At 47.6% G+C, this 72,089-nt stretch overlaps 1 protein-coding gene across 1 annotated transcript; it reads right to left on the bottom strand.

Moving 5' to 3' along the window:
• Window positions 1-15,120: 15,120 nt before the first annotated feature.
• LOC141271480 (protein spire homolog 1-like) lies at window positions 15,121-47,433 on the bottom strand. The gene is made up of 16 exons (XM_073681546.1): window positions 47,208-47,433; window positions 44,902-44,933; window positions 44,609-44,791; window positions 44,239-44,364; window positions 44,074-44,139; window positions 28,288-28,452; window positions 23,233-23,310; window positions 23,024-23,150; window positions 21,090-21,094; window positions 20,204-20,285; window positions 19,616-19,755; window positions 19,104-19,226; window positions 18,948-19,015; window positions 18,049-18,076; window positions 16,508-16,650; window positions 15,121-15,310 (listed from the first exon to the last, which is right to left on the bottom strand). Exons 1-16 carry the CDS (start codon window positions 47,431-47,433, stop codon window positions 15,121-15,123), a joined length of 1,782 nt encoding a protein of 593 aa, XP_073537647.1.
• Window positions 47,434-72,089: the final 24,656 nt, after the last annotated feature.

The raw sequence follows: 72,089 nt of genomic DNA, 5'->3' as shown, positions 1-72,089 counted from the left end.
ATAGGGGTGGGTTTCTGGGCATAGGTAGGAGCCCATTGGTTGCAAGTCACCTGGGCTCATACACAGAGAGGGAGGTATATAAGGTGGGCACCATCTTAGGACAGTGTTCAGTCCGGTTCAGTTCAGAGAGGAGGATAAGAAGAGAGGAGCTCAGCCAGAGAGGGCTGACAGGGAGCTGTGGCTCAGTCTGGGCCCAGCTCCAGAGACAGGCCTGGAGTGGAGGCCTGAGACAGCAGAAAGAGAAAGGAGAAGAAACAGGAAGGAAAGTGAGAAAGGAACTGAAACGGAGGAGAAAGGAGGCAAGGAACACAGAGAAAGGCCCAGAGACACGAAGGCAGAAGGAACCCCATATGCCCAGAGGAGATACTGGGTGAAGGGTTGGCAGAGCAGGGTACCGGAACCCGAATTGGTGGAGGCGACTAATCCTCAGCCAAAACCGGAGGTCGTGACCACATCTTGGTGCGGCCCCTCACTACATCCACCAGAAAGGCATACCGCATAGGGTCAGGGAGACCGGAGAAAGGTTTCACCAACAGAAGGCCCGAGGAAGCTGGACAAAGGTGGGTCACTGGTGGGGACGGCCAGTAGAAAGGAAGAGAGGGGAGCTTTCAGCCACACTCTGGAATTGCTTGGGAGTTGACCGAGTCCCTCACCTGGTGGACGCAGCACGGCTCGGGCGGTCACTGCTGGCCGAAGTGACCGGAGCAACAACTGTGAGTAAAGCTTTGGAAACTGCACCACACGTCTCTGTGATTCCTTGCCGCTCCAGCACCACTAGCACTGGGACCCTCACACCATCACTACCACCATCATCCACATTAGCTGCCCTGAGGCAATACTTCTCCCGTGGGGAGTCATCCCATACTCAGCTGCGCAAACAACATCAGCCTCAGCGGTCTGCAGCGCAGCGGCGGTCCCCACTGACCGCAATCCACGGGTGGCGTAGTCGGACACTTATTACCATACAAATAGACTGCCACTGGTTTGACCACCCTGGGCACGGACCGGGTCACCGCCACGGAGAACTACAACCCCCAGCGATCCGGCTCCGGGTATTCCCCCTGCACAGCAGCAGCAGCACAGGCCCAGGGGGCGCGTCAATAGGGACATCGCCGCGCAGGAGGAGCTAAATCAAGAGTCAGTGTTCGGCCATAGTGAACAATCCACAGACGATTCATTGAGTGAATCCATTCCTTTGCACACTTCGGAGGATGAGGGTAAGCGATGGCACAATTGAACAGTGTCGGCAACCTGACTAACAAACATGGCTGCCACAGAAGCAGCACCCAGATATTTTACAATACTCAATCACATCCAGGTAGTTATTGTTAATGGCTGTCCCAAAACTTGTTCACAGACCCCATTCTTGGGACAGTGAAGCTTTAGAATATATCCCTCTCATGGTGCCCAGTCCACACAATAGTGCAAGAGGCTTGATAATGTCCATAGAATATTGCCTGCCTTGATAGGGCCCAAGTTATACCAACCACAATAGTGCCTATACATGTATGTATTAATATAATTAGTATTCACATACCGCCTTATGTTTTACATATTAGTATCAGCCATATTAACGACCATATACTGTAGTATAAGCCATATAAAATGTTCATGTAAAAGGTGGCCATAAACATTAGATGAATGACCGCTGAACATACAGATTATGGCAGGACAAGCACACCATCTAACGTGTGCCGAGGCTTGGTTTTTAAAAGTAATCTGTCACCAAGATCAATATTCCCCAGATTGCATATATAGGTATGTGTAACGGGTCTGGGAGGCGGAACCTCTGAGCTACTATACAAGGGGGCGGTCCTTGTAAGGGAGCGGGTGGCGACCCGGGTAGACGGGCAGGCAGTCACAGCAGGTGACCGGGACAGTCTCTGAATGAACGGACAGGAGGTCACGGCAAGTGACCGGGGCAGTCTCTGGATGAACGGGCAGGAGGTCACGGCAAGTGACTAGGGCAGTCTCTGGATGAACGGGCAGGAGGTCACGGCAAGTGACCGGGGCAGTCTCTGGATGAACGGGCAGGAGGTCACGGCAAGTGACCGGGGCAGTCTCTGGATGAACGGGCAGGAGGTCACGGCAAGTGACCAGGGCAGTCTCTGGATGAACGGGCAGGAGGTCACGGCAAGTGACCGGGGCAGTCTCTGGGTAAAGGATTGGTACGACCTGTGGCGGCAGATGATAGACGTGAGCTCCCAGGTGAGCAGGCGAGAGTCTCTGGATAAACGGGTGGTCACAGCATGTGACGGCGGAGCCTCCAGGAAGACCAACAGACAGGCAGCAGATGAGCGCTCCCAGGTGAGCGGGCAAGCTGGTCCTTAGACAGACTGACAGGAGTTGGAAGGCAGACCGTCGGACCTCAGGCAAGCAGGCAGGTAGAAGATGTGCGCTCCCAGGTGAGCGGGCAAGCTGGTCCTTAGACAGACTGACAGGAGTTGGAAGGCAGACCGTCGGACCTCAGGCTAGCAGGCAGGTAGCAGGATATCAGGCAGGAATTAGACAGCAGACTGGCAGGAATCTGGCAGGTATCTGGCAGGTAACTGGCAACGGGACCTGAGGGCTGAAGCAGAGTAGTGAACAGTGCTACAACATTGCTCGGGCACCTCCATTTTGGAGGAGGTGCCTTTTATATGGGAGGTCCTCCGGCAATTGGCCGGGGACTACTTAGGACGGCGCGCGCGGTCCGTTTAAGAGAGGGGGAGCGCGCGCGCGCGTGCCCTAAGCACACTGCCGGGGAAGGAGCGCGTGCCGGAAGCAGCGGGGAGAGAAGCGCTGGAGGATGCCGCGCCAGGAGCGGGGAGGTGAGAGGGACGGCGTCTCTGCCTAGAACGGGGCAGAGACGCCGATGCTACAGTACCCCCCCCTTTAGGCCCCCTCTTTTTTTTGGCCAGAAAGAAATTTCTCAAGTAGAAGCGGGGCGTTGATGTTCTCCCTGGGTTCCCAAGTTCTCTCCTCAGGACCAAACCCCTTCCAATCTACCAGAAAAAAGGTTTTTCCTCTTACCCTCCTGGAGGCCAGAATACTCTCTACCTCAAAGATGTCATCAGCGGAAACCGGAGCAGGAGGGGCACCTGGATTTTTGGAAAAAAAGTTAAAGACAACGGGTTTGAGGAGGGATACGTGGAAGGAGTTGGGGATCCGTAGGGTGGCCGGGAGTTTTAATTTGTAGGCCACAGGGTTAATTTGCCTGAGGACTTCGAAGGGGCCGATGAATCGAGGACCCAACTTGTAGGAGGGTACTTTGAGCCGCACATGTTTGGATGAGAGCCAAACCTTGTCTCCCGGATGGAATTGGGGCGGATCCAGACGTCTCTTCTCAGCATATCTCTTCATCCGCTCAGAGGAGAGAAGAAGAGCGGACCTGGTGCTCTCCCAAACAGTAGAAAATTCGCTGACAAGAGACTCCGCAGCAGGGTTGTCCACAGAAACGGAGACAGGAAGTGGAATCCGGGGATGTTGGCCACCGACTATAAAGAACGGGGATTTGGAAGAGGACTCGCTCTCATGGTTGTTATAAGAGAACTCGGCCCATGGTAGGAGATCCACCCAGTCCGAGTGGTGAGCATCAACGAAGTGCCGGAGGTAGCTGGTCAAGATCTGATTGATCAGCTCCACTTGACCATTGGACTGAGGGTGGTAAGCGGAGGAGAAATCCAGAGTAATGTCCAGCAGCTTACATGTGGCTCTCCAGAAGCGAGAGGTGAACTGAACCCCACGATCCGACACGATGTGGAGGGGCAGACCATGGAGACGGAAGATGTGGCGGATAAAGTCTTTAGCTAGCTCGGGTGCAGACGGAAGACCAGGCAGGGGAATGAAGTGGGCCATCTTAGAAAAGCGGTCAGCGACAACCCAAATGACAGTACAACCGGCAGAAACTGGAAGGTCGGTGATAAAGTCCATAGCGATGTGTTGCCAAGGAGCAGCAGGTACGGGAAGGGGCAGGAGATGGCCGGCAGGTAGATGTCGGGAAACTTTGTTACGGGCACAGGATGAACAGGCCGCGACGAAGTCTACCATGTCCTTACGCAGGGTAGGCCACCAGTAATGCCGGGTAATAAGTTGGAAGGTCTTCTTTTGGCCAGCATGGCCAGCTAGTTTAGAAGAATGTCCCCAACGAAGAACCCTCTCCCGATCTGGCACAGCTACGAACGTCTTACCGGGTGGAAGGCGAGTCAGATCCAAGGGGGCCACATTCATCACCTTGGAGGAGTCGATGATGTGCGTAGGTTCCTCCTCTTGATCAGAGGACAGGAAGGACCGGGACAAGGCATCAGCTTTGACGTTCTTGTCCGCCGGACGGAAATGAAGGATGAAGTCGAAGCGGGCAAAAAACAACGACCACCGGGCCTGGCGAGGATTGAGTCTCTGGGCATTTTGGAGATATGCCAGGTTTTTGTGATCCGTGTAGATAATTACCGGGTAGAGAGCCCCTTCAAGCAGATAGCGCCACTCTCCCAGTGCCAATTTGATGGCTAGCAATTCACGGTCTCCTATGGAGTAGTTGCGCTCCGACGAGGAGAAGATTTTGGAGAAGAAGCCGCACGTTACCATTCTCCCGGTAGAAGACTTCTGGGTGAGCACCGCTCCGGCTCCGGAGGAGGAGGCATCAACCTCCAGGTAGAATTGTTTATTACAGTCCGGACGGTGCAGGACGGGAGCAGAGGCGAAGGCTTTCTTTAGGGAAAGGAAGGCCTCCTCGGCTTCAGGCGACCATGTCCTGGGGTTAGCCCCCTTACGGGTAAGTGCAGATATGGGAGCAGTCCGAGACGAGAAGTGTGGGATGAAAAGACGATAGTAATTAGCGAAGCCCAGGAATTGCTGTATCGCTTTCAAACCTTCAGGACGAGGCCATTTTAGAACGGAAGAGAGCTTCTCGGGATCCATTTGCAGACCTGTTTGGGAGATGACATAGCCCAAGAACGGAAGGGAGGTCTGATCGAAGAGGCACTTCTCGTATTTGGCATAAAGGTGGTTCTGCCGAAGCCTAAGCAGGACCTGACGAACATCCCTCCGGTGTGTGGGGAGATCCGGAGAGAAGACCAAGATATCGTCCAGGTATACCACTACGCAGGAGTACAGGAGGTCACGGAAGATGTCGTTGACTAGTTCCTGAAAGACCGCGGGAGCATTACAGAGACCGAAGGGCATCACAAGGTACTCGTAGTGACCGTCCCGGGTATTGAATGCCGTCTTCCACTCGTCTCCTTGACGGATACGGACCAGATTATACGCTCCTCGTAGATCCAGCTTGGAGAAGATCCTGGCGCCCTTGAGACGGTCAAACAATTCGGAGATGAGTGGCAGGGGATATTTGTTTTTTACCGTGATGAGATTGAGTCCTCTGTAGTCAATACAGGGACGTAGCGAGCCGTCTTTCTTTTTGACAAAGAAGAATCCGGCTCCAGCCGGGGAGGTAGATTTTCGGATAAATCCCCTAGCCAGATTCTCTTCAATGTACTCAGACATGGCTCGGGTCTCGGCTGCAGACAACGGGTAGATACGCCCACGGGGAGGAGTGGTGCCAGGTACCAGGTCGATCGGGCAATCGTATGGCCTATGGGGTGGCAACGTCTCAGCTTCCTTCTTACCGAAGACGTCCGCATAGGGCCAGTAGGGAGCCGGGAGACCAGGTAAGTTAGCTGGAGTAGGCTGAGGGCGAAGTGGACGGACCGGGACCAGGCAGGTCCTATGGCAGTCAGGACCCCAGCGGAGTACTTCACCGGACCGCCAGTTCAATACGGGTTCATGTGTCTGGAGCCAAGGTAGACCTAGCAACAGGGAGTGAGAAAGTCCGGACAGCACATGGAATGAGATCTCCTCAGAGTGCAGCATTCCCACCTGCAGGGTTATGGGTTCAGTGACGAGCAGGATGGTCTCCGAGAGAAGTCTTCCATCCACGGAGGCGACTGACAATGGTTCAGCCAGGGACTTGGTGGGAATATGGTATCTCTCTACCAGAGACTGGGAGATGAGGTTTCCAGCAGCTCCAGAATCCAGATGGGTGAGTTCAAAGAGACGGTTCTCTCCCCAAGCAATAGAGACCGGTAAGGTCAGAGACGGAGAGGGCTTACTTTTGTCTAAGACGACCTCTCCGAGTGGTCCTAGACACTGGCGTTTCCCGGCTTTTCCGGGCAGGAACGGTTGAAGTGCTTCATACTGCCACAATAGAAACAGCTTCCCTCGGCTCGGCGAGATTCTTGGCGGGAACCGACCATCTTGGTCTGGTCGACTTGCATAGGCTCAGGAGAGTGTACCTGAGGAGAGACGGAGGGAGTGACGGGTTTCTGAAAAGTAGGAGCTAGACGTGGAAACCTCCTCTCACGGGTGACCTCTTTGGCACGCTCCTGGAACCGCAGGTCAATCCGGGTGGCAAGAGTTATTAGGTCATCGAGAGTGGTAGGAATGTCCCGACCGGCAAGTTCATCTTTAATACGGCCGGACAGACCCTCCCAGAAGACGGAAACCAGAGCGTCATTATCCCAGGCCAGCTCCGAGGCAAGGGTACGGAACCGTATGGCATATTGGCCCACGGTGAGACTTCCCTGACGGAGGCGTAGCAGAGATGATGCGGATGAGGTCTTCCGTCCGGGTTCGTCGAAGACTTTCCGGAAAGCCGTGAGAAAGGCAGGCAAGTCGGACACCAGGGGGTCTCCTCTCTCCCATAGAGGATTTAGCCAGGCCAGGGCCTCCCCGGTGAGATGGGACATGATGAAGGCAATTTTGGCCCGGTCGGAGTTAAACTGGTGAGACAGGAGTTCAAAGTGCAGGGTGCACTGATTTATGAAGCCCTGAGCCTGGGCGGAGTCGCCTCCGAAACGAGGAGGTGCAGAAAGCCGGGGTCCGGGGTAGGATACCATGTTATTAGTGAGCAGTGGAGCTGCCGGATTGCGAGTCATGGCACTGGCGGTGGTTGCAGGCAGAGCAGTCAGAGTGTCCAGGCGAGAATTGACATTCCGCAGGTGACCCAGGATGGACTCCTGTTGGGACCTCTGACGGGACAGTTCATGACACAGGTCCGAGAGCGAGGGAGCTTGGGTGCCACCGGGTTCCATGGCCCGAGCAAACTGTAACGGGTCTGGGAGGCGGAACCTCTGAGCTACTATACAAGGGGGCGGTCCTTGTAAGGGAGCGGGTGGCGACCCGGGTAGACGGGCAGGCAGTCACAGCAGGTGACCGGGACAGTCTCTGAATGAACGGACAGGAGGTCACGGCAAGTGACCGGGGCAGTCTCTGGATGAACGGGCAGGAGGTCACGGCAAGTGACCAGGGCAGTCTCTGGATGAACGGGCAGGAGGTCACGGCAAGTGACCGGGGCAGTCTCTGGGTAAAGGATTGGTACGACCTGTGGCGGCAGATGATAGACGTGAGCTCCCAGGTGAGCAGGCGAGAGTCTCTGGATAAACGGGTGGTCACAGCATGTGACGGCGGAGCCTCCAGGAAGACCAAAAGACAGGTAGCAGATGAGCGCTCCCAGGTGAGCGGGCAGGAGTCTCTGGACAGGCGGGTGGTCACAGCACGTGACGGCAGAGCCTCCTGGTAGGCTAGCAGACGGGCAGCAGATGAGCGCTCCCAGGTGAGCGGGCAAGCTGGTCCTTAGACAGACTGACAGGAGTTGGAAGGCAGACCGTCGGACCTCAGGCAAGCAGGCAGGTAGAAGATGTGCGCTCCCAGGTGAGCGGGCAAGCTGGTCCTTAGACAGACTGACAGGAGTTGGAAGGCAGACCGTCGGACCTCAGGCTAGCAGGCAGGTAGCAGGATATCAGGCAGGAATTAGACAGCAGACTGGCAGGAATCTGGCAGGTATCTGGCAGGTAACTGGCAACGGGACCTGAGGGCTGAAGCAGAGTAGTGAACAGTGCTACAACATTGCTCGGGCACCTCCATTTTGGAGGAGGTGCCTTTTATATGGGAGGTCCTCCGGCAATTGGCCGGGGACTCCTTAGGACGGCGCGCGCGGTCCCTTTAAGAGAGGGGGAGCGCGCGCGCACGCGCCCTAAGCACACTGCCGGGGAAGGAGCGCGTGCCGGAAGCAGCGGGGAGAGAAGCGCTGGAGGACGCCGCGCCAGGAGCGGGGAGGTGAGAGGGACGGCGTCTCTGCCTAGAACGGGGCAGAGACGCCGATGCTACAGTATGCAGATCTTTGAAAGCTAAATCTATTGACACCTTTACATGGTCTATCGATTGCTGCATTCACAATAAATCAAAGGTTTAATTTATATGCAAAATGAGATTTTAAGTGATCTGTGGATTTTCCCACCTAGCTCCAGCCTCTTTAGCTTGATCAACAGCTTACTGGCTGCATGACAACAGGCAGGGAAGTCAGCTATCAAGCCAAAGAGACTGGTGCAGAGTAGGGAAACAAGCTTGGGAGGTAGAGACTCAGCAAAGTGCTTTGCCACACACAAAGCACTTAACTCCTCATTTGCATATGAATTAAAATGCTGATTTGTTGGCAATAAAAAATATAAAGGGGCAATCGATTTGGCTTCCAAAAATATGCTTGCAATATATACTGTTTAAGGGAAGGAAAGGGTGTGCGTGGGCAGGTGGGTCAGCACAGAATAACTGTTCAAACTAAGTGCTGCCATTCGATGCATCTTGGCAGGGCCAATCATTTAAATACACCTTCGCACCTGCTTTTTTTTCCCTCGGTCTCCATACCCCTCTTATTTGATTGATGGCTCTGGCTTCATAGAGCCAGAGAAATGCACAGAGAGATTGAAAACAAGAAGGTTAGGAGGTGTATATAAATGATTGGCTCCACCATGAATCACTGTGGGCCTGTACTTGGTTTTAACAGTCATTGTGCTTGCAGAGTCCCTTTAACTAGATCTTATGTTCTATACAATAGTATCAGCCATGATAGTGTCTAAGTAATAGCTTCACCTTATCTTAGATAATATCAAACCTATTGGTGTCCATATAACAATACCTGCCAGATATTTCTCTAAATTAGGCCAGTTTCACACATCCGCAAATCACAGTCAGGTATATGCACACGATCAGTGTTCGCTGCGGATTGGACGCAGCGCTAGTGCGCTGCATGCAATCCACAGCGGCCAGATGTTACAGCATAGTGGAAGGGATTTATACAAATCCCATGTCCACTATGGGTCGGCGGCACACCCGCGGAAACAGACATGCGGCGCGTCTTTCCAGACCGCAGTGTAACATACCTGGCGGCGTCCTTGCATAGTGGTCCATCTCCCACTGTGCAAGAGCGCGCACTTGATTTCCAGTCCAGACTATCACTTTGGCTTCCTTCCATATGGTCTGGTCTGCTCTGCTCTGTCTGCTTACGGCGACGCCCGCTGAACTTCCTGTTTCTTATAACTACTGCAGACACTCCCCTGATGCGTCCTCAGCCTATTGCTGTCTGTCACCTGGTATTTAACCCAGCTCCTCCCTGGAATCCTTGCCTGAGCATCTTGTACTGTCAGTTGGCTTCTAGTCACTGATGTGCCAGGTCCTGTCTATGTTTCCTGCCTTGCGGTATCAGTTCCCATGTCTGAACTGAGTCCTGTCTGTGTTCTCTAGCCAGCTGCCTTTCCTGGAGGCTGTATTTCCAGGCCCGTGTGAACACGCTCTTTGCCTGTTCCTTCTGCCCTCTAGGGGCCGTATACCTAGATCTGTTGTCTGTGTCTTTTCCCAGTGTCTGTTCCTACCCTAGCCATCTTCCAGCCTGTTTCCCGTTTCTCTCTACGCCCATATCTTCCCTTTTTCTGCAGAGTCTGAACTCGTATCTAACTCCTGCTCGCTGTCACTGTACTTCCGTTTGTGAGTTTGTGGTCCACTCGCTACTTCACCCCAAGTACCCTGTGGGTATCTGGTTCTGCCTTTCCCTTCCTGTCTGCTCCTTGTGAACAGAGCCCTGTCCCCTCTTCCCTGCCTTGCTCGCCACTCCGGCGGTTTCTGCCTGCTCTGCCTTGTTCAGTGCTCCGGCGGTTCTCGTCTGCCCTGACCCTTTGCTCGCTGCTCCGGCAGTCTCGCTCTGCCCTGACCCTTTGCTCGCTGCTCCGGCAGTCTCGCTCTGCCCTGACCATTTGCTCGCTGCTCCGGCAGTCTCGCTCTGCCCTGACCCTTTGCTCGCTGCTCCGGCAGTCTCGCTCTGCTCTGACCCTTTTCTCACTGCTCCGGCAGTCTCGCTCTGCTCTGACCCTTTGCTCGCTGCTCCGGCAGTCTCGCTCTGCTCTGACCCTTTGCTCGCTGCTCCGGCAGTCTCGCTCTGCTCTGACCCTTTGCTCGCTGCTCCGGCAGTCTCGCTCTGCTCTGACCCTTTGCTCGCTGCTCCGGCAGTCTCGCTCTGCTCTGACCCTTTGCTCGCTGCTCCGGCAGTCTCGCTCTGCTCTGACCCTTTGCTCGCTGCTCCGGCAGTCTCGCTCTGCTCTGACCCTTTGCTCGCTGCTCCGGCAGTCTCGCTCTGCTCTGACCCTTTGCTCGCTGCTCCAGGCGGCCTCGTCCTGCTCTACTCTCGCTCACCGCTCCAGGCGGTCTCGTCTTGCTCTGCTCTTGCTCGCCGCTTCACTCTGCTGTGTTTGTCCACCGCATCTGCGGTTCTGTTCCCGAGTCCCAGTCTGTACTGGGTCCTATCCACTCTGTGCTCCAACCTGTCGTACCTGCCAGTACCTCACTGCCTGCATACCAGTCGTGCTTACCAACATCCACCTGCCTGCATACTGGCCGTACCTGCCAGTACCTCCCTGTTTGCATACCAGTCGTGCTTGCCAGCATCCACCCGTCTGCATACCTGCCGTGTCTGCCTGTACCCACCAGTCTGTGTACCAGCCTAACCTGCCTGTTCCTGTATTCCCCGGTGTGGGTCAACAGCCGTGTCCGGGGTCTGACCTGGAGTAGCACCTGGTCCCTCTGCTCGGTCCCTCCTTGGTGCACTGGCGTCGTATGCCGTCGTGCGACCTTGGTCGGATCGGGTGGATACTTAGTTACTCCCCTCCAGGCATTCACTCTCCGGTACGGTCCAGTGGAATCACTACATATACACGCACACGCCAGTCAGTCCGGGCGCGTGCGTTACACGCAGTATGTCTATTTCCTACTGCGGGTCCACATGCGGGCTTTCCGCATAGACCTAATCTCTATGGGGAAAGCCTGCCTGTGAGGAAAAAAAAAAAAGGCCACTGCTCATTTGCATAATGAGCGGAAGCCACAATCGGCTCCAGATCATTTGCACATACCCTCAGAGTATAGATTGATGTATGGTCTGACTGCAGAGCTCAACCCAAACTCAGCCTCTTATGACCACGGGGATATCGAGTTCAGGTTATCAGATCCTTGGGGTTTCCATACTCAGACCAGCTTCACATATCTGAAAGTCATGGTCTCACAATGTGCAGTGCAGCTCCATTATCAAAGCACCAGCTACAGATCTACTTTGTTCTCTTTGATCGCCGTTAGTCTTGTATTGGCCTTCCGATTAATAAAGTACATTAGAGGTATTGTGATGCATCCTGTTTGGTAGTTGTTCCTGCCCCAATATTAAAATAGACTTCTTTTTCAGGACCCTTCACAGCACCTTTTACCTCATCCCCTGGACCCTCCAGTTACCATGAACAAACCTTAGAGATGTCAGGGATTTGTGATGGACTTGGAAATGTGACCCTAGATGACCAGGACAACAATGGAGACCTGAACCAACTGGCCTAGCCTGTAGAAAAAGCTACATTTTTATAGGACTTAAATCATTGAAGCTGCATTAAAGGACTAAGTCACCCTATAGACAAACGCACTGCTGGCAGTCAGTGCCTGCTGATCAGGCACCTCAATTCTTCCTATAGGTGATTGCTTATCATTTTAATAAAAATGTGCAAATAACAGCTTTACAACGATTGATATATCCAAAGGCGGTGAAGTTAGAGATATACGTCCGCGTCTCTGAAAAATCCTCAAGTCAGGAACATATAAAATCCTTGTTTATTGGTAATTGCCTACGCATTTCTGGGTGTTCCACACCCCTTCATCAGGGCACCAACAGATATATCAGATATATCTGTTGGTGCCCTGATGAAGGGGTGTGGAACACCCAGAAACGCATAGGCATTTACCAATAAACAAGGATTTTATTACATGCTCCTGACTTGAGGATTTTTCAGCGACGCGGACGTATCTCTCTACCTTCACCGCCTTTGGATTTATTCTGGTCCTGTGGGACACCTATTGGAGATCCGCTGCAGCTGCCTTTTATACGTTATGGTAGCTGTGTCCTCACACAACCAAACCAGGTGAGAACCACCTTTTTACTATTATTCCCTATGCCTACAGGTGTAACCCTATTGGGCTTTGCGCTCTCTCTCTCTTTGTATTTTAACGATTGATATAGGAATAGGACAAGGAAGTTGCATGGAACCCACCATCTACCTCATTGAAGCGGCTGACGTTCCCCATGTGTTCCATGTCAGATTCTCCTCCTTCCTTTGTTGTAGCCAATGACCTCTGCTCTCCTCCCACTCCCCCCCCCCCTTTATAAGCTCTAACCCCTTACTCTTCCAGTCTCTCCTCACTTCCTGGGACCCAGAGGCTTTTGTCCCACCCTCACTCGGTCATCTGTTATACCCTTGTTCATGTTGGTTGTCTGTATTAAGTCACAGCAGCGGTCAATTTGCACAACATTGATTGTTTTGTACGAAGGCCGACTTGTACTGGAAATCCGGCTGTTGCATAACGCGATATAGATATATCTACAGTTCAAACAAAGATATAAAATTCTAATTTTTTGGGGAAGAATCAACAAGTACGACACAATCGTGAAGTAGAACAAAATTTATGGGATATTTTAAACTTTAAAAAATTCAAAATTGAAAAGTGGGGCGTGCAATATTATTCAGGCTCCTTGAGTTAATACTTTGTAGCGCCACCTTTTGCTGTGATTACAGCTGCAAGTCGCTTGGGGTATGTCTATCAGTTTTGCACATCGAGAGGCTAAAATTCTTGCCCATTCTTCCTTGCAAAACAGCTTGAGCTCAGTGAGGTTGGATGGAGAGCGTTTGTGAACAGCAGTTTTCAGCTCTTTCAACAGATTCTCGATTGGATTCAGGTCTGGACTTTGACTTGGCCATTCTAACACCTGGATACGTTTATTTTTGAACCATTCCATTGTAGATTTTGCTTTATGTTTGGGATCATTGTCTTGTTGGAAGATAAATCCGAGTCCCAGTCTCAGGTTTTTTTGCAGACTCCAACACGTTTTCTTCCAGAATGGTCCTGTATTTGGCTCCGTCCATCTTCCCATCAATTTTAACCATCTTCCCTGTCCCTGCCGAAGAAAAGCAGGCCCAAACCATGATGCTGCCACCACCATGTTTGACAGTGGGGATGGTGTTTTGAGGGTGATGAGCTGTTTTGCATTGTGGCGAAAAAGTTCGATTTTGGTTTCATCGGACCAGAGCACCTTATTCCACATGTTTGGTGTGTCTCCCAGGTAGCTTGTGGCAAACTTCAAACAAGACTTTTTATGGATATCTTTGAGAAATGGCTTTCTTCTTGCCACTCTTCCATAAAGGCCAGATTTGTGCAGTGTACAACTGATTGTTGTCCTATGGACAGACTCTCTCACCTCAGCTGTAGATTTCTGCAGTCCATCCAGAGTGATCATGGGCCTTTTGGCTGCATCTATGATCAGTCTTCTCCTTGTTTGAGATGAAAGTTTAGAGGGACGCCTGGGTCTTGGTAGATTTGCAGTGGTCTGATACTCCTTCCATTTCAATATGATCGCTTGCACAGTGCTTCTTGAAATGTTTAAAACTTGTAAAATCTTTTTGTATCCAAATCCGGCTTTAAACTTCGCCACAACAGTATCCCGGACTTGCCTGGTGTGTTCCTTGGTCTTTATGATGCTCTCTGCACTTGAAACAGAACCCTGAGACTATCACAGAGCAGGTGCATTTATACGGAGACTTGATTACACACAGGTGGATTCTATTCATCATTAACAGTCATTTAGGACAACATTGGATCATTCAGAGATCCTCACTGAACTTCAGCACTGAAAGTAAAGGAGCCCGAATAATATTGCACGCCCCACTTTTCAGTTTTTAATTTGTTAAAAAAGTTTAAAATATCCAATAAATTTCGTTCCACTTCACGATTGTGTCCCACTTGTTGTTGATTCTTCCCCCAAAAATTAGAATTTTATATCTTTATGTTTTAAGCCAGAAATGTGGCAAAAGGTAGAAAAGTTCAAGGGGGCCAAATACTTTCACAAGGCACTGTATCATACAACATGTGTGGTATTTATTACAGGAGAATGTTTTGGTTAGGATATTGGGTCTCAGTCATGCAGCCAAGCTATGCCTCCTACATTAATGTTCCCATCTTCGTTTTCATTTGCACTGGGACTCAAAAATTAGACATTTTGACCAGCATCATATTCTTGCACTTTATTTTCCAAATTGCAGTTAACAGAATATACATTCTTAATCAATTATTTACCATAAGGGCAAAATAAAAGCAATAGAAATACTTAAAGAATACAACCAGGCCTAAAACAAAAGGGGAAAACAAAAAGTTACAGCCAAAAAGTCTATATTTACCCCCCCACCACATGCCAAAAATGTGTCTAGTGATTCACTCATCAGAAACTGTATTCAGTAAGTGCAGCAAATAAATAGTAAAGGTGTAAAATTCTTGTAAAAAAGGCAAAGAATATGGATTTACATTAAAATATTAATCATTTCTTAAATATTGATAAATTACAAATCATAAGCACCACCCTCCCAGTGTTTTCAGTCATTATAGCAGTCAACTGCCAATTACTTGGTATTGACCATTACGTTATAAATTAATAATTTAGATTATGGACCCTACACACCCCACCAGGGAGCTAGGAACGTCAATGGGAAAAAAAAAAAGATTTTATTCAGATGGGCCTAGTCATCAAAACATGACACCACGAACAATTAAGTTAACATTCAGATACAGACGCATTAAAAATCTATGGTTCTCTTAGTCCCAGAGAGTTCACCTTCATCTTTTGAATTTAAGAAGGTCAGTAGAGTTTTTTCATAAAACGATGTTACTCAAGAGCAGAACTCTGAATGGGGCTGGAGTGAAGGCCCTTAAATCCAGACTATTTTTATTAAAGTCTTGTAGTATGGCTTAAGATTCTGAAATGCTGCGAGACTTCAAGGAGCTTCCTGGGAACTCACTCTGGCTACTCATATCTAGAACATCCAAGATATATTCTTCACATTTTATACAGATGTCCATGGATATCCAGTTGTACATGATCCTCTTTCGAAAGGCCAAGTTGTCCTCTATGTCTTTGGGTTCAAACACCAGGGGAACTCTAATGAAGAAACACATGACAAATAAGGATTTTTGTTTGAAAAGTGTTTGTATTACAGTAGAAGTCCAAGAATGATCCACACAGAATTAAAGGGGTATTCCCATCTCCAAGCCCATATCCCAATATGTAGTAGGTGTAATTAAATCAAATGCATCAAATTAGAAATTTAGTATAGTTCTTCAGATTCGCATGTAGGGCATTGCAGTAGCTTGGGTATCTAATTGGAGGTATTTTGCTTATATTACACCTACTACATATTGGAATAGGATCTTTGAGATGGGAAATACCCCTTTAAGGCTTATCTACACCAGCAAATATTCTGCAAAACTGCATTCGTAAGACATTTATTCCCAAGCATCGACCCGTGTATACAGGCTACTGATCAGCTGAAGAACGAGCAAAATGCTTGCTCATCAGCTGATTGGTGCATTCACACAGGCATTTAAATTGAATGTTGGCAGCGGTTTGCCCCGTGTAAAAAGATGTGCTGCTGACAATATGCATGCTGTATGGGAACAGAATGACTGTATTGAAGGCCCCATACAGTTGTGATGGGCCATGTAAACGAGCACAGATTGCCTTATATCTTTTCAAACCGTGCTTATTCATGGGCAGAAGTGAGCCCTTAAATAGGTCCCATTTATACATTAAGGAATCAAAATATAGAAGAGTGTTGACGAATACCTAAATGGAAGCTTTAGCGCAGCAGACAGACATTGACCACAACTTAATTTTTAATAGGACAAAATTCTGTCTTCACAATTAAAGTTTAGAATGAAAAGGACATGGGAAAAATCTTGAGTTCCCGATGGTACACAATGGGATATGGAGAAAGAAAAAAAACTTAGCAGAAGGACCAGATGTTTTATCTACTCATCTGTAGGTCAAAACAAGTCAATACATATGAATGGCAAGTGCCCATTGGTCCATACTACTATTCATCCCTAAAAGCAATGATTAGAGATCACTTTCAGTGGATAGGAGTTTGAGAACCCTCTTGTCTTTCTGCAGAAAGTACCAGTGTTAGCAATTTACTCACACCTCGATAGCAAGGCAGGAAACTGACAATTCTTTAGACAGCTCACCTGTGCCACCAATTACATGCAAAACATGATTTTTTGGTCTACATCCATCCCAAATTTGTAAAAAATTAAGTAAACTCCGCAAAAAACAAAACAAAAGCACATCTGGACTCACCTGGAGGAATCCCAGAGCATGACCTCCCTATAGAACATCTGGTTTCTCTCTGCTTGGCATAAAGGATCATTGTCCCGAGTCAAAACCAGAGCTTTGAAGAAGCTGACAGGCAAATGCATGCACTGCTTGAAAGGCATCATCATCTGCACAGAAGAGCGCAAGCAGTTATCAAACTACAGTGCCTTGCAAATGTAATCAATCCCCAGGAAAGCAAAGAGTTGTCAGGACTACACAATCAGACATTGATTTGTCCGTTTCAGCAAAATATTTCATATGTAGAAATAATTGGCTTACATAAGGATGTGATATATTGGTAAATATTCTACAAGTTTTTTTTTTGTGTGCCATTTTTAACTCGTCTGTTTTGTATAACAGGGAAGGGTGTTCTTGTCTAACCATGCCCTGAAAGAGCCATCATGGTGAAACACAAGTTTGGCAGTAGAGGTTATGTGAAATGCTGATTTTTTAACTCCTCTCCTGTAAGAGAAAAGAAAATCTTGCATGGAACAAAATAGCTGTTGGCTGAATTATTCGGCTGATTGCCATCTTCCCCAACTCCCCCATACACAGCAGCATTCGGCTCAATGTTCCCATGTCCTGTATGAGAGCCCCACATGCTATGCCACTGCTCCCCAGGCAGTGGTATCCTGCCAATGGCGGCAGACCACGCGACTGCTATGGGGCCCACAAGCCAGATGTGAGTACCTGCATCGGCCCCCCCCCTCACAGCCAGCATCACCACCAGACCCACATTCATTTGTATCGGCACATGCCGATACAATTGAAGGCAATGAGATTGAGGAGGGAGCATCATGTGATGCTCCCTCTCCCATCATCGCCCCTCTGCGTCTGACGCAGCGGCACGATGACGTCACTTCATCGCACCATGCTTGGTCAGGCAGTGGAGCTGATTAGATGCGCTGCAGACACCGAAGCAGCGGGGGAACAAAGAGCGGTAAAAGTGTATTTATTTATTTAAATGTGGTGCCCATATTTCTGGAGGACTGTGGCCACATTATACTGTATGAAGGACCATGGGGGTGCATTATATTGCATGGAGGAGTATGGGGGGTGCATTTTATTGCATAGAGGAGCATGGGGAGTGCATTATGCTATGTGGGGCCATTATATTTGGAGGGTTATTTGGGGCCATTATACTGCGTGCAAGCAATTATACAGTGTGAAGGTTTGTGTGGGGGTCATCTTTGTTTGGAGGACTAGTGCGGGCGATTATACTGTATGAAGGCCCATTATACTGCATGGGGGATCATACATTGCCTTGGGAGTTGGTAGGGCCATTATACTGTGCATGTGGAGGAATTCACCATGCGGGTATCATACTGTGGTTGGGGGGCACTTTTGTTGGCATCATACTTACGGGGGCAATGAAAGAGGAATCTAGGACTTCAGCAGGAGGAAAATTATGTAAATGATAAAGTTGTGAGATCTGCTCTTCTTTTTTTCCCCTCCCTTTTCTTTGGGGGGGGGGGGGTAAAGGGGCCCAATTAGAACTAAAATACATATGCTCTACCCAATCTTACCTCAAGAAGACAGTCGAGGCAGATGGGCCTGAAAAGTAAAAAAAACACAAAAACAAACAAACACATCAACACAATGATGAGCAATTTAACAAAACCTAGATGGCAAAGATACATGGTGGGTGGCCAAGCAGTCCTGTGAGTGTTCCACGCAACTCTATAGGTGCTACGTAATTTGGATGTTTAGATATCCAGAGCTGCATAAATGCCATTTTAACAAGTACCCTGCTCTGTTCAGGAGAGAGGCAAGGGCCTTGAAACAGCAGTCTACAGGTGGCGTCTCAGCCTTTTGGAGGAGTCTCTGGTTTGGCTGATATGAGAGCAGTCTTTCTGAAGAGAACATTTCCATACCTTTTTCCTCCTATGAAGCTTTGCCAGTAATCTGGACTCTATACACTAGCTAGGTTTCTTTAGCGAAACCCTACCCCAAGACACACACCTCTAATAAATTAGTATGAAGTAGTTACATGCTGTGACACCTTTAAAATTCTTCACTATTGTGGCCCACTTAGTGATGGACTTTAAAATGGGTTGTCTATTACTCGGGAAAACCCCTTCCTAATTGCCATTTTTCCCCATACAACATAATAGCCTATACTCACCTCTGGTGCCGTTCCTGTGATGTCAGCGCAGAGACTCCTAGGGCTCGTGACATAATGAGCCCTGCAGCCAGTTCACTTCCTTTAGACGCAACTGAAAAAGTGAGGGTAATGAAGCCCATTAGCGGCCACTGATTGGCTGCAGGGCTCACATGACACATCACGCGAGCCCTGGGAGACCCAGCACCAATGGTGTCATCACGGAGGAATGTATAGGCGGTTTTTATTTTAAAAAGTAAATATAGCACTTCAGAATAGGTTGTCCATGTAGTGGATAACATCTGTAGGTCAAAATATTCATACCTGTCACAGAGTTTGCATGAGAACACCCAGGAGAAAAAGAGATTCTTCCGGTAGCAGCTGGAACAAGTCTAGAAGAGAAGTTTTTTTTTTGTTGTTTTTTTTAATTAAACTCACTATATTTTTCGCCCATATACCCTTCGGTCTTCAAGCAGTTACCTTGCGGCCCGAGAAGTCTTTACTAGATGCAAATAACAGCATCTCCGTTTTGACCATTGTTCTTCTTACAGGGATCAATTCAGAGATTGTTGGAGGAAGGCGAATCTTTGGAGTACGCCAACTCTGGAATACACAAACCAGATGTTTCTCAATCAGGTCGGCAATCATTTAATGTTTTGATAAGAATTAGTAATGGAAACAAAAGCACCCAATGTGAAATTGAACCCTGATTTTAGCAGGATCTGCAAGCTGCAGAGCAGTCTGATCATCCTGTCACAATCACTAACTCTGGTATATCTAGGAGACTCTCGGAAAGAGGGGAGACCAGGACAAATTTCCCAGAAAGGAGAGCTTAAGAAGTTTCATGTGATGCCAAATGGAGCCTGGGCGTCCAATCACATCTAGGTGAAAGATGTAGAAACCAGGCACTGAGGGGGCAGGGCAAGTATGTGGAGGGGTTTGGCTGTGGCCCACTCAAAATAAATTTTGAACTTTGTTCTTTGAACACCCACCTGTCTACAGCCGCTGCCTTGGAAGGAGCCCTCATAGGAGTTGGACCTTTTGTGGGAATATGTAGTCTTCTGACAGTTTGAAATGCTGTTCATTCTCAAGTCCATCTGGGAGGACGTCAGCATGGGGAAAAAGGACAGATCTATAGAATAAGGACAGAATCCGCTCAAAAAAAAAAAAGGAAAAGTCACCAATCCGGACAGATGTGTTCCAATAAACAATTTCCCATGAAATGCCAACTCTTGATCATTTTTTGTATGCTCTGCCATGGTCCTGATATTTCTCCTAGAATTTTATGAACTGGGTGTACCTATTCTCCTTTGCTATGTATGGACACACACCTTTGACATTAAAAATTGGGAATTGTGCGTGCACAGAGACCCTCTCAGCTGGTAACACCCAGTTATCAATTCAGACAGTTCTAAATTGGAATAACAGAAAAAAAGTGGTAGTTTTACGGTTGCATCGCGTGAATCCCTGCACAATCCAAAAACCTTATTCGTTTTTGCAGCAGCTTCCTGATGGAGCGCTCATTCCATCTGTAGTTTACCAGCAATTATGTGATTCTCATGCAGGTTCCCCTCAATTACCGGTGCTGCTCAACGTCAGGTCAGAAAACTTGTGTTCAGATGAAGATTCAGAACTACATTCAGGATGCCAGCCGACTCTGCCCTAAAGAGACAAAGAAAATAAAACACAAGCTATTACAGTATATCACAAAAGTGAGTACACCCCCCTTTTTTTTTGCAAATATTATACCTTTTCATGGGAAAACAATGAATATATGACACTGACAATGTAAAGTAGTCAGTGTACAGCTTGTAGAACAGTGTAAATTTGGTGTGCCCTCTTAACTCAAACACAGCATTGATGTCTAAGCCGCTGGCAGCAAAAGGGAGTACACCCCTAAGTGAAAATGGCCAAATTGTGCCCAATTGGCCATTTTTCTTCCCTGGTGTCATGCGACTCATTAGCATTACAAGGTCTCAGGTGCGAATGGGGTGCAGGTGTTAAATTTGGTGTTATCCCTCTCATACTGGTCACTGGAAGTTCAACATGGCACCTCAAGGCAAAGAACTCTGAGGTTCTGAAAAAAGAATTGTTAAATTCTTATGGCCTAGGCTATAAGAAGATTTCCAACACCCAGAAACTAATCTGCAGCACGGTGACCAAGACCATACAGCGGTTTAACAAGACAGGTTCCATTCAGAACTGGCCTCGCCATGGTCGACCAAAGAAGGAGAGTGCACGTGTTCAGCGTCATATCCAGAGTTTGTCATTTAAAACTAGACGTAGGAGTTTTGCTAGCATTGCCACAGAGGTTAAGGGGTGGTGGGTCAGCCTGTCAGTGCTCAGACCATATGCCACCGCACACTGAATCAAATTGGTCTACGTGGCTGTCGTTCCAGAAGGACTATACACAAGAAGACCCACAAACACTTTTCTGAAGACTAGCAGACTAAAGACATGGATTACAGGAACTGCTGAGACAAAGATAAAAACTTATTTGGTTCAGATAATGTCAAGAGTGTGTGGCGGTAACCAGGTGGGGCGTACAGAGACAAGCGTCTTGCCTACGTACATTCAAGCATGGAGGTGGGTCATGTTTGGGGCTGCATGAGAGCTGCTGGCTGTGGGGAACTACAGTTCATTGAGGGAACCATGAGTGCCAACATGTATTGTGACATTTTGAAGCAGAGCAGGATGCCCTCCCTCCAGAAACTGGGCTGCAGGTCAGTATTCCAACATAACCCCAAACACCTCCAAGACGACCACTGCCTTGCTTAAGATACTGAGGGTAAAGGTGTTGGACTGGCCAAGCATGTCTTCAGACCTAAACCCTATTGAGCATCTGTGAGGCATCCTCAAACAGTGTGGAGGAGCACAAGGTCTCCAACTCCGTGATGTCATGGAGGTGTGGAAGAGGATTCCTGTGGCAACCTGTGAAGCTTTAGTGAATGCCATACCCAAGAGCGTTAAGACAGTGCTTGAAAATAATGGTGGCCACACAAAATATTAAACAGTTTTTGCACAATTTGGCTATTTTCACTTGGGGTTGTTCTCACTTTTGTTGCCAGCAGTTTAGACATAAATGGCTGGGCTGTGTGCTGAGTTTAGAGGGCACACCAAATGTACACTGTTATACAAGCTGTACGTTGTATCAAAGTGTCATCTTCAGTGTTGTCCCATGAAAAATACAATATTTACAAAAATGTGGGGGGTGTACACACTTGTGATATACTGTAACTGGTTGCAACAATTGCGGGTATTTTTACCCTTTACATACGGTAATCTACACATTTTAAACCCTGTCACTAATTAGCAAATAAAATAAAATATTACATCAATTCCATTGTCCAGCGGAGCGACACCAGGCAGCAGACTCCACCGGCTTCCTATTCGACAGCTGTGTAAGGAATATTCTCGCTGCACCGAGCACCCATTACTTGAAATTTTAAATTCTTCATCTAAAAGCGTGTGGGAAAAAAAAAAAAAACACTTGTTAGGATTAGGTCATTTTTATCTAGTGTAAAAGCCGCTGTTCTCCCGAATCTGGAATTTATTTGGTTTCTGTGCCTTTCCATTTTAGATGTGGTCTCATCTCCCCTGTAAATAAGTCTAGCCTTTTAGCTAAGTGGGTGTGGTCCTCAACAACCATGTTCACTTGGCTATAAAGACTAGATTTATACAGGGATGAGTGGGGCATCTTTCAGGAATGGAGAGGAACAGAAACAGGGAAAAAAAAAAAAAAAAAACGTGTATGAATTAACTTTTTGGGAGAGGTCTTTTTTTCTTTTATACATTGCATCACCAGGGGCGTAACGACTGCAGTTACAGAGGTGGTGACCGAGTCCGTGCGGGAGGGGGCGAACGCTAGCGTAAACTTCAACTGGATGTGCATCCTTGGCCAAATATTCATCTGAAGTGTATTGCAGTGCAGAGACAAGCTGGGTCTGTGCACGGGACTGGGGGCACATGGCAGTGCCGTCATGCGCTTTTGTCGATTGCACGCTCAAGTCAGTTGCTGACTTCAGAAAAGGATGACACAACAGGCGGATGTGAGTATAATTGCTTATTTTTGTTCTATGCATTAAAGAATAGGGTGCCCAAACTTTTACATCAGACCATTTTCCTTTTTTGTAATTTTTACAAATGTAAATCTGAAATACAAAGGAAATGTGTCATCTTTAACTTGAGGACTTTTAGAGATGAAATTATCTTCAACTTGCTTAACTGTTCACAATAACAGTATTTTTGACCAGGGGTGCCCAAACTTACAGGAGACACACACGTATATACATACCAGGATGGAGGGGCGCCCAAATCTTGCACCGGGCACCATATATGGATTTTGTCTGGTATTGCATTCACTAGCAGAGGAACACACATATGACAGAATTACACATCACCTTGTATTAAGCTTCTTTTCACATCAAAAGTGGATCTGAGAGTCTTGGAAGATTTAATTTCTGACATTAGTAGATCATGAAGGCTCGGCTCTTCCTGGGAACGTTCTTTCAGCTTCCTTTCTGATGCCTTAGTGTAGAAAAAGAAGAAAAAGATATTCTTAATCACCATGTCATTCCACCCATCACTTCATGTATAGAGAAGGCTGTACCGGTTTCAGCGTGTGTGTGCGAATGAGGTCTAAAATGACATTTTCTTCACTTCTGCTGGACTTGTTCAGATCATGTTCCTGCAACAAGAGCGCCAATATTTAGGACAACGTCTATAGGAAACTTATTGTCAATTACATAATGTCAAAATTGAGTTATACGCCTACATTATCTAGAGCGGCTTTAACCCCTTTACCCCCGAGGGTGGTTTGCACGTTAATGACTGGACCAATTTTTACAATTCTGACCACTGTCACTTTATGAGGTAATTACTCTGGAACGCTTCAACGGATCCCACTGATTCGGAGACTGTTTTTTCGTGACATATTGTACTTCATGATTGTGGTAAAATTTCTTCGATATCACTTGCGTTTATTTGTGCAAAAACAGAAATTTGGCGAAAATTTTGAACATTTTGCAATTTTCAAACTTTGAATTTTTATTCCCTTAAATCAGAGAGATATGTCACACAAAAGAGTTAATAAATAACATTTCCCACATGTTTACTTTACATCAGCACAATTTTGAAACCAAATTTTTTTTTTGTTAGGGAACTATAAGGGTTAAAAGTTGATCAACGATTTCTCATTTTTACAAAATTTACAAACCCCTTTTTGGTTTTTTTTAGGGACCACATCACATATGAAGTGACTTTGAGGGGCCTTTATGACAGAAAATACTCAAAAGTGACACCATTCTAAAAACTGCACCCCTCAAGGTGCTCAAAACCACATTCAAGAAGTTTATTAACCCTTCACATGCTTCACACCAATTAATTGAACGTGAAAAGGAAAAAAAAATGAGCATTTAACTTTTTTTCCACTAAAATTTTATTTTAATTTTAGACCCCAATTTTTTATTTTCACAAGGATACCAGGAGAAATTGGAACCCAAAAGTTGTTGTGCATTTTCTCCTGAGTACGTTGATACCTCATATGTGGGGGAAAAGCCATTGTTTGGGCGCACGGCAGGGCTCAAAAGGGAAGGAGCGCCATTTGACATTTTCAATGCAAAACTCGCTGGAATTCACAGCGGACCCCATGTTGGGTTTGGAGAGCCCCTGATGTGCCTAAACAGCGGAAACCCCCCCCACAAGTGACCCAATTCTGGAAACTAGACCCCTTAAGGAACTTATTTAGATGTGTGGTGAACACTTTGAACCCCCAGGTGCCTCACAGAAAATAAAAAAAAAAAAAAACATTTTTTCCACAAAAATGTTTAAAAAAATATTTTTACAAGGGTAACAGGAGAAACTGGACAACAGATTTTGAGGTTCAACCCCCCCCCCCCCCCCAAGTACGCTGATACCCCATGTGTTGGAGAAAACTACTGTTTAGGCGCATGTCAAGGCTCGGAAGGGAAGGAGTGACGCTTTGGAATGCAGACTTTAATGGAATTGTCTGTGGGTGTCATGTCACGTTCTCAGAGCCCCTGATGTTGGGCATTTCCACCGTTTAGGCACAAGTGCCCCCTTTTTGGAAGTGGTAGCTGATTTTTGAATTTTATAATGTAGTGTCATACGTCAGTTGTGTAGTGTTCATCAGGTTGTCATACGTCAAATTAATTTAGTAGTGCATGGAAGTATGGTACTTTTTGAAGCATTCTTTCATGCACAGGCCAGGTTTGTCAGGGCAGGTGTCACATTGATGAATGGTGTCCTTCTGTATTCCCTTTTATAAACACACTCGGCACCTCTTTTGTGACTTACCTATTTTTGCTACTTGAGGGATCTGCCCCAGGAAATGGCCTGGTACAATTCTCGGTCCTTCAGTTCCGGAAGTACTGGGGCCCGCTCCGTCACCGCTGCCAAATATCAGGACCTTGATCACTACCTCCCGGAAGTGAAGATACGACGCAGAAGTCTGGCCCGCATATTGTGACAGAAGGAAAGCGTTGTGCATTGCCAACTTCTTATACCATACCTTAGCCTTTCTCAAAGCACTGTACGGCTGGAGGACTTGATCAGAGATCAACTCTCCCCCCCCCCCCCCCCATGTACTTGTTGTACCCCACTACACAGTCTGGTTTGCCGACCTGTGTAGTGGAACCTCGTACAGTGCTGCCATCACCATGTATGGTGGTCAAGAGAAGGACATCCCTCGTCCTTGTACTTGACCACCAGCAGGTGGTCGCTACATTGGGCTCTGCTCTCACCCCTTCTGAGCATCTGCCCAATTAGTGTCTTTGGGGGGGGGGGGGGGGGGTCTCTCTGATTTTTGCAGACAGTACCGCAGGCTGCGGTACATCGCACAGAGAGGGACTTGAAGAGAGGGACACTGGTATAAAAGTTATCCACATACAGGTGATAACCTTTATGCAGCAGTGGGTGCACCAAGTCCCACACAATTTTCCCACTCACTCCCAGAACAGGGGGCATTCATGGGGTTCAAACCCGGTGTCCTTCCCTTCGTAAACTCTAAACTTGTGAGTGTACCCTGAGGTACTCTCACAAAGTTTAGTCAGCTTGATTCCATACCTGGCCCTCTTACTGGGCAGGTACTGCCAGAATCCAAGCCGCCCCTTAAAAGTGATTAAGGACTCCACACAGATGTCCCTTTGGGGCACGTACACTTCACCAAACTTGTTGAAGTGTTCGATGACCGGCCGAACTTTGAAAAGACTATCAAAGTTCGGGTCATCTCGTGCAGGACACCTTGCATTATCGTTGTAATGCAAGAACTTGTGGATGGCCTCAAAACGTGTCCGGGTCATGACCATTCGGGACACTGGAGTGTTATACAAAACGTCAACACTCCAGTATTGCCGGACTTGTGGCTTCTTCAGGATCCCCATATGAAGGACCAGGCCCCAAAACTTCATTTCTACTGCATCTACAGGAGACCAGTTAGAAAATGATGAAGAGGGTTTTGTTCCAAAAACTGATGAGCGTACAAATTAGTTTGGCCCACCATGAAGTTTATAAAATACTCAGAGAAAAAGACTTTGAAAAAGTCTAGTTCTGTGAGGCCAGTGGTGTCAAACTTGATTCCGCCACGAAATCAAGAATCAGTAGCTCATAGTTTTCGGGGGGCAAGGTCCATATGGGGTCAGTAGTGGGGGGCACTGGTTCGTCTTCTCTCCTGGGAAGACTGCGGGGCGGTCCAGCAGCACCTGAGGAGGAGGAAGGAGGAGGAGGAAGAAGAAGGAATTGGAGGACGAGGAGTCGGAAAAATAAAGAAATGTGGGATCCTCGCCCTCGCTGTCAGTGTCAGAGGCAAGAAAAGCATATGCCTCCTCCGCTGAATAGCGAGTTTGGGATGAGCGGGACTTTTTTTTTTTGTTATTTATGTAGTGTGTGTCAGTATTTTATTTAGAGTGTATGTGTGTCAGTGTGCTTGGTGTGAACTTTTTTTTCTGAAAAAAAGGGAAAAAAAGGACTACTGTATGTGGTGCAAACCGCGAGCACGAGTGTGGATCGGTAGATCAACGCTCGGCAGCTACTGGATGTGCGCACGGATGTGTGGGAAGTGGGGAATTGGGGTGGATGAGGGGAGATCAGAGATGACTTACCAAAGTCTTCTCTGTTCTTCCAGCAGCAGGACCGGAGCAGGAGAGGGCCCCCGGAGCAGGAGACCAGGACCGAAGCTGAACCCCAGAACCAAGAGAATTAAAAAAAAAATCAAAAAATACTGAAAAGCAGCGAGCACGGAAGTTGATCAGTGATGTAGTCACTGGTCAGCGCTCGGCCGCTGAAGGATGCATGAAAAAAAAAAAAAAAAAACCTGGCGGGGCGGGGGGAGAACAGAGATGGACTTACCAAAGTCTTTTCTGTTCTTTTTTCAGCAGGATCTGGAGGAGGACCCGCAGCAGTACACCAGAGCAGAAGATCCAGGAGACCAGAGCAGCAGCAGCAACTGGAACAGGTGAGAAGACTGTCTTGTAATGTCACAGAAGATTCTGTGGCACTACAAGGCCCAGCGACAGAAAGATCAGATGTGACCGCTCTGTAAAAATCCTCACCAAGTGTGAGGGTCTGCAGGGCGGTCACAGGGGGGGGTGATAGGGTGGTGACAGGCCACCCAGTCACCTTCCGGTCAGGTAATCTGATTGGAGAGATCGATGATGACATTGATCGCTCCAATAAGAGTACCTGAATACAGGTGACAGGGCGGTCACAAGGAGGCGTCACCTCCATGTGACCCCCTGTGGTGCATGCTGTGCCCCAGCCATCTGATTGCACCAATCAATGTCACCAATCAGATGGCTGGGGCACAGCATGCACCACAGGGGGTCACAGGGAGGTGACACCTCCCTGTGACCGCCCTGTCACCTGTATTCAGGTACTCTGATGACATCGATCGCTCCAATCAGAACAGTCTGGGGGCTTTCATCACATTGCAGGGGGTCATGGGGCGGTGACAGGCAGGTCACAAGCCGGTCACCGCCCCGTCACGCTATGATCGATGTGATCGGCGATCGCACCGATCATGGCGCTTTGGGGTCAGGGCTGGGGTCTCCTAGCAACAGGCTAGGATCGGTGCTCTTAGGAGCACCGATCCTAGGCTGCACATCACTGTTTCTGGCAATCTGATTGCTGGAAACCGTGAGAATGCTGTGATTGGCTGTTCCATTCTGAAGAGCCAATCACAGCGATCGTGGGTGCGGGGGGGGCTGCGACACCCTCCGGGATGCCGGCGCCATCTACCCTGAGGTAAGATGGCGCCGGAAATTTAATGCGACCGTGACTTTAGTCGCGGGACCGCATTAAAGACCATGACCTAATAGTACGTCATTGGTCCAATCGGCCCAGGTCACTGTGACGTACTATTAGGTCACACGTCAGAAAGGGATTAAAAAAAAAAAAAAAAAAAAAAAAAGCACACACTGCAATTTTCCTTAGAGCTACTGTCCCCAACTGGTTTACCATCTGTACAGAGCATGTCCCATCATTGTGCATTGTAGGAAAATTTATATGCGTGGGGAGGGGGGGGGAGGCTGAGTTGTAGAAAGCACTACAAATCATAGTTGGAGTATTATGCAATGCATTCTAACAGTTAAGAGAATTTGGTAATAAGATGTAGTAACCCCATAACAGTACAGGATAAGCAAAGCATCACCTTCACCGGCCGCAGGGTATATCTCTTAGACCGTATGTCGTCCATCAGGAGCTCATATGGAGTTAGTGTGTACACTATGGGCAGCGCATTGTAGGAACGCTGATCAATTCGGCGGAGATTGACTCCAAGACTAAGCTCATTCATCACATCGCTCCATAGGGTTCCCTATAAAGGGGGAGGAAGCAAAGCAAGTCAGATAATATACATAAACCACATCCAATTCTTTAGTAACCAAGCAGCCATATTTATGGAGGGGAAAAAAAAAAAAGGTATGCACTAAACCGAACAGCAAGTTGTAGGCAGGGTGTGCAAAAAAAGTGCTGCAAAGCAAGAATGCTTTCAAGTAAAAAAAAAAAAAAAAAGTTAAAAATAAAAAAACACACACACACACACACACACACACACACACACACACACACACACATGAAATCAAAGTCCCAAATATTTGGTGTGACCACCCTTTGCATTCAAGAACTGTGTGCAAGTGTACCTAGAAAAATTGATGAGGGAACTCAGAGAACCATTAACACGCGGCAGTAGCCACAGGCAAAGCACTAATCTTCTCCTGTGACGGCCTGGCACGCAACATGAAAGAGTGGGTCCTTACTGGGTGTTGGTGCTATGAGGCCCTTGCAGGCAGCCTGTAGCCGATGGTGCTGGCTGGCCAGGACCATAAGTTTCAGTGTTAAATAAAGGAGACTCCCATCCTAAAACAGGCTTTACTAGATGGTAATTTGGTAAGGGTTATGTACAAGGGGTACTGAGTCTGACATACAGAAGTAGTGCTGTTGCTTTAAAAGCATTCAGCAACTATTAGAAGTAACACAAGCACATGAGACAGGAAGTGTTGTGCTCCAAAAGCATCCAGCAACTAGAGGGGTTAACAGTCACAGGAGAAGGAGTATTTTAGCAGAGCCCCAGGGGGATTGTGGAGAAGTTGTTTGCTGTCTGGCCGGAACTGAAGAGAAAGGTGGCTTAGGATCTGTATCTCACAGAAGGCAAGGGAACAGAAATCAGGTCAGGAGGGAAGCTAAACAAAGGTCAGTTAATACTCCACACTTTTAGCTCAGGGAGTCAATCAGCCAGGAAGATAAGGACTGGAAGGAAGTCTGTCATAGAGATTGTGATGAAAGCCGGCCGGTGGGTGCAGCTCTCTGGCGCCCCCTTACCTCTCAGGTCAGTCAAGGTACTGCACCTAGAGAAAGTAGTGCCAGGTAGCTGCAACCAGCGCAGGGAACACGGTAGTGTGTTATCCCTTCAACGTCACTACACAGCACAACTCGCTAGCGCCCTCTTAGCCTCAGGTCAGTCAAGGAACTGCACCTAGGATAAGCGGTCGCCAGAGAGACTGTCCTGTAACCTACTGGGTATCGGGGCCCTCTGTAGTGAGGGCGGTATATATATCTTCCTTGGCCGCGCCAGGAATATATATATCTGAACCTCCGACCGTCACTACCAGCCTTCCCCAATCCCCAGTTGGTATGCTGCCACCAGTCCCTATTTTAGATATACGCCCAGTCCGTGAATGGGCCTATATCGGGTCAGGAACCAACCCTGGGTAGCGTTTTTTGGCTTGAGCCGAGCTCACACGGACGTGCGTTCGTTATGCAGAATAAAAGGCAGGCCCACAATTACTTGAGGTAATTGATTATAATAATACACTAGATACACGATATACAACTAAATATACACAGGTATAAGGTCAGGCTAAACTATACAACAATGGAATACAACACACAGAATCACCACAGCATATCAGTTACCGGTTTCTTGATTTTCTTGTGACGCAGGGAGAGGATTCTGCGGTCGCAGGCACGGTTCTTTGTTACAGGCTGAGGCCTACCACCGCATGGTCAAACTGCTCCTCCCCTTGGTGGCCTCAGCTGGTGCTCAGATGTTCAGCACCCCACTCTTGGGTCAAGACTGACTTGTCTCTTGTCTGTCCTGCTATCTTACCTGCCCTGTCCCGCCCACTGCTGGTGAGGTCAGCTGACTCAGTCTCCACCCTCAGGTCTAACTTCGATCAGAAGCCCAAATTCTATGGAACCCAATAACTTCTTCTGGGATGGTCTCATGATACCCCCAGGGGTTCCCATGGATTCGGGCCGCCGCAACCGACCTTTTGATATCAATTATGATACCATACGGTCCTCAGGAATGGCTCCGCGCTATATCTTGGCTTCCAGAGCACGTACAAACGTCTACCGCGGAGGCTTGTGTGCGCAATGGCTCCGGGACGCCGTGATATTTTTTTATTGGCCCATCCCATGCAACATGCGTGTACTTTTCATGTTTCTATATCTTATGCCTCCATGCTTGTGACAGACAAAGAAACTAGTCCTATGGGACAAATGGTCAGGTACAGATAGACGAAGCACCCCCCCCTGCTGGCTGTGTTTCCTCTCGAAGTCTTTGAAGCTCCTAGCATTCAAGTGTTAAGTAGGCTTCTTATCTTACAGGAGCCTGGATGGGGGGAAACTATCTAGTTGACGTTTTAACAGAAGGTCCCAAGGGTGGGGGCTGCTGAAGTGTGGCCATCCCTGGATATGATTTATCATTACCAAGATGGCGGCTACAGGTTCATCACACCTCCCCCTATACGAGGGCGCGAGGGGGTAGCACATTCCTGTGTTCCCCCGTGCGTCCTTCTGCACCCTCCCCTTGCCGGGATAACCCGTCAGCGTTACCGTGGTCACGGCCTCTTCTGTGGCGAATGGAGAAGTGGTACTGCTGGAGAGCGAGGCTCCAGCGTAGCAACCTGCCATTCGACCCAGAGACCGTGTGTAACCAGCTGAGGGGGTTGTGGTCCGTCTCCACGGTGAAATGGCTCCCGTACAAGTAGGGCTGCAGACGCTGCAGGGCCCATACAATTGCCAGGCATTCTTTTTCCACCGTGGAGTAAGCCACCTCCCGGGGCAGTAGCTTCCTGCTCAGGTACAAGACAGGATGTTCCTGGCCTGTCGTGTTGACCTGACTTAGCACAGCACCGAGGCCAAAGTCACTGGCGTCGGTCTGTACCACAAACGGCCGGTCGAAGTCGGCAGCTTGCAGTACAGGGGAGCTACTTAGGGCGGCTTTGAGTGCCCCGAAAGCTGTCTCGCAGGCGACTGTCCAGTCGACTGCGACGGGCAGCTTCTTCTTGGTGAGGTCCGTCAGGGGCTTGGCCAGGGTGCTATAGTGTGGGACGAACCTCCTATAGTACCCGGCGGTCCCCAAGAAGGACATCACCTGCTTTTTGGTCCTAGGAGTGGGCCAGGATGCGATGGCATCCACTTTCCCAGGTTCTGGCTTCAGAACCCCCCCGCCTACCCGGTGACCCAGGTAGAGGACCTCACTCATGCCCAGCTGGCACTTTTCCGGCTTGATGGTCAAGCCTGCCCGGTGGATCCGACCGAGCACCTGCCGCAGGTGCTCTAGGTGATCCTCCCAAGTGGGACTGAAGACTGCAATATCGTCCAAGTACGCGGCCGCGTACCCTTCAAGTCCCTCAAGCAGCGTATTGACCATCCGCTGAAAAGTGGCAGGGGCATTCTTCATGCCGAATGGCATCACTGTGGACTCGTACAGTCCAAAAGGGGTGATAAAGGCAGAGCGTTCCCTTGCCGCGGGGGTCAGAGGAATCTGCCAGTACCCCCGGCTCAGATCCATGATGGTCAGGTACTTAGCCCCGGCCATCCGATCGAGCAGGTCATCGATGCGTGGTATGGGGAACGCATCGGTGGCCGTTACAGCGTTGAGCCCCCGGTAGTCCACGCAGAACCGTGTAGTTCGGTCCTTCTTTGGTACGAGGACTACAGGCGAGGCCCACGCGCTGCTGGATGCCTGGATCACCCCCAGCTTCAGCATCTCGTCTATCTCTTGGCGCATGTTTCCCTGCACCTCGAAAGAGACCCGATATGCTGAACGCCGGATCGGCGGGTGATCGCCAGTGTCCACGTCGTGGACAGCCATCTCAGTCCTTCCGGGCAGGCTGCTGAACAGCCCCCGGAAGGGGTGCAGGGTGGTCCCCAGCTGGGACCGTTGGTCCTCCGTGAGCTGGTGGCCAACCCCCACATCCTCGATGGACCCACCCGCCTTGGCTTGGGTGAGCAGATCCAGGAGGGTTTCTACCTCTCCTTCCTCGGGAAGGTTGCACACTGGGTGGGCAGTCGCTTCCCGCTCATGATGAGCCTTCATCATGTTCACGTGGAAGGCCTTCCTCCTTCCACGGGCGTGATCCAGGGTGACCAGATAGGTGACGGCATTGAGTTTCTGGTGCACGAAGTAGGGACCTTCCCAGGCTGCCTGAAGCTTGTTCTGTGGTACGGGGACCAGTACCCACACCTTTTGACCCACCTGGTAGGTCCTCTCACAAGCATTCTGGTCGTACCACCGCTTCTGGTCGGCCTGGGCCTGGGCCATATTGTCCTGCACCAGCTTTGCCAAGGCCATCATCCTGTCCCGGTGGCGCACGACATACTCGATGACCGACACCTCGGGGGTGGCCAAATCCCCTTCCCATGCTTCCTTCACCAGAGCCAGGGGGCCCCGTACCCGTCGCCCGTACAGGAGCTCAAAGGGGGAGAACCCCGTTGAGGCCTGCGGAACCTCCCGGTAAGCAAATAGGAGGTGTGGGAGGTAACGCTCCCAGTCTCTCCCGTGGGAGTCGACCAACATCTTAAGCATCTGCTTTAAGGTGCCATTGAACCGCTCACACAGGCCATTAGTCTGTGGGTGATACGGGCTGGCCACCAGATGTTGCACCTGCATTTGCTTACAGAGGGACTCCATCAGCCGCGACATGAACTGGGTCCCTCGGTCGGTGAGCATTTCTTGGGGGAAACCCACTCTGGAGAAGATCTCCAGTAAGGCGGTAGCCACCTTGTCGGCCCGAATGGACGACAAAGCTACCGCTTCCGGGTACCGGGTGGCATAGTCCACTACCGTGAGTATGAAGCATTTCCCGGAGTGGCTGGGAGTGGACAGAGGTCCAATAAGATCCACAGCAACCCTCGAGAAAGGCTCTTCGATGATTGGCAGAGTTACCAGTGGGGCTTTGGGGCGCGGCCCCGCCTTCCCCACCCTCTGACAGGTGTCACACGAACGGCAGTAGGCACCCACCGCGGCTCCCATCCCAGGCCAGTAGAAATGCTGAGCTATCCTGGCCTTGGTTTTAGCGATCCCTAGGTGTCCGGCCATCGGAATCTCGTGTGCGATCCGCAACAATTCCGCCCTGAACGGATAGGGTACCACTAACTGTCGGTCCCTGGGCCACGCCTCCGGTGAACCCTGCTGGACCGTTACCCGGTACAGCCGTCCCTGGTCCCAGACCACACGCTCGCAGTCTGACTCCATGGGAGGCTGTGCCGCCTGTTCCTTGAGAGCTTTCAGGCTGTCGTCTGCTTCCAACGCAGCCTGAAATTCCTGACTTGATGTGGCCAGAATCGACGAAACTGCCACATCCTCTGTCAGCCCCTCCGGGCATGTCACCTGGCCGCTGTCTGACCCGGCAGACACTTGGTCAGAAGTGGGGAAGCCGTCGGACCTCTGCAAGGCTCCTTGGACTCCGGCGCTCCCACTCCTGGTGACAGCGGCTATGACCGCTGTGACCGTGGGTAGTGCCTGCTTCCCCTCTGTTTCTGACCAAGCCGCCCGATCAGGCAGGCTTCCTAGGCCTTTGGACATCTCGGATGTGGGGAACTCCTGCCCTGGGGTCTTACCTGGCGGCTCCTCTCTTGGGACACCCCCACCTCCCATGGCCTGTTCCTCCCCCTGCAGTGGGCCTATACTCAGCAGCCTGGATACCCCTGGGAGCCCTACACTGCCGGTAGCTGCCCCCCTCTCCATCCCTGAGCTTCCCTCTACAGAATCCTGCCCGCCCCCTCCCTCACCGGAGGACAAGAGGTCACGGCACGCCGGCTGAGCACCTCTGCGGGCATCCCCACACTCCCCACCTGCTTTCACTAACCCTGTTTGTGTTGTGTCTGTGCAGGTGTTACCCTCAGGTTTCACTCCCTCCTCCTCAGCAGGACGCACACTACATACAACATGGTTGGCATTAGCAGCAGACAAATCAATACACTCTTGGGGGGCCGAACTTGGGGGTTCAGAGGGTACATACTGCGATACTAGACGCCCCAAGTCGGTCCCTAATAAAACATTTGCGGGAATATTTGGCGTTACTCCCACCTCCCGCATCCCCCTCCCGGCACCCCAGTCCAAATACACCATGGCAACGGGAAGTGCCGGCTCCACGCCTCCAACCCCGGAGACGGAAAGAGTCTTTCCTGGTACCAAGTCCTGGGGGGACACCACCTCAGGCCGTACCAGTGTTCGTTCAGCGCCAGTGTCCCGCAGTCCCATGACCGCAGAACGGCCTATGGTGACGGGTTGGATGTTGTCCAGGGACCTACCACCACCCCCTCCCACACACAAAACATTGGGCGCTCTCTGGGACTGGGATGGGGTCTTTTGGCGCTGGGGACACTCAGCCCTAAAGTGTCCTGGTTTGTTGCATAGATGACAACGTCTTACGTCTGGTCCTTGCCTGGAGAGGGCAACAGGGGGATACACCCCTTGTGTTCTAGGGGCCGGGGAAACAGGGGCATGACTGGGCTTACCCCCTCTCCAGGTGCTGCTGGCAGACTTCTTCAGCTCAGGCGCCCTGTTATTGGCATACTCGTCTGCCAGGGCGGCTGTAGCAGAAGCCCCTGTTGGTTTTCGGTCACGGAGGAACTGTCGGAGGTCCTCTGGGCAGTTCCACAAGAACTGCTCCGTGACGAACAGTTCCTGGACCTCCTGGCGGGTAGTAAGCGCTAGACCCGAGGTCCAGTGCTCTGCGGCTCTCAACAGCGCCCGCATATGATCGGTCCAGGTGTCCTTGGGGCCACGCAGCAGGCTCCGGAACTTCTGGCGGTACGACTCGGGAGTGAGGTTGTACTGCCGGATCAGGGCCCGCTTGATGCAGTCGTAGTTCTGTACCTCCCCGGCAGGTAAGTCCCCCAAGGCATCCAGGGACTTACCCCTCAAACGGGGGGTCAGGTATCTGGCCCACTGATCCCGGGCCAGATGGTGCTGAAGACAGGTCCGTTCAAATGCCACCAGAAAGGAGTCCAGGTCCCCATCCTTCTCCAGTAGAGGGAAGTCCTCAGCTCGGACTTTGGACGACTTGGTCTCCTGATGGGTTGGTTGCTCTAGCGGAAGCCCCCGCTGGGCCAGGTCCAGTTGGTGCTGGCGCTCCGCAGCTCGCTCTGCACGCTCCGCAGCCTCCCGGCGCTCTGCAGCTTCACGCTCCGCAACCTCCCGGCGCTCTGCAGCTTCACGCTCCGCAGCCCGCTCCGCAGCCCGCTCCGCAGCCCGCTCCGCAGCCCGCTCTGCACGCTCCTCCTCCGCTGCCTTCTCTGATGCTGCCAGGAGGGTTTTGTAGACGGCATCGCCATGAGACTGGAGACTTGCCATAGCCGCTTGTAAAAGGGCTTGTGATCTGGACAGGCTGGGCTGGGTAGGTGGTGGGCAGCCCACTGCGGGACCGTATACTGGGGACTGGCTCCCTGAGGTGCCCGGGCTGGACTCCTCCTCGCCATGAGTAACAATGTCCTCCCCTCCTGCCACACGGACCGTAGCATTAGCCTCTTGCAGGGTCTTGCTCCTGGTGCCGTCTGCCATCTTGGTAACCGACACCGCTGCAACCCTGAGTTTGCACACACCTTGTTATACTTTTAGCCTGACCGTCTAACGTTGGGCTGACCTTAAGACTCCAGCAGTGGAAGTTACCACTGGCAGTCTTTAGTGCCTGGGAGTAGGGGTCCCACAACACTATTATTCTGCAATCCCACCGCTGCCACCAATGTGATGAAAGCCGGCCGGTGGGTGCAGCTCTCTGGCGCCCCCTTACCTCTCAGGTCAGTCAAGGTACTGCACCTAGAGAAAGTAGTGCCAGGTAGCTGCAACCAGCGCAGGGAACACGGTAGTGTGTTATCCCTTCAACGTCACTACACAGCACAACTCGCTAGCGCCCTCTTAGCCTCAGGTCAGTCAAGGAACTGCACCTAGGATAAGCGGTCGCCAGAGAGACTGTCCTGTAACCTACTGGGTATCGGGGCCCTCTGTAGTGAGGGCGGTATATATATCTTCCTTGGCCGCGCCAGGAATATATATATCTGAACCTCCGACCGTCACTACCAGCCTTCCCCAATCCCCAGTTGGTATGCTGCCACCAGTCCCTATTTTAGATATACGCCCAGTCCGTGAATGGGCCTATATCGGGTCAGGAACCAACCCTGGGTAGCGTTTTTGGCTTGAGCCGATCTCACACGGACGTGCGTTCGTTATGCAGAATAAAAGGCAGGCCCACAATTACTTGAGGTAATTGATTATAATAATACACTAGATACACAATATACAACTAAATATACACAGGTATAAGGTCAGGCTAAACTATACAACAATGGAATACAACACACAGAATCACCACAGCATATCAGTTACCGGTTTCTTGATTTTCTTGTGACGCAGGGAGAGGATTCTGCGGTCGCAGGCACGGTTCTTTGTTACAGGCTGAGGCCTACCACCGCATGGTCAAACTGCTCCTCCCCTTGGTGGCCTCAGCTGGTGCTCAGATGTTCAGCACCCCACTCTTGGGTCAAGACTGACTTGTCTCTTGTCTGTCCTGCTATCTTACCTGCCCTGTCCCGCCCACTGCTGGTGAGGTCAGCTGACTCAGTCTCCACCCTCAGGTCTAACTTCGATCAGAAGCCCAAATTCTATGGAACCCAATAACTTCTTCTGGGATGGTCTCATGATACCCCCAGGGGTTCCCATGGATTCGGGCCGCCGCAACCGACCTTTTGATATCAATTATGATACCATACGGTCCTCAGGAATGGCTCCGCGCTATATCTTGGCTTCCAGAGCACGTACAAACGTCTACCGCGGAGGCTTGTGTGCGCAATGGCTCCGGGACGCCGTGATATTTTTTTATTGGCCCATCCCATGCAACATGCGTGTACTTTTCATGTTTCTATATCTTATGCCTCCATGCTTGTGACAGACAAAGAAACTAGTCCTATGGGACAAATGGTCAGGTACAGATAGACGAAGCACCCCCCCTGCTGGCTGTGTTTCCTCTCGAAGTCTTTGAAGCTCCTAGCATTCAAGTGTTAAGTAGGCTTCTTATCTTACAGGAGCCTGGATGGGGGGAAACTATCTAGTTGACGTTTTAACAGAAGGTCCCAAGGGTGGGGGCTGCTGAAGTGTGGCCATCCCTGGATATGATTTATCATTACCAAGATGGCGGCTACAGGTTCATCACAGAGATCATCTCCCTCATCACACCATTCCCCCCTCCATCTCCATACAGGATAAAGAATGCTGTGTACAATTGAGTCCTTGTGAAGGAAAAGCCTGTGGTTGTGTATGCATTAGAACTGTGCTGTACTGTGCTACCGGATAATAGACTGTGTACTGCAGTGCTGCAAAGGAGACTGTACTGTTACTACTGGAGCCTATTGCTCAGAGACATTTGCATTGCACTGGCCGTGCCTCATTAAATGTTACTGTTCTACCATTTATGAAGACTCTTGTCAGATGTGTCTGGTCAGCAAGTGAATCTACCATGTATCCTTTCACTGTAGTCTACTCCAGGGCCAATGAAGCAGAGCCGGCATCACCACCTGGTGCACTCGGGCAAGTGCCGGGGCCCTGAGCAAGCTGGGGGGAGCCTGGTGCTAGCACCCACAAGTGGGCCTCCTGCTTCCAATACTTACCTCTCCCTGTTTCATACCTCAGTGATGTCTCAGGGCATAGGGAACAAGATGACTGCACTACAGTGCGCCCTTCTTTGCGGAGCAGTCACAGTGCTGAGAGGCAGAACACACTAAGGAGTATGGAGCAGTGGCCAGCAAGGAGAGGCAAGTATTGTAATATTTTTTGCTTTTTAACGTATGGAGTACTATATATGGAGGAGGACTATTCTGTCCAGTCTAAAGAAATCTTTTGACTCCCCCCTCCCTCTCCACCAGGACACGCACTGTTCACTGCGAGGATTCGCCGGTTTCTGAGCTATTGTAGAATTTACAATAGATATCACTCATGTAATGTAAGAAGTGAAATCTTTGGATAGATATACACACACACACACACTGTATATTTCTCCGCAGTATCTGTGCATCGTGAATCGTGGTATCTGTTAAAGGGGCCCACTGAGACTTTCGCCCGGGGCCCATGATATACCTGGAGCCGGCCCTACTTAGTCACAGCCCAGCTCAGCGAGTCTCTACCTGCTCAGTGGTTCCGAGTCCTATTTCTTCCACTACTGGCACCCTGATCTACCGCTCAAGACCTCCCACTAGTCCCACAAACTCATTCCTGTTTAGGGTCGTAACCTTCGGCATTTAACAAGCTCAGGATTTCTTGTGACAAGTTGTCTTATCAAAGGACCTTTTTCTGTGGAAGGCCACTGTCTCTTCAGTCACATCAAGGTTGCGCTACTCCCTTGTCCCTTAGTCTCCTTTGCTGTAGTTCACCCACAACAGCAGCATTGCTCAGACACTTCCTACTTGAACTTGTCCCTATCTGACTAACTACAGGAAGCAGACACTTGCACTAACAATAAGCCCCTCCCACTATGGGGCTAGTCTTGAACATTACCTCTTACCTTACCCTAATGTCACCACCCAACTACATTTAAGTGTTTTAAGTCCTAAACTAGGTCTTACCCTACACTATACAGGCAAACAGTACATGACAATGTGTACAAAAGATGCAGAACACAATTCACATTACAATACTGATTAGTGTCTCCAGGGGGTAGGAAAACAATAGTCCAGTTCACACCTCTTACAAACTAACCTCATGTAATCCCAGACAGACTGGATGTGAGGTCAGGGGTCTGTGGGGGCCTATTCTCACTTCTGGGACTCCTTGCTGTTAACATAAGCTGTATGTTTGTATCATTGCTCTGCTGCATAATAAATTAGGAGCCAATCAGACGGTATTGATGATGGATAAGTATTTGCCTGTATTTCTTAGCATTGAGGACAACAGTAATTCTGACCAAAATCCCAAATCCATTTGCCAAAATGAAACCCCAAACTTGCAGGACCCTCCACCATGCTTAAGTGTTCCTGCAGACACTCGAGGACTTAACTGATTTCTGTTACAGCCAAATATTTCACACTTTGACTGATCCATCCATAGCACCTGCTGCTGTGGCGCCCCTGAGGGTTCAGTCGCCACAGAGGTACTGCATCTCACCCAGAGGTGTGGCATCTCCTTCTCAGGTAAGGAGGGAGTGCTGCCTGGAACCCAAACACCTGCATCCAAGACTACACTGCTCCAGGCTGGCTGGAAGGGCAAGATGCATGTGCACAGTGCTGAGCCCTGTCCCTGGCTGGAGGAAGCAGTTTAGGGGAGCACCATAGAAGAAGGTATATAATGGGAAGCCATCTTAGGGTGGCAGGTCAGTCAGTGAGAGGAGAGAGTGAAGACAGTCTGGGAGCAGAGTCTCTTTAGGAGCTCTGCTCCACAAGTGGGGCCTAGTGCTAGAGGCCCAGGAGGGGAGCAGAGGAGTAAGGTTCCGTTCTATTGAAGGGATCCCAGTGGGTACAGCGAGTGCAGGATGGCACCCGTACACCCCGAATCTGTCAGAAGACAGAGGGATCATGCCGCAAGAAGGGGACCGGCCCCTGGACCAACAGTGTTACTCCAGGTCTCGGCTGGAAAAACCAGAGGCTTCCGGCTTTTATAGTTCAGTTGCCAAAGCCTCATTCTAATGTCCGTGAGGGTCAAGCAGGTCTGGGAACTCCAGTTTGACAGGAGGGACTTCAGAGCACCCAAGCGGGACCGAGAGTGGGGAAGCGTAGGGCAGGAGGGAGAAGACCCAGCGTGAAGTCGGTCTAGAGAGGAACACAAGAAAGCAGGGTTCAGTCAGGTGCTCCTAACCTACCTGAGGAAGAGCTGAACCCCCGGTCTGGTGAACGCAGCGCGACGTGGGAAGCTGGCACCCGCGCAGTGTATCAGTGGAACGTACATGAGAACTGTGAGTAAAGACTCGGATGACTGCACCGCACTGCCTCCGTCCATTATTTCAGCTGCGCCGTCTTTCCCCCTGCACTACAACACCCAGCGCAACCAACAATATCTACACTGCCCTGGAGCTAGCTCTTCCGGTGGAGAGCCACACCATCCCTGCTGCAGTAACATCAGCTTCAGAGGACTGCTCCGCAGCGGCGGCTCCCTTTAGCCGCATTCCACAGGTGGCGTCACGAACCTTATCAATCCTCTATGAATAGAAAACCCCTTATTGACCGCCCTGGGTCACGGACCGGGCCAGCCACCGTGATATCCCCCACCAGCATCCATAGGCCCAGCTGCCGAGTAACCCCACGGCCCAGGGGGCACGTCACTGCCATTTTTCTGCACCCAAGATCAGGATCAGACTAAGGCACCAGAATATCGGAGAATTCGCCGGTGGGTCTGGGTCCTCGGAGGGCCCCTGAGCAGGACACACGGGGGACTGCTGTTTAACATGGCCGCCGACCTATCAGAGGCCGGTGGCTGACATACTGACGGAGCACCTGCACCGAGGTTCAGGGCAGCTGATAAGGAGGGCAATCTGGTCTGCTTCTCAGACCCCCAGGGTGCAGGGGTCTCATGGCCAGATTGCCCTCATTGTGTGTGGCGGGCAGGGAGTGATCCCGCCAGCTCTGCTGCTGACAGGAGGAAAATGGCAGTGGAGCTGGAGGGATATGAATTATTTCGATGCTTTATGCTGTTAATATCTGGTCTGGTCACAGTGTGGTTGCATTTCTCCCTTGTACAGTATGTGGTATTATTTGGTCACCATGTGGTAGTGCTATGTGGTCTGGTCATGATGTGGCAGTATTTCTCCCTAGTATGTGGAATTATTTGGTCGCTATATTCTGGAAATATGTAGTCCAGTCATGGCGTGGCAGTACTTCTCCTTTGTATGTGGTACTATTGGTGTTGGTATAGAGGATTGTGTTGTGTATGGTGGTCATTTGTTCTCTGATATTAATTAGGAGAAGATTCTATATTTCCATTAGTGATTAAATACTTGGAACAAGATGTGCTTACAGGGGTTCTCCAGGAAAACAAGTAATCACCTCTCCACAGGATAAGTGATAAATTATTGATTAGTGGGGGTCTGACTGCTGGGACCCGCACCGATTGGTAGAATGTGGAGCTTTTATCTCCATTAGACTGGAGCTCATGTGCGACTTGACCACTGATCCATTCATTCCCTCAGTGGCTGTTCTTGTTTTTTTTCTGGAAGCCCCAAAGAGAATGAATGGATCTACGGTCAGACGTCCCACCTGCCGCTGCATTTTAAAATGGGGATGTGTCCTGACAGGAATAAAACTTCCCCATTCTTCCGATTGGTTCCGAACATTCACAAAACGCACCTAACTATCGATAAGTTATCACTGATTCTGTGGAGCCCATGGATCGGTGATAACTTGTTTTAACCAAAGAAGCCCTTTAATGCAAACTACCTTAATTGTACATCCCAGTAATAGCATATGCACGTTGCATGTGCAGGAGCTGCCTGTGATTTAGTCGACGCTCCACTATAACAGAGATAACGGCTACCAGGTATCTACATATATCTGTAGGGTGGGCCCTGAGGATCAATTCCTCCTGTGGGCCCCAGACACCCCAGTCTGACACTGCCCAAGATCCTAGGTTTTCATGTATATTTGAGTCAAATGGTCTTGTTTCCATGTCAATAGTATGATTTTCAGCTGCAATTTTTCCATGAAGACCACTTCTGGCCAGATTTCTCCAAACAGTAGATGGGTGTAGCTGGATCCTACCTTTTGCTTCCAATTATAAGTTAATGGCACTGCTGGACATCTTCTGATTTCAGATGAAAGTAAGCATGATGCATCTTTCATCTGCTGCACCAAGTTTTCTTGGCAAACCACTTAATCTACATTTCTCAGCATTGTTATTTCTTGGTGGTGTCCTCAATGCTGAAATACAGGCAGAAACTTACCCACCAACTAATAGAGAGACATCCGATTGGCTCCAAATTTATTCTGCAGCAGAACAACGACCCCAAACATACAGCCAATGCCATTAAGAACTATCTTCAGTGTAAAGAAGGACAAGGAGTCCTGGAAGAGACATGGTTCTACAGAACCCTGATCACACATCATTCAGTCTGGGATTACATAGTGACAGGACGATTTGCACAAACCTAAGGTTTACATATGTCTCTTGTTCAGTCACTTTGAATTTTGTTAATTGATAAATATAAACTACACTTATTTTAATATGCAAATTGCCTCTTCAGAGAGGAAGAGAACTTGAACTCTAGCACCACCTGTTGGAAGCAGCAATCCTACAAGTCACTTTCGACAAAATATATACATTATATATTTTGAATAGTGTGCAATATAAATACATACAGGCTTGCAAAAGTATTCACCTCTTTGGCGTTTTACTCATTTTTATACATTACAACCTGTGTAAATATTTTTGTAATCGGATTTGCGTGTGATGCATCAGCACTAAGTAGTCTAAGTTGGTGAAGTCAGAAAAATATAGGCATAAATTAAATTTATGGGATCAAATATCTAAAAATTGGCATGTGCATACGTATTCACCCTTTTGCGATGCAGCACCTAAAAATTTCTGGAGCAAGCAATTCCCTTAATAAGTCACATGCTTAGTGAAAGGAAGTTCACCTGTGTGCAATGTAAGTATCACATGGTCTGTCAGTATATACACACCTTTTCTGAAAGGCAACACCATTAAGCAAGAGGCACCACAAACCAAAACACCATGAAGACCAAGGCGATCTCTAAACTAGTCAGGGACAAAGTTGTTGAGAAGTACAAATCAGGGTCGGGTTATTAAAAAGTATCCCAATCACTGATGATCCCCTGGAACACCATCAAATCCATCATCATCAAATGGAAAGAACATTGTACCACAACAAACCTGCCAAGCGATGGCCACCAACTAAAACTCTCAGCCCAAACAAGGGGAGATTAATCAGAGCGGCAGCAAAGAGCCCAAAGGTAATCCTGAAGGAGCTGCAGAGTTCCCAAGCAGAGATTAGACTGTCCATATGACAATAAGCCGAACACTCTATAGAGGTGATTTTTCTGGAAGAATGGCTAGGAAAAAAAAAGCCTTTACTTACACAAATTGTGAGGCTTGTTTTGAGTTTGCCAAAAGACATGTGGGAGACTCCCCAAATGTATGAGGAAGATGCTATGGTCATATGAGGCCAAAATTTAACTTTTTGGCTACCAAGGTAAACACTGTCTGACGCCATGCCAACACAGATCACCCCAAGAACATCATCCCCACCTTGAAACATGGTGGTGGCAGCATCATGCTACGGGGAAGCTTTTCTGCAGCAGGGACAGATAAAATGGTACGAACTGAGGAGAAGATGGATGGTGGGAAATAAAGGGATATTTTTGAGCAAAACCTGTTTCAATCTGACCCAAAGCATACTGCTAAAGCAACACTCGAGTGGTTAAGGAGAAACATGTAAATGTTTTGGAGTGGTCTAGTCAAAACCCAGACCTTAATCCAATTGAGACTCTGTGGTCAGACTTGAAGATAGATGTTTCCTTTGGTGAAAGGACTTATCCAAAGTGACTTGCAGCTGTAATTGCCACAAAAGGAGGTTCAACAAAGTTCTGACTTTAGGGGAGTGAATAGTTATGCACACTGAAGTTTTCAGCTATTTTGTCTTATTTGTTGTTTGCTTCACAATAAACAGAAAACCAAATTTTCACAGTTGTAAATATATCATTAATTTCATACCCAGTTATCATACTTTACAAGCATTTCATCTTCTAGTTCATCTTTGGATTCCAGTCTCTTCAAACTCTGTAACCGGAAAAGAAGAAAATGAAGCCGTGGGGGCCAACATGATCTGGCCACGCCAATTGGGAGACCGATATGGGTGCAGGAGATGTTGGTACCTACCCGTTTGGCGATCTGTATAGTTTGCAGGAGGTCTTGAATGTTCTTATATTCATCGTACTGGAGGCGACACACGTTTTTGTAGTGGGTGGAAGCCTCTGAAGGAACAAACAATCTCTCGGCACACTCCTATAGAAAGATGAGAGGCGAATGGGTTAATTTTGTCCAGATTTCTTTAAAATCTTTCAGAAACCATAAAAATGGCCCTAGATTTCCAGTAATGGAAATCTGTGCCTTGTCAAAAGGTTACTGACCCTATGTTTCTGAATCAGTTGTCATCTGAGATCACAGGTAAGAATCATGACAGAAGGTGATTTAAGTGGATGAGCACCCCTATCATCTTTCCCACCCACCTGTGTGGATGATGCGGTACCTTGATGATGTTATGCAGGGTGAAGGCCGGCTTCTTTACTGCGGGGGATTTGCTGTTAGGAGTGTAAAAGTCCAACATATAAAAGAGGAGGTTGTCCAGGGAGTTACTCAGTACGCGCTCCATCTCGCTGCCGAGACCCCAGTCCAGAGCGGTGTACAACGCCTTTCCGAGATGCTCTATAACCTGCAGGGTACAGGAAGTGGAGCTGCTAGTGTATTCAAGCCCGATACATAATATATAATACCATCACAAGCAATACTGTCTGCTGAGCCACTGTATCTAAGAAAACATACCTTTTTCTCAGATAGTTTTGAGTCTTTGGCATCTAGAAACCAAAAGATGAAGAATTTAGGGGAATAATTACAATGAGCACTGCACAGTAACCATTTCCTCCTGGAGTGCATATTAATATTGTGACCACTAGGGGGCACTTTATAATAGGGAATATAGGCTCATACACAGCTGTGGCAGTCATCCATCAGAGTGAATGGCTATAGAGGCGGCAGACATGCCAGTCGCTCTCCGGGCCTGGAATCCATAGAAGCCCAAAATTTGTGGTCGCTATGTAGGAGGTCATCATTGACTGGGTTTGATATATAGGGCTCGTTGTGCAACCTCTTCTAGACAAAGGGTAGTTACACACACATATTATATTTATTCTACTGCAATAATTAGCAAGATGTGGCCTTCCAGTAAATGGGATACTACAACTCCCAGCAGTGCCATCTGTTGCTAATAATAATAATAATAATAATAATAATAAATAAAAAGTTTAATCAAGACTTTTTTAACCCCTTAATGACAGGACCATTTTCTGTTTTTCTTCTTCTCAGAGCCATACCTTTCTTATTTTTCGGTCAATATGGCCGTGTGACTGCTTATTTTTTGTGTGACAAGTTGTACTTTTGATCGCCATCACTGGTTCTACCATATCCTGTACCGGAAAGCAGGAAAAAAAATTCCAAGTGCGGTGAAATTGCAAAAAAAGTGCAATACCACAGTTTGTTTTGCTTTTTTACCATGTTCACTGAGTAGCACAGCAAAGAAGTGGTGAAGAAAAGTTAAAATATAACCTTTATTAATATAACTAAAATGAATCAGAGACTTAATAAAACGGTCACGAGGACCATGAGTGCAACAAATTGTCAACCTGTTATGGGACCTACACCTTCCATACACTATACCATTTTGGGATAGATCCGATGTTTTGATCACCCGTTATTGCAATGTTGTGGCGACCAAAAAAAAAAAAAAATTCTGGAGTTTTGAATTTTATTCTCGTTACGCACCAACGATGGGATTAATTATTTTTTTTAGATTGATAGATCTGACGATTCTGAACGTGGCGATACCAAATGTGCATGTGTGGTTTTTTTATTTTGATTGGGGCGATTTAAACTTTTATATTTTTAAAAACTTTTTCCCCCCACTTTTTTCTTGCTTCAATAGTCTCGATGGGAGACTAGAAGCAGCACTTGTCTGATCTTCTGTACGGTCTGATCTTCCGTGACGAGCAGATCGCCTGTGTGTAGCAGATTTGTTCACTTGCTATGAGCGCTGACTGCTGGGCAGTGCTCATAGCAATCTGGCAGTGACAACCACAGGGGTCTCCTGCAGACCCCGGGTTGTCATGCCAACCCATCGGCAACCCGCGATCATGTGATGGGGTCGCCGATGGGCGGGGCCAATGACGCGCTTCCTGGAAGCGCGAGTTAAATGCCACTGTCAGATTGACAGCGGCATTTAACTTGTCAATAGCCGCGGGTGGATCGCGATTTCCCCCGTGGCTGTTGCACTGTCATGTGCCCGGAAAGGTGCGGCCTCAGCCCACACTAAACAGGGGTTATGAGGTGTGTCGTACTATTACGGCACACATTATAAAGGGGTTTGGCCCTAAAAACGGTTAGGTAGCTGCTACCTACCTTCCTGTTTTGCCCGGCATTGATGTCAGACCACTCATGCCAGCAATTCATCAGCTTCCGCCGTTGTCATATTGACAGAGCATCAGCTTCTTTTCCGCTCCGTTGACTTATGCTTCCCTTACGCAGACGCCACAATGTGCACAGCGGATGAGGTCTCTTCTGGTGGCAGGATACACCAAACCGCCCGTAGTGGCATAGAGACTTCCGGTGTGCGGTTCTGCCATAACTATAGTGGGTGCAGGAGTAGCAGGCGCTCCCAGCCCTAGCGGGGGATCCAAAATGTTCCTTTGCCCCTAACAAGGAAACCACTACTAGACCCAAGATAATTGGGGTCCTGTTGGAGATTTTGATTTGGGGCCTACAAGCTTCAAGTTGCACCACTGTTCGGCCATCTTGTAAACCAGTCGCTTAAAAGGGAGGGCAGGGTACCCATGGCTCCCCACACCATGTTTAAACTATATCTGCATCCTTAAGAAGAAGCATGGCCACTTCCTCAGAAATTGTGGACTCCAGGTAAAAAGTATAGTTCCCAGGATTCTTGGGGGCCCCGAGCACTCACCCAGATTACCTGCCCTTATGCCATCTCTTGTGGCTTCAGTTCCAACTTAGGGGAGCACCATGCCTCCCTGCCAACACGCACGGGGAAGCAGCAACCCCTCATCCTTACACTCACTTACCAGTCGAGTCCACAAAAGACACGGCCCCGTCCTGGTGAATGTAGATGTGCTTTGTCCCAATCAGCGCTGGAAAATTTCCATCTCCCAGTATCATCTGCCGCAGTTTCCAGCTGCACTGGTAGCACAGGGCCCAGGCCTGCTCCTCGCTGATCGGTTGTCCAGACTCCTTTAATATGTCCGTCAGCCTCACTTTACCATGAAGCTCAGTGGGCCTTGGCTCATTCATGATTCCCCCCCCAAAATCTCTCCCTCCCTACAATAACAGTCAGTTTCTAATGTCCACCAACACAAGACGGTCTTATAAGCAGTGATTTGTCAGCAGGAGCCATCTTGCCTTCTTCTTATAGACCACAGACCATTTCAATCTCCACAATTAACACACAGCTTTAACCCTTTATCTGCACGCATGCTGCAGGGTCAGTGCAAAAACACCACAAAACAGCGCTTTTTCTATGATTTGTGAAAACTGTTACAAAAAATGTGTAAATCTTTATAATAAATCTATAATGAAGTTCTCCAGCTTTTTATTAGACTTTGTGTTCCAATTCCTCATAATTTTCATATTCTCTGCTTGCTGTCTATGAATGGAAACATTCTTGATTACATCTGAAAACCCTTCCTGATATATCATGTCTCTCAGGGTTCGCTCACACGAGCGTATACCTGGGAGGAGTGCTATCGGATGTTTTATCGGCTAGCGTTCGGACCAATGTTATACTATGGGGCAGTGCTGATCAGCCTTTTTTTTCTCATACCGATTCGGCATGAGAAAAAAACCTCAGCATACTGCCAACGGTTCCGCAAATTGGATCGCACTCACACATTAAAGTCTATGGGTGCGTGTGAAACATCGGACTGCACTCGGATGACATCAGAGTGTAGTCTGATTTCTGTGGACTTCCACAATGGAGAAGATGGTGAAATTTTGATCTCCATCTTCTCCTCACCTGTGCTGAGATTCTCTCATCAGAGAGAATCAGATCACACTACTTGAATCAGAGTGTGTTCAGAGTGTCATAACCCATGCCTCCCAACTTTTGAAGAATAGAAAGAGGGACACATCCGTGGGAAATTCTGGCCACACCCCTGGCCACATCCAAATCCACGCCCATTTACCATTTCTTTCTCCCCTGGCAGGAGGAGTTGTCAGAGGGGCGCTGGTAATGAGGGGCATTCAGCAGACGCCCGAGACTTCAGGGCGTAGACCCAAATCCAGGACTGTCAGCTGTATCCGGGACAATTGGGACTAGAGATGAGCGGATTGATTCCCCGATCTCTGGTCCAGCGTCCAGGTCAGTGCCACCTGGTGGCTGGACAGGAGGCCGTGAGCCTCTAACCATCCGGTGTCCCGGGCGGCTTTTGATCACCCAGGGCAGCGCGACGTCATCTATGCGTCCTTCTCATCTCTAGTTGGGACCTGTGGATTATTTTTTGTTCCCTCATTCACAGTCGGAGCCACCAGAACTTTCTCATTTTTATGTAGTTTCACTATACGACATCCAGCGTTTGAGGTCTGTAAGGCCGTGTTCACACGTTGCAGAAATACTGTGTTTTTTGTTTTCTGCAGGATCCGCACCAAACTCCATAATAAGAATCAAAACTGTTCTGTACTGATAAAAAGCGTTAAAAACTGCTTCATATCTTCCCCAAAATCACATCAAATAAGTAGGAAAACACATAAAAGAAACGCAGCAAAGATGCCATAATCAGAGAAGATTGTTACTGCATCGTGTGGTGCGGAGATCTGCAGAAAAAAGCAGCAGAAAGAAGGCAACATTTACGCTACGTCTTAACACAGCCTTAGCATTACCGTTTTATTACATTTTTATGGATTTAATAGAGAAGAATATAAATTATTCCATTTTTTTCCGTCATTTACCGATTCCCATAAATCTGATCACTGTGTTGTACAGATCGTTACGATTACAAGGACACCAAATATGTCCATGTTATTTGCTGATTTGTGATGTTTATTATTTAAAAATAAACGCATTAAAAATAACATTTTTTTTTCATTATCAAGTGTTTTTCATTATTATTTTTTTAGTAATTTTATAAGATGAAAAAAATCTCTTAGGGTATGTGCACACGATCCGAAGCTGCTGCGGGTTTGAAGCTGCGTGTTTATGCAGCGTCAAACCCGCAGAGTCCAGATGTTACAGCATAGTGGATGGATTTTTAGAAATCCTATGCCCACTATGCGTATCTGGGCACCTGCAGATCACCCGGGAAACTGACATGCGGCGCATTTCCAGACCACAGCATGTCAATTTCTCTTGCGGGCATGTGGGCTTTCCCCATAGACCTAACCTCTATGAAGAAAGTCCGGAGGTGAAAAAAAAATGGCGCCGTTCATTTGGATATTGACCGGAAGCCACCAGCGGCTATTCCTCAGCGTCGGGGCTGCAGGCTGGTACGCATCGTGGGCACATACTCTGATTCTCCCTGTAGAATAAAAATACATATATTGTACACAGCAGTGTATTTCTATCAGCCTAGTCATATTCTGCAGTACAGATCAAGTACACCACTAGAGCTTGTGGCTCAGCACAATAAAGCTGCCATCTATCTGTAATGTGAAGGTTGAGGGTTCAAGACATGCGTAGACGCTAAAAAAAAAAAAAAAAAAAAAGTTTGAAATTTGTTATTATTTTTAATACTTTTAGGCTACATTACCACGATCGTGAACAGCAGCGCTTTGGACGCAGCGTATTCTTGCTGCGTTCAAAACGCTGCGTTGTAATCTGCATGTGTTCACTGAACCATGTGGAGTTACCACATCCAATGACATTCTAGTGTGGAAATTTCATAGTGGAGACTAGCGTCACTACAACAGAAATTGTCATGCTGTGACTTGGAAATCCCCGGCGCTGGAGAGTTTATGCAGCATCAAATAAAAGCACAGTGGGCATGGGATTTCTATGAATCCATCCACTGTGCTTGTAATGTAGAATGCCGTGGTTTGGATGCAGCGCAGGTGAACTGCTTTTCCTGATTGTGGGCTCATAGCCTTATAGTAACAAGATAAAATTTTTTCTTCACCTCAGTATACAGGCACCATAAAAATACATTGTTATATTATGTATTTCTATGGAGATGTATTGCAATGTAGAGTCAAGATAACCCAAATTTTCTCTCTTTATCATTAAGGGCTGTAGCTCAGTAGTTAGAGCAATCAGCCTGTGACAATTGGGAAGTATGGTGACACTGTGATGTGAGTTCAAGTCCTTGGTGAGACCTTATAACAGGAGTGAGAGGGGGTGAATATCTAATTTAATTCATGCACTGAGAATAGATGATTGGCCCTGCCCCTGAGGAGGTGAAGCTATACAGCAAATGTCAGAGAGAGATAAGTATAGAAGCTGGGAGAGCAGCTGAGCTGTGATGGCAGTCCTGCCAAAAACAGGATGGTTGGTAACTATGTCATTACCATAGACCTGATTTTCTCAGAGGAAGGAATCTATGCCTCATTTGACCCTAGCCTCAGGTTTGTAATAGTTGTATTAGACCTTCACAATCAGGTGTGAGCTATTTTGGCCATGTTCACATGTTCAGTGCTTGATCAGTATTTGTAAGCCAAAACCAGGAGTGGAACAATCAGAGGAAAAGTATAATAGAAACACGTCACCACTTCTGGATTTATCACCCACTCCTGGTTTTAGCTTACAGATACTGATGTGAAATAGTGAATGTGGGCTTACATTGTAGCAAGCTATCGAGATGGAAAAGTGCAGGGAGCGTGGCCCCAGTTTTGTTGCTGCCATCCTTCTGATCCCTGTGTTCCGTGTTTCCTTCTGTGCTCTTTGCTTGCATAGTTCTCCTATCCCCCACGCCATTCCTCTGTGCTGCTGTTGAACCCAGTACAAGAGTGCATCATAGTCCATGTCGCATGTGCTACATTACTCGGTTGGCCACATTATAGTTTATGAAAATTAATGATTTCAAGAAATACAATTATATACCAATCCTGCAGAACAGATAAGTGATTACAGTCAGGACTGCCACCAAGAATTTCAGGGCCCCATACTGGCAAAATTTTCGGGCCCCCTTGAGACTCTGTCCAGGCTCCATCCCAGCTCCGCATCCATCCCTCGAACCTTCTACAGTCCCACCGCCCACTCTTGGAAAAATTCTACTTTTGCACCACGTCCTCACCATTCATTCATACAGATCACATACATAGCCAGCAGCTTTTGTTTTGGCCAAACAAAAATTTTAAGCCGCCACCATGACAAGGTAGACTCTTCTGGCCTGGCCCTACTCTACTCTAACCTATTAAACATTTCTTAAAATATCCAATTCTCTTTTTAGGTATATATTTTTTTTATTTTTCTTTAAAGGAATTTGTCACATACATATTTTAAAATGATCAATAATACCACATACAAGGAACAAATAGCATCACACCATGACCAGACTACATATTACCACCACATAGTGACCGAATAATACCACATACAAGGGACAAATACCGCCACACCATGACCAGACCACATATTACCACCACATAGTGACTAAATAATACCACATACAAGGAATAAATACCGCCACACCATGACCAGACCACATATTACCACCACATAGTGACCGAATAATACCACATATAAGGGACAAAAAACGCCACACCATGACCAGACCATATATTACCACCACATTGTCACCGAATAATACCACATACAAGAGACAAATACCGCCACACCATGACTGGACCACATATTACCACCACATAGTGACCGAATACTATAATACTGATCAGATTCATTAATAAAAAAAAACCACAGTACTAATATTACCATAAGTGCCATTATACACGAGAGCTCTGTACATGGTATACAGTGTATAATGTAAGTGTACAGGTAATACAGTGATCACCAGTGACATTATACACAGGAGCTCTGTATATAGTGTCAGTGTACAGGTAATACAAGATCACCTGTGACATTATAGACAGGAGCTCTGTACATAGTATATAGTGTATAGTGTTAGTGCACAGATAACACACTGACTCACCGGAGACGTATCTAGGTGAAGTCCTTAATCTTCGCTTTTCTCCTTCATCCAGCACAGACCGCCATCACTTCTTCCAGCCAGGACTCATCTCTGCATAAAATAACACACAGTTATCTAGAACACATTCCCCAACTTCTACTCTACACAGCTAATACAGACGTGCACCCACCATTAATATATAATTAGTTATTATGCAACCCACCATTCCAAATATAAATTGTAATCCAACCCTGCGCCCCCACTAACTGTAAATGGCCACTTTCCCCACCTAATAATTATGCACTACAGAATGGAGAGCGGTAGTGCAAGGAGCCCGGGTCTACCTGATCTAATGCAGAATTCAACTGCAACCGCACGTGCCGTGCTTGTCTATACAGTTAAGGATGGCAGTCTCTTGGTGGGCCCCTCCAAGTCAGGGGCCGGGGTGCCCCACCCCTTTTCCCCTCTAAGCTGTTGGATAGAGGATAACTTCCCGATTGCTGCAGATCCGACCGCTAGAGCCCTTCCAGCGAACCAGAGAATCAGGGTTCTTAAGAGCCCTATGTGAGTGCAGCAGAGGTCGATCCTGAGCACTTTCGCTCCGCTCATTCTTAAAGGAGTGCCGAAGACAGCACTCATCTATCTCAGGCGGTCACATTAAGAATGAATGCAGTGGAGGTGTGCATGATTGACCAGTGTTCCATTCACATGGGGGTCTTCCAAGCCCTGGTTCTTGGAATGATTGGGTTCCCAGCTGGTGGACCCCAGTTATTGGGTAGTTATTCGCAATCCCATTGATAGAGGATAGCTTCCAAATGTGAGAAGACCCCTTTGAAGGACCCATACACATTAGATGAAAGTTGTATGAACCCACCAATTTCAAGAGACTGGACACTCATCAGATATGTATGGGGCCTCTTGACTTTTCCCTTAAGATAAGGTTGGAGAGAGAAGGATCAGGCTATTGGAATTTCAATGCCAAATCCTTTTGTTTCCAGGGGAGATAAGCCATTGGAATCGGCTTTCCCCTCTCTCCCCATTAGCAACCCATGAACGCCCCACTAAGTAGAGAGCTCATGTGTATGTAGGAGTTGGATGGACCAACAGATATTTCATAAGTATGGGGAAGTCAGAAAAGTTAGGTGAATGTTTGACTAACTGCTATCCCATGTGTATGGCCAACTTAAGAATGAGCGATTGTTTTAGTTTTAGCCCACCGATCACAGACTGCCAAATGAATTCAGCTGCAATTATGACGCGCCCAGGGGATGGGGACGACTCGGCACCCGGGCCTTGTTGATGGTGCTGGACCTTGGGGATTCCGCGGTGGCCTGCTCCCGCGGCCGTACCCTGGGGTCACTCTTAAAAGCAAGGAATAATGGGGGAAGGTGTATGGGAAAGGGGAAAGTTCGTGACGCCACCCGTAGTGTCTGGTGAGGATCACCAGCGCTGTTACAGTCCTCTGTGGCCGGTGGTCAGGCAGCTTAGTTGGCGCGGCTCCCCACAGGTGGAGCAGAGCCTCAGGGCAGCGTAGGAGAAGGGATGCAGGACAGAGGGGACCCAGCCGGGTCGGAGGAAGAATAGGCACACACACGACAGTTCACTTCAGTACCTTTACTGGTGGTGTTTCAGGCACGATCCAGGGCACTGTAGGGTGAAGGGTGCATTTCAGGACTCTCCCCAGTGAGCGGGTGTGGGGCCTCCTGTTTCTTGCCTTTTCCTGTTAAGTTTATGACCTGCCTGGAGCTAGGCCTAACTTGGTCTCTGTCTTGAACCGGCTGACCTGGTGGTAGGGCCTTCTGTTGGAGATCACACTCCCTGGTCTCTTGGGCCTCAGTGACTCCTGACCCTGATATAACATTCAGCTTTTGTGGTTCCTGGGACATGTAGTTCGCCATGGATTCCGGTTGTTTCTGCTGGTCCTAGAGATCCTTGCAGACACGGACCCGGTGTCCGGTAAATGCTAGTGGGGTGAGCTGGTTAAGCTCCTCTGCCCCCTATGTAGCTCGCTTACTCCACTTGCCTTCGGCCTCACTCGGGGCCCTCACTAGGCTTCACACTGGCAGTAGGCCTCGCTACTCTTCACCGCTCTTATGGCGTCGGCACGCCTTAGGCTCACTAACCTGAGCTCCCTGAGTCTGGACTGACCTTGCAACCTCTCTGGCTGCAGCAGGCTAACTTCCTCACAGACTGAGCTCCACTGCAGGCTGACCTCTCTCAGGCTCATCTTCTGCAGGAACTGACTGCCTAGCTCCCCTTCCCTTTTTATATCCCTAACGGGCTCCCTCTGGTTGTCTGAGGTGGAAGGTGGAGGTGTGTGAATGTTACGAGGGCCTCTTGTGGAGGAATCCATCCATGCACCCCTCTAGGATCTGTGGCACCAATGCACAGCAGGGCGCCACAATTACATTTTTGGCAAAACGTCGTATGAAATATGTTTCAGTCGTGAATGATTTTTCATTGAAAGATTATTCCCAGAAAGATTGTTCCACTGTCGCCCAATGTGAGTGAACATATATGACCAGATTCAAAGGACTGTAATGGGCAATATACTAACATGTATGTGGTTGTTTCAGAATTATCATCATTCAAACCAGCAATATTCTTTAATTCAATGTGTATGGAAGATTAAAGGGGCTCAGTTGGCTAGGAAGACACAAGCCCGATGCAAGTTCATGCTGATCTTGGCTATTTCCATTGGTGCTAGAATTTGCCCGAATGTAGTCCATCAAAGCACCGCAGAGATCCAGAGAGGTCTATCAGATGAAAGGTAACGGGTATCCCTCACAACCACCTGTGACACATGACAAGAGGTGCCTGTCCGCTGACGCAGAATTCTGTGTGGTATGGGCTGTGAGAGGCACATACTGTAGGTTTGACTCTTGTCTAGGCGGACCTGGAAAGGCTCCCATCAGGGGTGTAGCTATGATAGGTGCAGGGGTTGCAATTACATCCGGGCCCTGGAGCTTAAGGATCCTCAGATGGTCTCTTTGTCTCATATGAAAAGAATATTATTAATTACTCGTGATAATTGGGGGCCCTGTTGGAGATATTCCATTAGGGACCATAAGTTTCAAGTTACACCACTGGCTCCATTAAGTTGAGGTCTAGGCCCCCAAAAGACAGCTCAACAAGCTTGTACCGATTTGGGTCTCTTTGGTCAAGCATGGTGCACCGCCAAACATCACACTATGAATCACATTATGTCGCTCCATAATGTGAGTGAATGTTCAGAAAAAGAAAATTGTTACAGGAACATGCTATTTTGCAAAAAAAACTAAAAATTTTAGCTCACAGAGGATTGTCTAGACTCGAGACAGTTGCATTGTCAAGATCACAAATGTGACTGCAGCTTTGGCTGTGATTGGAGTATAGAACAAACTGTAATTCCTGAGATCAGTAATAGATAAGTAAAGAAAAAGATTTACAAAGTTTTTGGGGCACATTTCCATAAGCCCCTTTTCACCAGGGGGGTGGAGGTAAAGTGCTCGTCCATTGCAGTATCTTGCTCTTGGTCATACTGATCAGATGGTGACAGAAACCCATTAACTTTGTGATTTGCAACTGATTTGGCGTAAACCGTCTGCCAGACAAGATGGCGAGACCTGTACCGCCGCTTACACTGAGTCCTTGTCATTATTCATCGGGCGAAGCTGCAGTAATAGACAAAGCTCCAGCCTCAGTAATGTGTGGACAGCTCGGCTGCATGCAGATAATGGGGCTGGTAATCTTCAGTCTATCACATCTGCTTCTTGCTGGGTCCCCTCTGTATTTCCAGCCTGCACTAATCTCTGGCGTGTTAATAGAATGCAGACGTGTCAGCCCCTGATTCAGACAGATGCCCAGACCCTCCTGGGAGCCCAGGCAGAAGAATAATGAGCAGAAAAAACGTGAGTAAAAGGCTGTGCCCAAAGATGGCAGGCAAACGATGCAGCTCTGCTTACTGATCATCAATGCACAGTATTCCTACATTTTATCCCTATACAGTATTATGCACTACTTTCATCCCGAGCATTGGATAGAATGCCAGAAGTTGCAGTGAAGACTGACACACAGGCAAAGCAATTGGAAAGAGAGAACAAGTGGGAATGTAACCAGTAATGGATTATTTAATTAAACATTCAGAGGTCTATGGAAAGTTAGGTGCCAGGCCACATAGACAATATAATGGCTGCCACTAATGGCTGGAATAGTGGTTTGGTGATTGTTCTGAAGACCAAATGGGCACCAAGGCACCTAAAGTCGCCATCAGGGACGTCCGCAGCGGCAGACCTCGTGGTTCCTGAGTCCAAGAGAGCCCGATGCTGAATGGCGGCCCAAAGCCGCCATCACAGCCACTGTCTGGATTTCAACAGTATGCATCAGTAGGATGCAGATACTGTTGAATATGGTGATGAAGGAGAGAGCCAATGCAACCTCCTCCACCATTCAGCCTGTGGGTTTGAGACTAGATGCTGCAGGTGCAATGACATCACTAGATTGCACCTGCCGTGCTGATCCACAGACCACACGCTGCAGAAACCGAAGAATGCGGCTAGGTGAGAATATAATAGAGCTGTGGGACTCCCATACTGTATATAGGAGAGTTGTGGGGACACTACAATGTGTATAGGCGGCTGTGAGGGCCATCATACTGTATATAGGGGAGCTGTGGGGACATGATACTATATATAGAGAGCTGTGGGGCCTCAATACTGTAAATAGGGAGCTTTTGGGTAATCACACTGCATACAGGGGAGCTTCGGAGGGCCTTCAAACTGTATATAGGGAGATGTGGAGGTCATCATACTGTATATAGGAGATGTGGTGGCAATCATATTGTATATATGGGGATTTGTGGGCATCATATTGTATATATGAGAGCTGTGTGGGGACAATACAATATATAGGGGAGCTGTGGTGCCATCATACTATAAATAGGGAGCTCTGTGGGCATCATACTGTATACACAGGACCTTTGGGGGCCATCATACTATATATATGAGAGTAGTAGGGTCCATCATACTATATATAAGGATCTGTGAGGACATCATACTATGTACAGGAGAGCTGTGGAGACATCATACTGTATATAGGGAGCTGTGACGCCATCATACTGTATATAGACAGCTGTGAGGACATTGTATTTTCAATAGGGAGCGGTGAGAGATCATACTGTATATAAGGAGCTGTGTATAAGGAGCATCATACTGTATAAAGGGAGCTGTGGGAATATCATACTGTATATAAGAAGCTATGTTTGTTTATACTATGTTTATGGAGTTGTGGAGGCCTCATACTGTATATAGGGGGCTGTGTGGCCATCATATTGTATATAGGGCACTGTGGGACCATCATATTGTGTATAGGGAGCTGTGGGGGCCATCAAACTGTTTATAGGGGGCTAAGGGAACATTATACGGTATAAAGGGAGCTGTGGGGCAATTATACTTTATGTAGGGAGTTTTGTGGGTCATCATACTGTATATTAGAGAGCTGTGGGAGCCCTCATGCTGTATATAGGAGAGCTGGAGGGCCATCATACTGAATATAGGGATTTTTGTGGGCCATCATACTGTATATAAGGAGCTGTGGGGGGCATCATACTATATATGGGGGAGCTGTGGGGACATCATACTGTGTTTATGGGGCTTCAAAATTTGCTGGGGTCATCATATGATGCTTGTGTGGAGGAATTCACTCTGAAGATATCATACTTTATGTGGGGGGTGGCATTTTGTGGAGCATCATACTCAAAGGGAACCATGAAATTGGCATTAGACCATGTTCACACATTCAGTATATGGTCAGTATTTTACATCAGTATTTGCAAGTCAAAACCAGGAGTGGCTGAAAGATGCAGAAGTGGTGAGGTGTTTCTATTATACTTTTCCTCTGATTGTTCCACTCCTGGTTTTGGCTTACCAGTACTGATGTAAAATACTGACCACATACTGAACGTGTGCATGTGACCTTATAGTAGGTGAAAACACTAAGGGGCTTCTTTGGGCAAATGACTTTGATGACTCATCCCTTGAATAAGTTATCGATATTGGATGGGTGGAGGTCCGACAACCAAGCACCCCTGCCGATCAGCTGTAATAGCCTCTGGCAATGGCCAAACATTTATGGAACTAAACTGCACAGCTCTCTCCAATGTGCCATTTTTCATTATCATTAAAAGGGTTTTTTTGGCCCAAGGCTAATCTTCTTCAGGCACTGTATCATGCCAAATCCTAACAGTGTGTTGTATACAACGTTTGTGTGTAGTATACTCACTGTTAGGATCGACTCTACTTGCCAGTTTGACAGATTGCTCACATGGAATTTGCAGAATTACTTCCCTCTCTGCTTCTTTCAATACTTTAACATTAACATTCAGAGAAGCGGGAAGATTAGTTTGTTGGCTTATGACCACAAGTAGGTAAATAGCATATAAGCGATCACATAATGACCAATTGAATCGGCAGAGCCGAATCCAACATTGTGTATCTTCTGGCAATACTGTAACATACAGTGCCCAACAAAAATTATCCCTGGTCCGAAAAAAAACCCTTTAATGATAATGCATTAGTTTTGTATAGATAAAAAGTGGGCCCTCAGAATCAAGTCATCTGCTGGGCCCAATGTTCCCCAGTCCGACATTGTTACTGCTATACCCATCCATAGTGCCCTAGACAGTAATAATTTCACCCCTCCTTCCTCAGTGACCTACTCAGTAACAGTAACCACTTTCTTCCTCTTTATATTAATAGTGCCCTCTGTGCTACCACAAAATAATACCCCCTTTGTGCAAATATTTAATATTGCCCTTCACTATGCCTCTATATGGTAATAGTGCCTCCCTCTGTGCTTCTATGTAGTAATTGCACCCCAGTTTTGTCTCCACATAGCAACAGTGCCACTTCTGTGCCTCCATACAGTAATAATGTCTCTTTGTGCCTCCATATGGTAATTGTGCCCTCCACTATGCCTCCATATAGTATGACTATCCCCTCTATGACTCCATATAGTTATCATCCCCTCCTTAGTAATAGTGACCCTTCTGAGCCTCCCCATAGTAATAGTGCCCCCCACTGTGTCTTTATGTAGTAATAGTGCCCCCACTGTGCCTTCATAAAATAATAGTACCACCTCTTTGCTTCCATATAGCAATAGTGTCTTTCTCTGTGCCTTTATATAGTAATTATGCCCTCTCTGTGCCTTTATGTAGTAATAGTGCCCCCACTTTGCCTTTATGTAGTAAAAGTGCCCCCACTGTGCATTCATGTAGTAATAGTGCCCCCACTGTGCCTTCATAAAGTAATAGTACCACATCTTTGCTTCCATATAGCAATAGTGCCTTTCTCTGCGCCTTTATATAGTAATTATGCCCTCTCTGTGCCTTGGCAATAAACAGCCTCACAATATTCTGAAGACGAGTGGTGGTGTCCTCTTCCTCTGAATTCTGCAGCCTGAATGAAGTGTTGTAGAAGCTAGCAAGTATAAAGCAGCTTCAGGCTTACCTGGGTGGGTGGTAGAGTAGGGGACCATGTGCATACCGTTATAAAGAAGATCCAAGAGGTCCATCTCCCACTTGTCCTAATTTCCAGATGGACAGTGCAGATGGAGATCCCAGAAACAGGTGAATAGAGTATTAAAAGGCATCACACCGAAGGAGAGCAACATGAGCGGCGGATTATTACAGCAATAACATTTGGTATCTATCCACAAGATCGATAATAAATGTATGTGACGCGCCCCCTGGGCCGTGGGGTACTCGGCAGCCGGGCCTCTATGGATGCCGGTGGGGGATATCACGGTGGCTGGCCCGGTCCGTGGCCCAGGGCGGTCAATAAAAAGGGGGGGTCTTCTATTTATAGGGGATTTATAAAGTTCATGACGCCGATTACCTTTGGGTTCCCTCCACTGCAGCCAGGGACAGGGCTCAGCACTGTGCACATGCATCTTGCCCTTCCAGCCGGCCTGGAGTAGTGTAGTGTTGGATGCAGGTGTTGGGGTTCCGGGCAGCACTCCCTTCTTACCTGAGAGAAGGAGATACCACACCTCTTGGTGAGGTGCAGTACCTATGTGACGACTGAAGCCTCAGGGGCGCCATATATATGTAGCACCCCGAGGGCTCGGCTGCTACAGGGGTATTGCACCTCAAACCAGAGGTGTGATATTCCACTCCCGGGTAAGGATGGAGTGTGGACCAGGACTCGGTAGGCTGCATGCACCACACACACCCCATTTCCGAGGGACAGCTCAACGGTGCTCCCACTAGACAGAAGTGCAGGCACGACAGCATCTGTCCCTGGCTGGAGTGGGGAGGGGAAAGTACACCCAGTGGTGTAGGAGCAGATAGGGGTGGGTCTCTGGGCATAGGTAGGAGCCCATTGGTTGCTAGTCACCTGGGCTCGGGTGTTAGAAGGAGGTATATAAGGTGGGCACCATCTTTGAATAGTCAGTCGAGTCAGGAGGAGAAGTGACAGGGAGCAGAGCTGCTGCATGGGCTCTGCTCCACGGGCAGGCCTTGTCAGGAGGCCGGAGCCAGAGAGAAGGAACAGCAAAGGAAGAAAGAAAGGAAAGAAGGGAACAGGAACACAGAGAAAGGCCCAGAGACACGAGGACAGAAGGAACCCCATAGTCCCAGGAGATTGCGGGTGAAGGGTTGGCAGAGCAGGGTACCGGAACCCAAATTGGTGGAGGCAACAGATTCCTCAGCCAAAAACCGGAGGTTGTGACCACATCTTGGTGCGACCCCTCACTACATCCACCAGGAAAGCCTACCACATAGGGTCAGGGAAACCGGAGATAGGTTTCACCAAGAGAAGGCCCGAGGGAGCTGGACAAAGGTGGGTCACTGGTGAGGACTGCCAGAGAAGGGAAGAGAAGGGAGCCCTGTGCCACGCTCTGGAATTGCCTGGGAGTTGGTCGAGCCCCTTGCCTGGTGGACGCAGCACGGCTTGGGCAGTCATCGCCTGCAGGATTGACACAAATAACAACTGTGAGTAAAGCATTGGAAACTGCAACCGCACGTCTCTGTGTTTCATCGCCGCACCAGCACCATCAGTATTGGGACGCTCACACCATCACTCCCATCATCTCCACACTAACTGCCCTGAGGCTATACTTCTCCCGTGGGGAGTTATCCCATACTTGGCTGCGCATACAACATCAGCCTCAGCGGTCTGCAGCGCAGCGGCGGTCCCCACTGACCGCAATCCACGGGTGGCGTAGTCGGACATTTGTCACATTACTAAGACTACCACTGGTTGACCGCCCTGGGCACGGACCGGGTCACAGCCACGGAGGACTACAACCCCCAGCGATCCGGCTCCGGGTATCCCCTGCACAGCACAGGCCCAGGGGGCGCGTCATATATATACAGTACAGACCAAAAGTTTGGACACACCTTCTCATTTAAAGATTTTTCTGTATTTTCATGACTATGAAAATTGTACATTCACACTGAAGGCATCAAAACTATGAATTAACAAATGTAGAATTATATACTTAACAAAAAAGTGTGAAACAGCTGAAAATACAGTTATATGAAAAAGTTTGGGCACCCCTATTAATCTTAAGCTTAATGTTTTATAAAAATTGGTGTTTTTGCAACAGCTATTTCAGCTTGATATATGTAATAACTGTTGGACACAGTAATGTTTCTGCCTTGAAATGAGGTTTATTGTACTAACAGAAAATGTGCAATCTGCATTCAAACAAAATTTGACAGGTGCATAAGTATTGGCACCCTTATCATTTTCTTGTTTTAAATACTCCTACCTACTTTTTACTGACTTACTAAAGCACTTTTTTTGGTTTTGTAACCTCATTGAGCTTTGAACTTCATAGCCAGGTGTATGCAATCATGAGAAAAGCTACTTAAAGTGGCCACTTGCAAGTTGTTCTCCTGTTTGAATCTCCTCTGAAGAGTGGCATCACGGGCTCCTCAAAACAACTGTCAAATGATCTGAAAACAAAGATTATTCAACATAGTTGTTCAGGGGAAGGATACAAAAAGCTGTCTCAGAGATTTAACCTGTCAGTTTCCACTGTGAGGAACATAGTAAGGAAATGGAAGAACACAGGGCAGTTCTTGTTAAGGCCAGAAGTGGCAGGCCAAGAAAAACATCAGAAAGGCAGAGAAGAAGAATGGTGAGATCAGTCAAGGACAATCCTCAGACCACCTCCAGAGAGCTTCAGCATCAATTTGCTGCAGATGGTGTCACTGTGCATCGGTCAACTATACAACGCACTTTGCACAAGGAGAAGCTGTATGGGAGAGTGATGCGAAAGAAGCCGTTTCTGCAAGCGCGCCACAAACAGAGTCGGCTGAGGTATGCAAAAGCACATTTGGAGAAGCCAATTTCTTTTTGGAAGAAGGTCCTGTGGACTGATGAAACCAAGATTGAGTTGTTTGGTCATACAAAAAGGCGTTATGCATGGCGGCAAAAAAACACAGCATTCCAAGAAAAACACTTGCTACCCACGGTAAAATTTGGTGGAGGTTCCATCATGCTTTGGGGCTGTGTGGCCAATGCCGGCACCGGGAATCTTGTTAAAGTTGAGGGACGCATGGATTCCACTCAGTATCAGCAGATTCTTGACAATAATGTTCAAGAATCAGTGATAAAGTTGAAGTTATGCAGGGGATGGATCTTTCAGCAAGACAATGATCCAAAACACCGCTCCAAATCAGGAATTCATGCAGAGGAACAATTACAATGTTCCGGAATGGCCATCCCAGTCCCCAGACCTGAATATCATTGAACATCTGTGGGATCATTTGAAGAGGGCTGTCCATGCTCGGCGACCATCAAACTTAACTGAACTGGAATTGTTTTGTAAAGAGGAATGGTCAAAAATACCTTCATCCAGGATCCAGGAACTCATTAAAAGCTACAGGAAGCGACTAGAGGCTGTTATTTTTGCAAAAGGAGGATCTACTAATATTAATGTCACTTTTCTGGTGAGGTGCCCATACTTATGCACCTGTCAAATTTTGTTTGAATGCAGATTGCACATTTTCTGTTTGTACAATAAACCTCATTTCAAGGCAGAAACATTACTGTGTCCATCAGTTATTACATATAACTGTCCAACAGATGACCTGGCCTCCACAGTCACCAGACCTGTACCCAATCGAGATGGTTTGGGGTGAGCTGGACCGCAGAGTGAAGGCAAAAGGGCCAACAAGTGCTAAGCATCTCTGGGAACTCCTTCAAGATTGTTGGAAGACCATTTCCGGTGACTACCTCTTAAAGCTCATCAAGAGAATGCCAAGAGTGTGCAAAGCAGTCATCAAAGCAAAAGGTGGCTACTTTGAAGAACCTAGAATGTAAGACATATTTTCAGTTGTTTCACACTTTTTTGTTAAGTATATAATTCCACATGTGTTAATTCATAGTTTTGATGCCTTCCGTGTGAATATACAATTTTCATAGTCATGAAAATACAGAAAAATCTTTAAATGAGAAGGTGTGTCCAAACTTTTGGTCTGTACTGTATATAAATCTAGAATTTGTGTAAGTACGATCTCTGGGACCCCCCTCATCAGAGAAAAGGGGTTTCCTATGTTAATGGACCAGTAATCTGCATCTGTGACCAAAGCACCATTCACCTTTTTGGAGTCTATAGGAGTAGAGGAGTGCATGTGTGGCCACTATAGGCAGAGAATGGAATGGATGTGCCCATGTGTGGCCTCTGTAGACAGTGAGTGGAATGGTAGTGAGCATGCTCGGCCATTATAGACAGTCAATAGAGTGGTAGTTGTTAGAACCCTCCTGTTTGTTTTTTTCCATCTTGTTTTTGCAGTCACGTGACCATCTGCCTTTATATACCAGCTCCGCCCTTTTGGCTGTGCTGGACTTCAGTGTTTGACTGTTTCTCTAGCCAAGTGCTTCTGTGCCTTTCTCTGTCAGATTGCTTGGTCCTTCTGGGACCCCTAGTACCCTTTTGTCAGTTTGTCTTTTTGGGTTCTGCAACAACTTCTCTGTTTAGGAGGAGTCCCATTTTTGTCCCAGTCCTTAGTTCTTTTAGGGACCCCTTCCTTAATACTATAGGTCTTCGTTCAGACTAGCCGAGGACTATGGCGGGTCTGTTCGCTAGGAACAGGCAGCCCGCTGCATCGTAGGGATTCAGCTTAGTCTTACTGTAGGGACAGCTTTCCACTATCTTTCCTTAGTACATGTTGCAGATCATTACAGTAAGTCCAGCCCAAAAAAATAAAAGGAAAGAAATTCGGGAATCAGTATGGTTTCCATCTAGGATTTGGCTCAACGCCTGCAGGGATTGCCTCTGGAGGTGGCCGAGCTTCAGCAACACGTGAGTAGCTGTTCTGGAGCGCATTTTGTTGAACCCAAGGTAGGACTGCCTGATGTTTTTTATGGTAAACAGCAAGATTTTTTTCCTTTAAAAATGCTTGTTTGTTATATTTTCGTTTGAGACCGAGGTCCTCTGGGAATGAATCACAGCGCATTGGTTTTATTATGTCACTTTTGCGCAATGAACCACAGGGTTGGGCCTTTTCTCTCCAGCCTAATGATCCGTGTTTAAGGTCTGTTGAAGAATTTTTTTCTGCTATGGGTCTATTATATGATGATCCTGACTGAGTCTCATCTGCTGAGGCAGAACTCAGGTGTTTGAATCAGGGGTCAGCTGATGTTGAAAATTATTGCACACACTTCAGGAGATGGGCTTCAGAAGTCTTATGGAATGATCCTGCGCTGAAATGTTTATTTCTTGCTGGTCTGAGTGAAAGGGTTAAGGATTTGCTAATTGCATTCCCTGCACCTGAGACTGCAGGATGCCATGCAGTTAGCTGTACGTGTGAACAGGAGACTGAGGTCCAGGGTGAATGAGGTAAAGACTTCTGTAATGTCAGGTCCTAGTCCCCAGAAAATCTGCTCTGACGGCGGAGAACCGATGGAGGTGGGGGCGAAGTCGCTCTCCTCTCAGGAAAGAGACCGGAGGTTCGCCGAGGGATTGTGTCTTTATTGTGGTAAAGCTGACCATTTGATTAAGTATTGTGAGCTTCATTTAAGTAAAGAAAAAAAAAGTCAGTTACGCCCGTATAGCTTGTTTACGCTCTGCAGGAGTATTTCTTTCAGGGAGTACTACTTTGCAGGAAGATTTGATTGAATTTCAGATATTTGTGGTTCAACACTTAATGTAATTGATAAAGGGTTTTTGGAAAAACTTAAATTGAAATCCAAACCTTTGTCATCACCTATTTCTGTGATTGCAATTGATAACACTCTCTTGAAATGTATTACTCACAAGGTTGCTGCATTTCCCCTCACTATCAATGGAGTTCACCAAGAAATTTTGGACTTGGTTGTATTAGATAATTTACCCTCTCCGGTCGTTTTAGGCTTGCCTTGGTTAAAACTGCACAATCCTTTACTGGACTGGTCTACTAATGTGATTAAGTCTTGGAATCCGAAGTGCTATGATAAATGTTGTAATGGTCGCATTGCGGCTGTGGAAAAAAGGGAATTACATGTACCTATTCAAGACTTTTGGAGGGTTTTTTCAGAGGAGGAGGCGCAAGTTTTAACTCCTCATAGGGATTATGATTGCGCCATTGAGTTTGTTCCTGGAGCTACTCTTCCCAAGAGTCGCTTGTTTAACCTTGTTTAATCTGACTATTCCTGAAAGAAAGGCCTTGGAGGAATACATACAGACTAATCTGGCTGCTGGTCACATTAGAACTTCTAAGTCGCCTGTGGCAGTTGGATTTTTCCTTGTTAAAAAAAAGGACGGGGGTTTACGTCCATGTCTGGATTTTCATGAAATTAATAAGATTACCGTACGCAATTCCTACCCATTGCCGTTAATTCCTGACTTGTTTAACCAGTTGGTGGGGGCCAAGTGGTTCTCTAAAATTGATCTCTGGGGGGGCATACAATTTGTTACGAGTGATGGAGGGTGATGAATGGAAAACTGCTTTTAACACTCCGGTAGGTCATTTTGAGAATCTGGTGATGCCTTTTGGTCTTACCAATGCACCTGCATTTTTTCAGAACCTTATTAATGACATGCTAAGACCTTTGATTGGTAAGAATGTGGTTGTGTATTTGGATGACATTTTGATTTATTCACCAGATCTAGAGTCCCATTGGCAGATTGTACGTGAAGTTTTGCAGTTATTGAGCGATAATTCACTCTTTGCTAAGCTGGAGAAATGTGAGTTCACTGTGCAGAAAATTAGTTTTTTGGGCTACATTGTCTCCAGCGAGGGCTTTGAGATGGACCCGGTGAAGGTTCAGGCTGTGCAGGAATGGCCTAGGCCTATTGGTTTGAAATCTATACGGAGATTTTTGGGTTTTGCCAATTATTGCAGGAAATTCATTAAGAATTTTTCTATAATTGTTAAGCCTCTGACCGGTCTCACCAGGAAAGGTGCGAATACGGCCCAGTGGACTACTGAGGCCATTGAAGCGTTTGAGTATCTCAAAGAGAGGTTCAGTTCTGCCCCTATCCTTATGCAGCCTGATGAGACCAAGCCTTTTTTGGTCAAGGTCGATGCTTCATCGGTGGGGGTCGGAGCAGTTTTGTCTCAGGAGAACAAGGGTGGAGTACATCCTTGTGCCTTCTTTTCGAAAAAAAATTCGGAAACCGAACTGAATTATGATGTTGAAAATCGGGAGTTGCTGGCTATTAAACTCGCATTTGAACATTGGCGTAATTTTTTGGAAGCCGCTAGATTTCCTATTCAGGTTTTCACAGATCATAAGAATTTGATCTATCTGGATGCTGCCAAGCGCTTGAATGCCCGTCAAGCTAGGTGGGCACTTTTTTTTTCTCGGTTTCATTTTTCTGTTACCTATATCCCTGGTACTAAGAATGCTTTATCTCGCAGCTTCTCTCCTATGGTCGGTGCCGAGGAGGAGGAGAGCATTTTACAGGAAGGAGTTGTGGTGGCGGAGAATGGGATTCTGAAAGCTCAAGATGATGCTCCACCTAACACTCCCCATGGGAGGTTGTTCGTGCCTAGAGCCTTTAGGAGAGATTTGTTTGTGGAGTGTCATGAGTCTCGGTTGGCAGGTCATCCAGGAATTTCGGAGACTAAGAGACTTATCAGTCGCAGTTTTTGGTGGCCTGGATGGCAGAAGGAAGTCATCAAGTGGGTGCGTCAGTGTACTGTGTGTGCTAGGTCAAAACCTTCACATACTCCTGCTGCGGGGTTGCTTTGCCCTCTGGAGGTTCCTAGTGCACCTTGGACGCATCTCACAATGGATTTTATTACTAATCTTCCTGAGTCCGAGGGTTTTACTGTCATCTGGGTGGTCGTGGACCGTTTTAGTAAGAAGTGTCATTTGGTTCCATTCCTTAAGTTGCCCAGCGCCAAGACACTCGCTAAGGCGTTTGTTAAGGAGATTGTCAAGCTTCATGGTGTTCCCACGGATATTGTTTCTGATAGAGGACCTCAGTTTGTGGCTCGCTTTTGGCGTGCTTTTTGTGACAGGTTGGGAGTCCATTTGTCATTTTCGTCTGGTTATCATCCTGAGTCTAATGGACAGACTGAAAGAAAGAACCAGGATGTTGAACAGTTTTTGCGTTGTTTTGTGGCGGACAATCAAGAGGTGTGGTCTGAGTTTCTGCCTCTCGCAGAATTTGCTCTTAACAATCATACATCCTCCTCTGCTGGGTGTTCTCCTTTTTTATGTTGTACTGAGAGACATCCGTCTTTTGGTTCGTTCTTCGAATTGGGGTCGCAGTGCCGGAGGAGGAGAATTTTTCCGGTGATTTGGAGAGAATTTGGACTAATGTACAGTACAGACCAAAAGTTTGGACACACCTTCTCATTTAAAGATTTTTCTGTATTTTCATGACTATGAAATTTGTACATTCACACTGAAGGCATCAAAACTATGAATTAACACATGTGGAATTATATACGTAACAAAAAAGTGTGAAATAACTGAAAATATGTCTTATATTCTAGGTTCTTCAAAGTAGCCACCTTTTGCTTTGATGACTGCTTTGCACACTCTTGGCATTCTCTTGATGAGCTTCAAGAGGTAGTCACGGGAAATGGTCTTCCTACAATCTTGAAGGAGTTCCCAGAGATGCTTAGCACTTGTTGGCCCTTTTGCCTTCACTCTGCGGTCCAGCTCACCCCAAACTATCTTGATTGGGTTCAGGTCTGGTGACTGTGGAGGCCAGGTCATCTGGCGTAGCACCCCATCACTCTCCTTCTTGGTCAAATAGCTCTTACACAGCCTGGAGGTGTGTTTGGGGTCATTGTCCTGTTGAAAAATAAATGATGGTCCAACTAAACGCAAACCGAATGGAATAGCATGCCGCTGCAAGATGCTGTGGTAGCCATGCTGGTTCAGTATGCCTTCAATTTTGAATAAATCCCCAACAGTGTCACCAGCAAAGCACCCCCACACCATCACACCTCCTCCTCCATGCTTCACGGTGGGAACCAGGCATGTAGTGTCCATCCGTTCACCTTTACTGCTTCGCACAAAGACACGGTGGTTGGAACCAAAGATCTCAAATTTGGACTCATCAGACCAAAGCACAGATTTCCACTGGTCTAATGTCCATTCCTTTTGTTCTTTAGCCCAAACAAGTCTCTTCAGCTTGTTATCTGTCCTTAGCAGTGGTTTCCTAGCAGCTATTTTACCATGAAGGCCTGCTGCACAAAGTCTCCTCTTAACAGTTGTTGTAGAGATGTGTCTGCTGCTAGAACTCTGTGTGGCATTGACCTGGTGTCTAATCTGAGCTGCTGTTAACCTGCGATTTCTGAGGCTGGTGACTCGGATAAACTTGTCCTCAGAAGCAGAGGTGACTCTTGGTCTTCCTTTCCTGGGGCGGTCCTCATGTGAGCCAGTTTCTTTGTAGCCCTTGATGGTTTTTGCAACTGCACTTGGGGCATTTTCAAAGTTTTCCCAATTTTTCGGACTGACTGACCTTCATTTCTTAAAGTAATGATGGCCACTCGTTTTTCTTTACTTAGCTGCTTTTTTCTTGCCATAACACAAATTCTAACAGTCTATTCAGTAGGACTATCAGCTGTGTATCCACCTGACTTTTGCACAACACAACTGATGGTCCCAACCCCATTTATAAGGCAAGAAATCCCACTTATTGAACCTGAAAGGGCACACCTGTGAAGTGAAAACCATTTCCTGTGACTACCTCTTAAAGCTCATCAAGAGAATGCCAAGAGTGTGCAAAGCATTGATCAAGGCAAAAGGTGGCTACTTTGAAGAACCAAGAATATAAGACATATTTTCAGTTGTTTCACACTTTTTTGTTAAGTATATAATTCCACATGTGTTAATTCATAGTTTTGATGCCTTCAGTGTGAATGTACAATTTTCAAAGTCATGAAAATACAGAAAAATCTTTAATTGAGAAGGTGTGTCCAAACTTTTGGTCTGTACTGTACATTGCAACCTTCAAGAGGCTAACAAGAAGTCCAAGAAGTATTTTGACAGGAAACATAAGGATGTTTTGTTTTCTGTGGGTGACATGGTTTGGTTGTCCTCGAAGAACCTGCGGTTGAGGATTCCCTCTAAAAAATTGGGTCCTAAGTTTGTGGGTCCATTTAAAGTGCTCCAGGTTGTTAACCCATCTGCTGTTAGGTTGAATGTCCCTACTTTCTGGAAGATTAATCCTGTGTTTCATGTTTCCTTGTTGAAAAAGGCTGATGTATCTGATAGGGACGCCACTGTCACAGTTCCTCCTGTGGTGGAAGACGGCGAATATGAAATTTCTCGTATCTTGAATTCTAGATGGCATAGAGGGAGATTACAGTATCTTGTCTTCTGGAAGGGTTTCGGTCCCGAAGACAACTCCTGGGTAAGGACGGATGATGTCTCTGCTCCTGGGCTTGTTAAAGCTTTCCACAAGAGGTTTCCAGATAGGCCTGGGCCTGGAGGATCCGGAGGATCCTCATAAAAGAGGGGGTACTGTTAGAACCCTCCTGTCTTGTGTTTTGCGGTCACGTGACCATCTGCCTTTATATTCCAGCTCCGCCCTTCTGGCTGTGCTGGACTTCAGTGTTTGACTGTTTCTCTAGCCTGGTGCTTCGGTGCCTTTCTCTGTCAGTTCACTTGGTCCTTCTGGGACCTCTAGTACCCTTTTGTCAGTTTGTCTTTTTGTGTTCTGCAACAATTTCTCTGTTTAGGAGGTGTCCCATTTTTGTCCTAGTCCTTAGTTCTTTTAGGGACCCCTTCCTTAATACTATAGGTCTTCGTTCAGACTAGCCGAAGACTAAGGCGGGTCTGTTCACTAGGAACAGGCAGCCCGCTGCATCGTACGGATTCAGCACAGTCTTACTGTAGGGACAGCTTTCCCCTATCTTTCCTTAGTACATGTTGCAGATTATAACAGTAGTGCGCATGCTCAGTCATTATAGACAGTCATAGAGAGGTAGTGCACATATTCGGCTATTATAGATAGCCAATAGAGAGTTAGTGCGCATGCTCGGCCATTATAGACAGTCATACAGAGGTAGTGCGCATGCTTGGCTATTATAGATAGCCAGTAGAGAGGTAGTGCGCATGCTCGGCCATTATAGACAGTCATAGAGAGGTAGTGTGCATGCTCGGCTATTATAGATAGCCAATAGAGAGGTAGTGCGCATGCTCGGCCATAATAGACAGTCATAGAGAGGTAGTGCGCATGCTCAGTTATTATAGATAGCCAGTAGAGAGGTAGTGCGCATGCTAGTCCATTATAGACAGTCAATAGAGTGGTAGTGCGCATGCTCTGCCATTATAGACAGTGAATGGAGTGATAGTGTACATGTGTGACTACTATATACAGTGAATGGAGCAGTAGGGCGTATGCGTGACCACTGCTCCATTCTCTTCCTTGGGTCTGCCAGAGATCGATACAGTAAACTGAGTGGTTGAAGCACTACTGCTCCATTCACCCCAGGGACATTGGACCCCTTTTATTATGATCAGTGGGAGTCCCTGTAGTCAGATATTATATAGGTACCACCTATGCTGTGGATATATTTGTGGGACACCAATTTAGGAAGATTCTGCAGTTTCAGCTTCTCTTTTAAAGAAAAACTGTGTGTTCAAGGAAGTCTTCTTGTCAAAAAACAACCTACAATTATAAGACACTCAGTTTACATGTAAAATATTTTTCATTGGTGAACAGTCTAAAGGTTACAGAGATGTTTATCCCAGAGGCAATACGCCGCAGTCAACACCCCAGTGCTCCACTAGATGGCGATAAAGAACATGATGCCTGCTCACTACATAGGTCCTACATCCTCTGCTGATTAATTCCATATTATATCTTTATAGTGGCTGGAGCTCCAGTTTTCTAATACAGGACTCCAAATTCCCTCCATATAAATAAAGTTACATGATAAAATTCTGTTGCCTCCAGTCACCACTAGAGGGAGCTCAATTGAGACAGATTTATCTAGCTCATATTTAAAGAGGTGTATCATGGCGCAGGGTGATAGCCGTGGGAAGGTATTCGTCTCTTGCACCCCGGCACGTTACATGAAGTTGGGGGTCCTGGCTGGTTGTGTGGACTTATACTTTGGGGGTGCTATGCCCTTGCAGGCTGCATGTAACCGATGACTTTGGCTGGCCAGGACCAGATGTTTTGTAATTCAATGAGGGAGACCACGAGTTAAAAATAAACTTTTTATTGAACAATAACTTGGCGAGGATTATATACAGTAGATAGTGGTTAAACCATGAAGATAAAGGACCAGCATATATAATATAACTAGTTGTAATTAGGTATATAGATACATCAAAATAATTGATGTATCTATACCTAGATACCTGCGGACAATTGGCATGACCACTAGGAAATCTAAGACACCAATGAAAGGGGAAAAACCGAAATAAGGTCAAAAGGTAAATATCCCACCTAATTAGGAATGAGTGAAACCAAATTGTAAAGTTCAGGGTTTGTACCAGACACTAGTCC

The sequence above is a fragment of the Phyllobates terribilis genome, unplaced genomic scaffold (assembly GCF_046119375.1).
Source record: "Phyllobates terribilis strain yellow unplaced genomic scaffold, ASM4611937v1 Scaffold_5__5_contigs__length_657084704, whole genome shotgun sequence".
NCBI lineage: Eukaryota > Metazoa > Chordata > Amphibia > Anura > Dendrobatidae > Phyllobates > Phyllobates terribilis.
This window is presented reverse-complemented; position numbering and strand designations above follow the sequence as displayed.

Coding starts and splice junctions, on each gene's coding strand:
- LOC141271480 (XM_073681546.1), bottom strand. CDS start 47,433: ATGAATGAGCCAAGGCCCACTGAGCTTCATGGTAAAGTGAGGCTGACG. Junction 19,227..19,615: donor AAGGCAGCGGCTGTAGACAG/GTGGGTGTTCAA, acceptor TGTGTATTCCAG/AGTTGGCGTACTCCAAAGAT. Junction 16,651..18,048: donor GCCTCGACTGTCTTCTTGAG/GTAAGATTGGGT, acceptor TCTTCTGTGCAG/ATGATGATGCCTTTCAAGCA.